A 60,474-nucleotide genomic window follows, 5' to 3' on the forward strand; every position below is an offset into this window, starting at 1 on the left:
CAGTTCTCGACACATGGCAATGCCAATCGTTTGAGTGCACCTATGCTGCCACCTAGGGGTCTCCATCTAGAATTGTAATATGATCCCCACTCCTAGAAGACCGTGGTAGTCCTCAAGGTAGTCATCTTCTTGATGCCTAGGCCAGAAATGTTCATAAATGCCCATTGATTTTTTGCGCTGTTAGAGAATTTTTCAGGGCCCAATTTTTCTCTCATGTCTGATTTCAGATAAATTTTTCCACCTCAGTCAATCAACCGGTCAACCAAACCAAGGTTTTAAAGTGAACCCACTACTGATGAAAATTGTCGGATCAGCAGCCCTGGCCTCTCTCCCCCCTAATGTATGCAGATCTTCTCCATGCCAGACAATGGCTCAGTCTACACTAGAGAGAAGTGGTGTTAGCCAGAACTATTTTAAATGTACTTCTCCTCACCCCGCCCCAAAAGGTGCTAACTTGCTTTCCCTAGACCAGACCTCGCAGTTACAAGAGTCCTGTATCAAAGATAGGTACATAGTTGTAGATATGTGCATATGTAGCTAGCTAATATAAAAAGTGCCAGGGACTGGCGTACAAAAATAGGTAGTGTTGCTCATAAGTTAGTAGGTTCAATATTGTTGTTACGCACTGCAAATGGCTTCTTGAGTCCAGTTCTTAACACTTGCGGTGTTCTGCTGGTATTGAAGAACATAGTTCGCCTCACTCTAAATGGGGCCCCAGAAACTCCGTACTCAGCTGCTTCACCGCTCAGTAGAAATGATAGAAAGTTGTTACCACCTACTAGCTGTTTTCTGGCTCTTCTTCCTCCTCCTAGCTACAATGTTCAGTTCTTTGTTCTAGTATTTGCTGTAAAAACTTGATTCCTTTAACATAACATATTAAAAATGACCACTAAAAGACCCTTTCTGCTATCCTCCTACTTCCAAAGTACTAGGCGACAGTGGCATATATCACCCTCTGAAAAGTGGGTGCCATCTAGTGCCAGGTGTCCACATCACAAAATTCAGCCTCACAACTGGCACTAATTCCACCCCCCCACACACACACACACGCTCCTTCCCCCCCATTTTTGGCAGTTTCATCAGAGAGGCCAAGAACTGAATGGGCCCTGGAGACTGAATTCGCGTTTTTGTAGATTTGAAGACCAGAAGAGACCATCTTGATCACCTCCTGCATAACACAGGCCAAAGAACCTCACCCAGTAATTCCTGCATCAGAACCCTAACTTCTGGTTGAGCTATGGCATAGCTTTTAGAAAGGTTTCAGAGTAACAGCCATGTTAGTCTGTATTCGCAAAAAGAAAAGGAGTACTTGTGGCACCTTAGAGACTAACCAATTTATTTGAGCATGAGCTTTCGTGAGCTACAGCTCACTTCCACGGTATGCATCCGATGAAGTGAGCTGTAGCTCACGAAAGCTCATGCTCAAATAAATTGGTTAGTCTCTAAGGTGCCACAAGTACTCCTTAGCTTTTAGAAAGAGATCCAGTCTTGACTTAAAAACTGCAAGTGATAGAGAATGAAACCCTGCCCCCAGGCAAGTTGTTCCAATGGTTAATTACCTTTGCAATTAAAAATTTGCGTCTTATTTCTGAGTTTGTCTAGCTTCAGCTTCCAACCACTGGATCTCATTACGACTTTTTCTTAGAGGCGCTGCTTTTCCTCATTTAGGGTCAAAGCACGTTAGCCGGTTGGGCAGAATCTTGTGCTACCATTTGGTGGACAACTAGAGGGACTTAGTTTCATTTACGTGAAATAGGTCTGTGGGAAAAATTAACATCTGTGCTGGAAATGTTACAGGGTCTTCTCTGTTGAGATCAAACATACCAAACGTACGGTGGGGAGGGATAGCTCAGTGGTTTGAGCATTGGCCTGCTAAACCCAGGGTTGTGAGTTCAATCCTTGAGGGGGCCATTTAGGGATCTGGGGCAACTATGGGGGATTGGTCCTGCTTTGAGCAGGGGGTTAGACTAGATGACCTCCTGAGGTCCCTTCCAACCCTGATATTCTATGATTCTAAGAGGCAGCTAATTCCTTAATAGACCAACAGCAGATCTTAGTGACGTGAGAAAGCTTGGCTGGGTCTCAAAGGTCTCTGAGATCAGGACAAGTGCATGTTAATTTTGTATAAACTGCAAATTCCACCACTTCCTTTGCAGATAGGCCAGAAAGAAGGACCTCTAGCCAACCACATCTGTTTCCGAAGACCAGAAAAACCTCCTCAAAGATTTTCTGACCATTAAAATTTGCAGTGTTTGCAAAGATACTATTTAAAAGATGCACACATTCTAATCTGGAGGTCGGGTAAGCTGGAAAGTCCAAGTGCATGGGGCAGGGGTGAGTGGATGGCTGGGGGGTGGGGGGAAGCATACAGCTCTGGGAAGTATAGGCGTCCCATCAAATGAGTGTTAGTATGTGTGTGTTTATGCGTGTATGTGACTTCACTCTGTATTAGGGATCTGGCTTCATTTTGTATTAGACATGGCCCAAACCCACATTCTATCTCTGAAGACACCAGAACCCGGGGGAGGTTTACATCTGGGGCTGAACCAAAGGCAGATCTGAATCTGAACTCTGTGCCTATGGCCCACACAAGACAGCTGTTGGTAATCCCAAAATCAGATCCCACCCTGGAACAGATGCATTTCACACCCTTTGCCATTGTCCACAGTCGTTGGCCCAATCCTTTCAGTTGGAGCCATGGCTAAACTCAGCTTAACTGTGGTTCCCCAATATGGGTAAAAGCCAGTTACTATCAGTGAAGTTGCAGTGGGCCAGATCTTCTGCTGATGTCACTGCAGTGACTTCAGTGGACTGATCCAGTGGAGAATTTGGTCTCCATAGGAGAGTCACGGCATAGGCCGAGGCAGTGCACGCTTGCCACACTGTGCTGTCAACACACCTTCGCCCTGACCTGTCAAGTGAGAGGGTAGCACAGTCTCCGGTGATTGTTGCAGGTATAAGCAGGAATGCGGGGCCCTAGAAAACTGATGTAGGGTCTCAGAATTCTCTCGTTCTTGTAAATTCTCTGCCGGGGCATGATGGGGCCCAGGGCAGGAAGCCACAGCCAAGCTTTCTCCCTTGCTGGACATTCCCCGTCCTACACCCCAGGAGTACTGAGTGTTAGCCACTCCCTCTGTGCTTACAGCCACATTTTTTCTCTCTCCTGTGGAACTTTGTTGGGGGGGTAATGTACTCTTTGCCTGGACAGGTCACCCCATCGCTCCGTGCCTCAGTTTCCCCATCTGTAAAATGAGAATAATGATCCTGACCTCCTTTGTAAAGTGATTTGCGATCTATTGATGAAAAGTGCTGGATAACAACTGGGCGTTATTATTATTTACACCTGTGCAAAGTGGGGGTGAATTGCTGCCGCATCAGAACAGCAGCACTTTACATCCACGTGGCCCTCCTGTTGCACAGGTATAACCGATTGTGCAAGGTTCAGGGCCAGGGAGAACCAGGCCCACTGAGGTTAACAATGAGCAGTGTCTTTTTTAAGATGTTTTCACCCCTGGGAATCCTATGGCAGGAACAGAATTCTCTCTTCAGTTCTATAGAATATTTTTTTACCCTCTGTTAGACACCGTAGGAGTTTTGTACACTGGGAGCAATTATAACTTCACGCATACACTTTAATAGCTCTATACTCTTTTAACCATGCGTGAATGAGCAAGAAGACATCACTTCTACCAGGCCAAAGATTTGGAATATAGGTCTGCTCTCTCTACCTGACATTGTCGGATTAAAGAAAACAATCCATTTTCCATTGCTCCTATATATTTGCATCCTTTTACCCAAGGAGATGACACATGGGATGAGGATATAAAATCCTATTTCTCGTCTGATTCTCTTTGGATCTGAAAGCGGTCACATTTAGGCTGCCTTTTCCCCGCAAGTTTTATCAATGTTGCATTTTTGGCATGATTGTAATGGTTCTTTTTTTAGCTTGGCTGCTGCATAAAATAGAAAGTTTTTCTTTTTTTGTGCAAGAAAGGTTAGGCGGGCATGTGGGAAAGCTCTCTAGACATTAACCAGGGCTTGTCCATCAGAGAGGAGAGTAAGAGAGTGAGCACGTTTTTCACCACTGGAATTACTTAATAACTAAAACCCAGAGTGCCAAAATGGGCTCATTTTAAATTAGAAAAAAAAAATAGCACCAGGTTGGGCTAATCGTGCGAATAACTTCTCAGCAACATCAGTAAAGAATTCAGAAACTAGCTCTTGATTAGGTGACCAGCTGACATTGAAACCCAATGGAAGTTGGGGATCTATCGCCCACCTGTGCCTTTGAAAATCCTCACCATCCTTACTCTGAGTAATCCCTTACTCTCTGAGTAGTCGCCTGTTTTCAAGGTACTATTCAGTGACGGTAAGGCTGGTGCAGCGTGGCCCTGTACAGTCACCCAACAGTACTGCCTGTATCAATATCGAACTCTAGCTAGGTTCTTCCATGACTGCCGGTCAGGGAAATAACCCACTTCCTTCCCTGACGAACCAAGGGACGCACCCCACCCATGTACCTATTCCCTACACCAATACTGACTTGGATTCTAAATACATTCTATGGGTGGCGTACCCGAGATCACTTATTCACTGAGGCTTTAAACACTCCCACACCCTAGTCTGGGTCTATGCTGGTTCTGTATTGTGTATGTACTTTATGAACCTTGTAACCAATACTTGTAATCTCTCATAACTCAAGCCTGACCCCAGATGTACAGTACATTCCTTCTTAACTTGTGTAAATGTGATTTGAAACATTAGCTTTAATAATTTTTTAAAATCTGAACTGCGCACAATTGTTAATGAATTTATCCTGACAGACAGGGAAGTAGCATTACCCCCGCCCCCCCCCCCCCGCTCCCTGCTTTTACAGATGGGGAGCTGGGTCATAAAAAGACTGAGGGCCAGACTGTGAATCCCTTCGCTACCCACTCAAGCAATTCCAGTAGGACTGCGTGTAAGTAACTGCTACAGCAGGGGTGATTTGCAGTGTGAATAATTCACACTGCAGATAGCTTACACCCTGGGTAATGACAGTGTGCAATGCACAGTTTACACTGTAGTTATTTTATACCCTGAGGAACTGTGCTGTGATTTCACACCGCAGATAGCTTACATCAGGGATAGTTTACACCATAAACAATCGGTGTTGCTGATAGTCTACCCAGCACGGGTAATTTGCACCATGAATAGTTTACGCTTCAGATAATTTAAACTTGAAAGAATTTACACTGCAGATAGTGTACTCTGCAAGCAATTCACCCCCTGAATACAGGATTGGCCTAACGTAGAGGAAATGCTGCGCAGGGAATTTTTCAGTACTCCCATCCATCACAAGCAGAGCCGTTCACTGTTCATACACAGCCCTCTCAGAAACAGTGGCACTATTTCGTCCTCACCCAGCATATCTTCCTGACCCTCTCTTAGAAGCGGTGGAGCACGCTCTTACGTACAGTAATATCATCTGCAGCCACTGGTGCGGCTTGTGCAAATTTGCCTTATCACGCGTAAAAACACGATGTGATATTTAGACCCTCTTAACACAATGTTCCGATAACAGGGACTGGGAACAGGGGAATGTTCCTTTAATCTCTTCTGCTGGCTGAGTTGCTGTTGCTGCATCCAAAGAGCTATTTTCAAACCAGTGCATTTAACTATGGGTAAAACAGCTGGAGCGGGGAGGAGGGGAATGGGGAGGAGTGTTAGTCTCTTATTAAAGAAATTAGCACAGATATAAGAGTGCATGGCCTCGCTTCTTGAGCACATGAGTGGCTAATTCTTCCTTTCCCCAGTCAACGTTTCCTTGCTTCCCTTCTGTTCTCACCCCTGTGATAATAATTGGCACAGGGTCTGATCCAATGTGAAAGGCTTCCACTGACTTCAGAGTAGCAGCCGTGTTAATCTGTATCCGCAAAAAGAAAAGGAGTACTAGTGGCACCTTAGAGACGAACCAATTTATTTGAGCATAAGCTTTTGTGAGCTACAGCTCACTTCATCGGATGCATTTTCCACTGAATGCACTTGATGAAATGAGCTGTTGCTCACGAAAGCTTATGCTCAGATAAATTTGTTAGTCTCTAAGGTGCCACAAGTCCTCCTTTTCTTTCCACTGACTTCAGTGGGCTTTGGCCGAGTCCCCTAGTCAATATCTACGCATAACAAATGTTTAATTGTGTTATCATTCTTTTCCATGACACTCTTGTACTGCAGCCATTACTCACGTGAGCAAATCCCCTAGACTTCCAAGGCCAGATTCCAACAGCCACATCTGCAGCCAGATTTTCCAAAGTGCTCAGCACCCAATATAAGCCCAGGGTGCTGAGGTCTGCTGAAAACCTGGCCCCATTTTTGGGCGCTGAGGATTATTTGCCTGAGTGATGACGGCAGGATTGGACCCTAAATTTGCTTGATCATTACTTTGCCTCAGAGTTAACTTTGGCTGGAAGACGAGAATCTGTGTGGCGGTTTTTAAGGTGTTAGTTGGGGACTTCAGTCAAGTACCTAGTGGACAGTTTTCCAGAACACAAACTCTAACACCCCTGTTGGCAGGCGTAGCGGAGAAGCGAAGGGTTGAATGTCCTATGGAAACTGAAGTATTTTCACACCCTTAGAGGTGTTCTTTCCGTAGCAAGGGTGAACGGGGTTTATTGCTGTGACAGGCAGCACGGGGAAAGTTTGCTTTGCAGCTACCCATGATCCTGGCCATGGTCCTGTGGTTTCCAGGGCCCTCACCCTACCACATTCTTTAAGCACTGCATTTACTCGACAAAGAAAAGACACAGATTGCCTTTCATGTAGCCATAATTACACCTAGCTCTTATATAGCATTTTTCATCCATGGCTCTCAAAGTGCTTTACAAAGGATGTCAGTATCCTTATGCCCATTTTATAGATGGGGAAACTGAGGCACAGAGAGCGAAAGGTTACCCACTGGCAGATCAGCAGTTAGACCCCAGGTCTTGTGCTCTATCCACTTGGCAACACTGCCTCTCTTTTGTTATTTAGTTATTCATGTAACTTTACTACAATTTATTGCACAGAATAGCTTTTGAGTTGCTAAACCACAAATGCCTGTGGGTGTCAGAATAACCTGTCTGAAACCACTTCTACAGCACAAAATCCAACCTTCTGACAGAACTTCTGGCCTGCTTCAGCACTGAGTTACACCAGCGTAAGTCAGGAGCAACTCCATGGAAGAGTGGACTTACACCAGTCCGCACACCCTCCATAGTCCGCATTACTGCTCTGTGTAGACAAGCCAGGGAGCAGGGACATCACCTGTTGAATCAAATTGAACTGGGAAAGGGGCAAAGTCAACATAAATTGAGTAACCATGTCTGGTGATTTTCTTGTGTTTTTGGATAAACATTGATTTCATTTGTTTGTTTCTTGGTGTTTATCGGTTAAAACCTAAAATCAGAAGCCCCAAACATGTCTTTCTCTCTATTTCTCTCTGCTCCGCTCCCTGCCCTCTCCCTATCCAATGCTGGCATTCCAACTCTGCCCTTTCCTGCAGTTTGGCTACTGCCGGTTGAAGTCAGAGCTCCTGAATCTCTGTGCCCCTTTGACTTTCCATCTCCTTTCACCTCTCAGCTGATCATATCTCCTTCGCCTGTTGTTCTTCCTCACTCTCGCCCTTTGCTGGCATCTGCCATTTAACTCTATAGTTCCATTCTTAAAATCCATTTTAGGATACCATTTGTTTGAGACACACTATGCAAATAAGACCCTCACTCCTGCAGATAACGGCACAATGCATTGTAGAACCGGGCCCTAACACTGTATTGCACTGGTTTGCCTTTACTCTGCTAGACTGATTCTCATCTTCCAGCCAAAGTGAACTGTCTCTATAAATTACATTTACACCAGAGCAGTGCAAAGGAGCTTTGGTGTAAATGAGAATCAGGTCTTATAGCTAAATCATAACTGGCAGCATCTAATTTCATTTGTACTGAATTTTTATTTCCTCTTTATCCTGAAGCTGACCCATTGTATCCTGAATATGCTAGTCTCCCTGATACACCCATACATATAAAGGCCTGATTCCCTTTTCATTTACACCTGCATAACTGCGTTTACTTTAATGGTTTTGCTCCAGATTTATGCTGGTATGAGTGAAAGGAGGATCAGGATACTTATTTGTCTAGTTGTCTTGTCCATTGGAATCAACTCCTGTTATCACTGAGGTAAGCAACACCCTTTGGTACATTTGACAAGCAGGTTCAGTAACTTACTAGCACAATGAGATTGGACACTCCCACCAGTTGGCAGTGTTGGGGCCTTGGCTTGGGGTCAAGAACATCACAAGAAGTTATGGAAAAGCACTAGGAGATTACATTCCTGTCACCCACTCTTAACCGTTCCTGTTTATTCGGAGAGCGAAGCAAAATATAAAGCCTTGCAGAGAGCGGCCAGCAATATGGATTTTAAAAATGAATTCATGGCAGAGTCATTCTTCTGTTTCATTCTATGGCTCAGAAATAACACCCAAGGATTCAGACAGAGGGCAAAGCATGTTAGCACCTAATGCAATGCACAGCCGAGATATAATGTTGTCTGCATCCATGCTTTCCCTTAGGAAGGATGGTCAGTTGTTGGAGCATTAGCCTAAGGCTAAGGAGGCCATGTTCAATTTCCTGCTTCTTGTGTGCCCTTCAGCAAGGCCACGGGTCTCTCTGGTAGTTCTTTCTTTCTCCAGTAGTTATATGGCCTCCATCAGTAACCCCTGCGAAATAGGGAAATGCAATGACCCTTGTTTCACAGGCGAGGAACTGAGGCCCAGAGAGACTAAGGACACATCTACACTGCAGCTGTAATTTCCAGCTCGGGTACACATACCTGGGTTAGCTTTGGTCAAACTAGCATGCTAAAAATAGCTGTCAGAGTAGCAGCCGTGTTAGTCTGTATTCGCAAAAAGAAAAGGAGGACTTGTGGCACCTTAGAGACTAACCAATTTATTTGAGCATAAGCTTTTGTGAGCCACAGCTCACTTTATCGGATGCATAAAGTGGAAAATACAGTGAGGAAATTTATATACACACAGACTATGAAAAAATGGGTGTTTATCATACATATTGCAAGGAGAGTGATCACTTAAGATGAGCTATTACCAGCAGGAGAGTGGGGTGGGGGGAGAGAAAACCTTTTGCAGTGATAATCAAGGTGGGCCATTTCCAGCACATTTCCAGGAGTTAACAAGAACGTCTGAGGAATAGTGGCGGGGGGGAGGGGGCGGGGGGAATAAGCAAGGGGAAATAGTTTTACTTTGTATAATGACTCAACCACTCCCAGTCTCTATTCAAGCCTAAGTTAATTGTATAGCTGTGTAGCTGCAGCCACAGGGGCGGTGGGACAGGCTGACTGCCCGGAGTTCGGGCCTAACATTTCAGATGGGACGGTACTTGCGCGGGTTGGCCCAAGTTTAAATAAAGCCTGGTCTCCCACTCCACAGGACAGCAGAGAGGGACATTGAAGAAGACGGCTGCAATTCAGTTTTGTGGCAGAGACTGCAACTAAACATGTAGCAACAACACAAATGGCACCTTGCACTTTTGTGGCACCTTTTGATCAAGGACCAACAGTATAAATGCTGGAACATGGCGTCTTTTATGCAAAGATCTCATAATGCTATACCCCACCCCAACCCCCATTTTTTGATTGTTTTTTGACACCAAAACATAACAAATTTCAGCTGAACATTTTTCAGTTTTTGAACAAAAACCTGAAAACTTTTGAAGAAATTTTTTGATCAAATGATTTCTTCCCCAGTTTTCACTGACGTTTTTCATGGGAACATAACACATACCCCAATTGAGGAAACTTTGCTTTCCATGTGTGGGTGTCCAACTGGAGACACCATGGGCTGATTTTCATTGGTGCTGAACATCCACAATGCCAATTGACTTCGATGCTTGTTCAGTGCCTCTGAATATCTTGCTCTACTGTCTTAAATTGGCCTCCAAAAAACTGAGATGCACACAACTGATGGACCCTTTTGAAAATTTACATCTCAACAATTTGTCCGAAGTTACAGAGCAAGTAGGGAATAGCTCCAGAAAAGAACCTAGGAATCCTGGATCCTAAACTACCTGCTCTGACCAGACTTTGGTGTTCTCCATATAATCCTGACCTCCTCCTGCCCCCACAGATCAATTGGCTGAGGAACAGAGGCAGGAGGTTGCCAGCTTTGGTACCAATGGTCCCTTTGACCTCAAAAACGCTCTGCCAGGTTACCCATTAACAAAGGCCAGATGCTGAGTAGCTGCTTATCTGCCTTGGGCAGAGAGAAAATGGCCATTGGGGTGGGAAAAATAACCTAACCAAATCAGCCTCTTCATTGGATTAGTGTTTATTCAGTGAGACATAAACATTTATGAGCCTTTGTGTATGATCACTGTTCTATCTCCAAAATGCTTATGAAATATACATATTTGTCAAAGTTACATATGCTGGGAAATGTCAATCAGCAAGCCAGTATTCACCATAGACCACCTTGGCATCATGACTATAATTCACATTCACTGCAGGGCCAGATCCAGCCCTAGGAGTGTCAATTCACACCCAAGGAGGCACCTGCACTGGTTTGTAGCTTTCCTCCAGGGGAAAGCAGCTGTAAAATCCATTGGAGTCTCACTGGAGGAGGCTGTCCAGAGGAAGTACTGGATCAATCCAGATCTGCTCCGCATAGTGATGCGGTTGTTCTGGCCAGTCCCAGCAGCATGCGAGTTGCATCATTCCATTACTGTGTCTGGGAGACCACGGCTTGTGTTCCACGGTCTGTCCAAGTTTGTAGGGGCTGAATCAAATCCTTGTTCTTTAAGTGGCATTTAAATAGAGCTTCCTCTTAGTTTGTCATGCTTAGGGATGGGTGGCTTTGTGGCCCAACCCTGTGGTATATAAGAGCTAAACTCCTTAGACCCACAAGCTCATAGATTGATAGATTCCAAGACCAGAAGGGACCACTGTGGTCATCTAGTTTGACCTCCTGTACAGCACAGGCCAGAGAATGTCCCCAAAATAATTCCTAGAGCAGATCTTTTAGAAAAATATCCAAACTTGATTTTAAAATTGCCAGCGATGGAGAATCCGCCATGATGAACCTTGGTAAATTGTGTCACTGGTTAATTACTCTGACCATTAGCAATTTACACTGAAATCCTGGTAAAGTCAATTGAACTGAGCACCATTGGGAAGGGGTCTTTCAGGTGAGACTTCATTCAGGGGCATTCTATCTACTGTGTGTCCTTTGTCATGGTATCCATAGCCCAAATCTCTTCTCACTTCCGCGGCTACTCCGTATGTTGCCTGCTTCCCACCAATCCCAGAGCTGAGTATGTTCCAATGACGAGTGAATTCTATATGTGCAGTTCGTGACACGCAGCAGAATCCTACTGGGATGACGGCTGTGTCTCAAATATTACTATGATGCTGCATAGTGAATAAAGTGCAGGGGTCAATGCATCTCTGGGGAGTATGCCGGGCTCTCTGTCTCAATTGTTTGCCTGTTTTGGAGCTCATTAGTGTTACACACAGTGCCCTGAACAATGTCACAGAGGAATGCGTGCTGCAGCCCATGTAGAGAAGGGGCTTCCGTGGGTTACATTTCACAAAGCACGGCTCATCCCCTGTGCCTTCCCAGTCCTGCCATTAACAGGGGGCGAGGTCCTTGCTCAGAGGGCACTGTTTATCTTTGACACCCTCATTAGGGATGAAAGAGGAAACCAGAAGAGTTCTGGAGCCCAGGGAATACACATGCAACCAATACGATGGGGGAAAATCCAGAGCTAGTGGAAACTATACCTTGGTGAGTGGCAAGGCAGCGAGACGTGGTGTAAACTGGTGCAACCGGGAGGGAAGAAGGAAAAGAAACGCTGGGTAGACACATACGCTTTCATTGGGTTAACTGAAGATGTTATTTTAAAACTATTTAATGGAACCAAAGCAACTTTATGTGTGGACACACTTAAATTGCTTTAAAGGTGGGTTTTATCGGTCTAGCTTGTACCTATAACAGCCATAATTAAATTGATGTAAACCAGATTAAAACTGTTACAAATGTATCCACGCCGGGCTTTGCACCTGTTTAGCTTAATCGGCTTTTAAACCAATTTAAGTTCAACTGCTGCAACTTCTGTGTGGAGAGAAGCCCTCAGAGCATGTTGTAGGAAGGCATAAAGGAGAGTCCATCTTTGGCTTCATCTGAGGCAGTTGCTGAGTTAGTGATGCAGGTCATCCCCAGAAACATACCCGTAATAACTTTGCTCTATGCTGTCATGTTATGCATTTTGTTTATTTCCCATATAGGCCTGATTTTGTTCCAATTTTCTGCTGGAGTCTGGGGTCACTCCCTGCTCCCCGCTTTCACACTCCCCTGCAGTGCAATTTGGATTTCACAAGGCTGAAGACTAGGGCACTTCAGTGTCCAGTGTCCAGTGGTGGTGAAGCCAGGGAGACTTGAACGGCAAGAGGTGGGCACACCTGCTAAGGTGATAAACCCTGGGAATGGATAGTCACTGGCAATGACACTGGCATGGTGGCCTTCTGTGAGCCATTGATTGCAAAAATGATAAACGGTCCCATTTATTGATGGAGTATGATGTTCACCCTGTTTTCAGCATGGGTGGCTTAAACTTTAGGCAGCAGAACTGCCCTTGGCTGAGTATTCTGTCTGATGTTCAGTAAACGGCATTCACCATAGCAGCTAGTTGAATATCCTCATTCTTTGAGCATTACCGCTGTCTCCTGAAGCTTCGTATTTCGACTTTGCCTGATGAGCCTGCAGCGGCAGCTCAGAAAATGGATCCCACCAAATCTCGCAACTCCTGATCTAAACTATTCTAATCTCCAAAAAGATAAGGAGTTGCTACAGCAAAGCCAACATAAACCTGAGAGCTACGGACGATGGGATTGTTGTTTAGCTGTGGTTGCTAGTGAACTACCATACTTGCTTTCAAAGACCACCCTGTGTTTAAACCTTCTCACTTAACTCAACGCATATCTTTTCAACACCAGCTTAAGCTTGCATCCTGGTTAGCCTCATCAGCACACAGCTAAACGACATTGTTTGGGAGTTCCAAAGAAAGAAGCCAAGCAGCATAGGTCTCTGTGTCTATGGCCACTCATATAATGCGCTGGATCCATACATCGCCTGATCCTGAATTCCTTTTGCAGACACAAGTGCCAGGAACTCCCTTGGAAGGAGTTATTATGATTCTGATTTGTATTTCAGTAGCATCTAGCAGCCCCCATCATGGTCCCCATTGTGCTAGGGGCTGTACAAGCACAGAATAAAAAGACAGTCCTTGCCCTAAAGAACTTACACTTTATGTATCAATGATTTTTGAAGTGCTAATTGATAATAACAAGTATCAATAAAATAATGTGTGTGTGTGCGTGCGTGCATGCAATGGACCAGGTCTGTATATCGCTTGATCCTGAAATCCTGTTGCAGACCAGGAACTCCCTCGACGCAAGTAGGAGTTTGTCTGCATCTGGACAGCAGGAATAGATCCATGGCGTGTGTGTTTGTAAATCCTTTCTGCTGCAGCAGTGCTGGCTAAAGGAGTGAGCTAGTTAAGCTGCAGGATTTTAAAAATGAATGCATTGCTTGTGAGAGATTCTCATTCTGACTGCCCCTGGAGGCTGAGATTCCTCCCCCGAGCTCTCCACAGAACAGATACCAGAGCAACGCAAAGGGTAGCCTTTCATTAATATAGTTCAAGCAGCTGGAGGGACAAACTCCAAAGAGCGAGGAGTTAATTCAGTTTCTATGCCCAGGCACTCCTGGACTTCTCGACTGAGATAGTTCCACTTGTGAAGGGGGGCACCTGTCCATTAGGAACTGGACTGAGATTATCAGCTCCCAAACTACTGACCAGTCAGCCATTAGATGGAAATAATTTCGAGGCACCGTCAGCCCGAGCGGGATTCAAGCCAGTAACCTTCTACATTCTGTCAAGTCCTCAGAGGCATTCAATCAACTGATTTGACGGTTTATTTTTGTCAAATTTCTGCCTCTGTCTGTTCAACGCTGAGCATGCTGACCCAAGACATGAAGAAATAATAATGATTAAGAAAGAGGATTGGTTTTGACATTTATCTGGTCCACGCTATATAAATGTCAATATCACAGGACATAGCTGGCATTCTTATGGATAGTTAACTTATCTTAAAAGTAAGCCCTTAGTTAACCTTAGAATCTAAGTCCAACGTTTGCAGCACTTGGCGAGTATAGTTTGTAAGACCACAGAAAGGTTTGGAGGCTTTCATAAATTAATGGATTTCAAGGCCAGAAGGGAGCACTGTGATCATCTAGGCTGACTTCCTGCATGACTCAGGCTACAGAACTTCCTCAAAAACCAGAGCTCCTTTTTTCATTTTCATTAAGGAAATGTTACCCACGTTCCCTGGATGTTGCCTTCCACTTCTTTTATAAAGCAAAATTCTAAAGCAAAGAAATCATCTAAGATCTCAACAATACCTCCTTTTTCTGATGTGGACTTTCCAGGCCTGGCACTCAAATATCTAACTGACTCCTGGTACGTCTGTTTGTTTGTAATGTATTCAAAGAACTTAGAGAGAGAAAACCTGCTGGTAGCACAGCCATCTTAAGATATTTGCAGGTCACATTGGGTTCAAGCAGTATTTGCTACCTACTCAACGAATTCAACTCGATCCTGTGTTAAGTAATCTTCAAGATAATATGGTAGGTCAGAGTGGTCGACAGCAAGGAGAAACCATGTGTCTGATTCTTCTCTCACTTATGTGAGCCCTGATTCAGCAAAACACTTGCTTAGCTTTAAGGATGTGCTGAAGTCCCATTCAGGCATGATCAGGGTAAGCTAAGGTTTGATTCAAAACACAGAGCGTCCAGCTGCTACACTGGAGAAAGAAATCAAAACTGGCCACACTGCCCACTTTTTAAAGGAGAACTTCTTTAAAAAAAAGGATTTTTTTTTTGTTTACAATGGATCATAAACTTCTCTGTACTCATGAGATCCGATTGCCTTGGTGTGAGTGGGTGCATCTCTGTGGACGTCAATAGACCTGCTTATTCCAGGGTCGAATTTGTACCTTTGCATTTTCAACAAGGTTGTACAGAGTGATGAAAGGATGGGTTTGTCTGCTGATATGTCCGTTCATCTCTACTAATGGACGAGCAAGGCAGAAGTTTGAGAAACTGATTTCACTAAGTAGAAGAATCTACATGAGATCATTTGCATCCAGAGTAGCACGAATTGCAGCAACAGTTAATGAGGTAACAAAGGTCCTTTCTCTGTCTAAAGAAGAGACCGAGGCCCCAATTCTCCTCTGGCTGAGACTGAAGTAACTCAGTTGAACTCAGAGGAGTCATGACCATTAAACAATGGGAGTATGTGATGGAAAAATGTCAGGCTTAATATTCCTTTAGAACTCATTAGAGCTGGGTCTTCTGGCTCCGGCAAGAGAGGCTGATGTTTAAGAGTCCCAGGTTTGATCTCTGTTGCCGATGATGCGCCCAAGGGCACAGCATAACATTATTATGAACATCGCATCTGCAGTAGATTTTTATTTTCTAGGTTTCCTTGGTCCTGCAGCAGGGTGATGGACTAGTTGACCTCCTGCGGTGCCTTCCAGCCCCATATTTTTAGGATTCTACGATTATCCACATCCTTTTGCTTCCTAAAAACTGAACAAAATGATTTTAGTTTGAAGGGATCTCAGCCTGATCTAAAACTCACGGAAGTCAAGGGGAAATCTCCCCACTGGCTGCATCTCAGGCTTTGCCTCATCTTAGTATCCCAGTGCTGAGAAACCACAATTCTTCTGGGAGCGAGAGAAAAATAGCCATTCTTTTCAGGAAGCATTGTTTTGTGTCAAGGAAACCCATGCCTTTCCTATCATTTCCTTTATTGCGGCTGCCTTAATTACTGTGTTAACCTTCACAGTTCCTTTGTTTACGAGAAAGAAAAGGCAATCAAAGGAGCTGCAAAGCCTCTAAAACATTGAAAAGGAGCATGATCAATATGTCTCATGAATGAAGTATGAATAGGGATGTATGCTAGACCTTTGCAGAAATCAGACACTAAGGCACTTTCTAGCTTATGATGAAATTCCTAGCCTAGTACCCTAATCACTAAACCATCCTTCCCTCCTTTCCCCCTTGTCAGGGACGCAGTGGGGGAAGCTCCTGACTAGACGACGGAGGCATGGCTAAGTCAAATTTACATAAATGAGGATGTGACCCTGTGAGCCAAGTCACAACACCACTCACTCAAATTTGGCGGGCGCACCCCTCCCTGTGTCATGACAGAAGGGCAGGTGGGCCAAGCTTCAGTGAGTGGCTTTGCGACCTGGTGCATGGATTTGTCATGTTACTCAAAGCTGGAGCAGACAGACAGATAACCTCTGCCACCTCTTTAGCAAAATTCTGGCTGTGCTCCCACCTCTTCCGTTAAGTTAGTATTAAGGAAGGGATGAAAACAGGTGAAATAGCTCACATGGTGATGTGTGAAGGTGTGGTCTTACCTGGCATTCGCTAACACATGGTAACTAACATGAGGAAAATCCTAGTGAAGACAAGGCAATTTGTAGTTCTAACCAACAGTTAGTAGGTCAATGGTAAAGACTATGGGAGATGTTAGGGTTTACCTCAACCTGTTAACTCATGCGAAAAGTACATTAGGGTTTTACCTTGTGTTAGTTACATATAGGGTGACCAGACAGCAAATGTGAAAAATCGGGATGGGGTGGGGGGTAATAGGAGCCTATATAAGAAAAAGACCCAAAAATCAGGACTGTCCCTATAAAACTGGGACATCTGGTCACCCTAGTTACATAGGACTGGACGGGACCTCTTGGGTCATCAAGTCCAGTCCCCAGCAGCGGCAGGCAACCCTGTCGTATAATCCCGTAAACGGATGTGAGGTATGAGCACACATTTTGCTTCATGAAGCAAGGCCAAGCTCAGAGTCTGCATTCAGGGCTCATCAGTGCTTCCATTTCACTGCCAGAGATCTGCTCTTTGTAATAATGCTGGAGGTGCCTCCTGTTTCAGAACGAGGAGAGCAAAATATTCACGGGGACACCCACCCTTCCTAAACCCCTCTGCAGGGCTTAATTTGTAATGAAAGAGGTGCCGGGGCTCAAGAATTTTTTTTTACTTTCATAACTGACGCAGCAATCCCAGAGGTGCCGGGACAATGAACTCCCTGCCCTGGCAAGTCCTGGCACAAGTTAAGCACTGGCTCTCAAAAGTATTAAGGTGCTTAACTCCCATTAATTTCAATAGGAACTAGGCACCTAAATACCTTTGAGGATCTGGGCTTCTGCGCCTAGAAACGAACAAGTCCTGATTGAAATGGCTGAGCCCAACTCTAGTAACGAACAATAATAAAATTCCTAAAATAAACATCTCCTTCCTGGTGGTTCTGATAAGCATTTCCATTTTTAGTTTGGGGGCAAACAAACCCTTTTGCCTCTTTTTGTTGCTGTTGCAGCTAAAGAAGGAGCAGAAGCCGATTTTTTAACTTTTCCTGTAAATCGCGCGTTAATGAAGACAGATGGGTCAGCAGAATAAACAAAACCTCTATCTCAGGCTGGTTTTTGTTCTGGCTTTGTTTCCCAACATAGTAAGCAACCCAGCATCAACACAGTTCCCATCCTGTTAACCGTGCCAAACGCTGAACTGGGTCCTAAGGAAGTTTAAATTAACCTTGGGCTGCAGTTTTTCAAACACTTGGAGCAGATGTTATAAGTGCCAGAAAATCGTTTTTTATGAAGGGCGTAGTGAGGAGTTGACTTAGTGTTGTGTACAGAAAATGCTTCATTGTATCTTTCCTTTTATTGGTGACTCAGGCTGGATTTTTCAAAGGGGCAGGGGGAAATTAGCACCCAACCCCCACTGATTTTTATGGCTTCTTTGAAAATTCCAGCCTAAATCCCCTCTTTCAGGTAGGCAGCGCTCTCAGGTGGATCTCTGTGGATCCTAAGAAGGGTTGTTTAATGGTGGGAGCAGGAGTTAGGACTCCGGAGTTCTGCTCCTGTCTCTGCCTTCTGAGTGCATGACTTTGGGCAAATCCCTTCGGAACAACATTTTTGAAACGGCCTCAGTTTTTGGGTGACCTGCTGAGGAAACATAAGGGTTGGTCAGCAGAGGTTCTGAACACCCCTGGCTTCCCACTGGCATCGGTGGATCTCAGTTTGGGCACCTAGAATTAGAAGCTGCCAGGTTTGAAATGTTTGGGCCTTAGGTTCCCTGTGCCTCCTTTTGCCAGTCCGCAAAACAGACACAATGATATTAGTTATCAGCCCAGAGTGTGGTGAGGGCCAGTGAGTCCCTGTTTGTGAAGTGCTATCGAGGGTGCTATAAAAGTGCAATGTGTCCTTACCTGAAGTCATCTTCTGCTTTTCCCTCAGCTGTGAGTGTCAGAGAGCTGTTGTGTGAGGGGTTTTCAGAGACAAACTCCCTTTGCCCGGGCTCACACCTCCAACCAATGGCTAATCCCAAATCTGGGTGCAGTTACCTCACGGCCACCTCTTGCTTCACAGATGGCTGCTGCAGGCCAGATTCCTTAATTCCACCTTTCCCAGGTGCATCCCCACCTCCCCCCACAGGCAGCCACATCAAGGACCTAAACCTGAAGCAACTGGCTCTCCCTCTGCCTCGGACTTAAAAAGAGCCATGAGGGGTTTCAGAGACGAACCAGGGCACCACAGAGACTGGATTTAGGGGCAGGCAACCCAGGTCACTGCCTGGGGTGCGGGGCTTGGGGACGCTGGACTTGGGAAAATAGAACGTTTGAAGTCACATGTTTCAGGTATTCTGTGCGTGGATTCATTTTTTACTGTCCTCCTAGAATGTTCTGGGCCTTTGTAGAATCTTATGGAACCTTCCAGACTTTCTGAGAACAACATTTTCCTCAAACCTCCTAGAAAGTTGTCAGCCAGCCCCTCGCGGGCATATGAGGGGTGAGGCGTCACCAGTCAGACAGTGAGGTAGAAGTACAGATTGACAGATCCTAGCATGCAAATTCATTGTCTTATATGACAGGGATAAATCATGCATGCAAATTGTGCATGAAATAAAAAATAAGGTATTCAAACGTTTAACAAATGGAGGGAGAGGGGCGCTGAAGACACTCCTCGCCTGCTGCACCATTTCGTCTAGGGCCAGCCCTGGCAGTGGGGGAGGGTGATGACCAGGAATAACGGGGTGTGATTTGCTGGGAGCCATGGCCAGGTTCATAGGCTTCGACTTTCTAATTTCCGCGGGGGTGCTTGACCCTTGCTCCGCCCCAGGCCCCGCCCCCCTTCGCCCCTTTCCCCCAAGGCCCCAGCCCACCCGTCTCTTCCCATCCTCCCTGCCCCCGCACCACCTCTTCCCACCCCATTCCGCCCCTCCCCTGAGTGCGCCCTGCCCTGGCTCCGCCCCCTCCCCCGCAGCGCCTCCTGCACGCTGCTGAACAGCTGATCGCAGCAGGCAGGAGGCGCTGAGGTGGGGAGGGGGAGAAGCTGATCGGCGGGGCCGCTGGTGGGTGCTGAGCACCCACTATTTTTCCCCCTGGGTGCTCCAGCCCTGGAGCACCCATGGAGTTGGTGCCTATGGCCAGGTTCCCCTCACACCCCAACCAGCCACAGCTAGGGAAAGAGAATGCTCTGATCTGCTTCCAGTTCATCATGTGGTTCTCTCATGCAGCCTACTAGCTCAGTAAACCACTTCAGACTGCTCACAATCTCAGGGGCTAGGATCAGACAGAGCTGGGGGTCGTGGTGTCGGGGAAGGAGATTCTGAGCTACCAAGTTAGGCTACAGTTCCAGAGCGTGGGGATGACTGGATCCGCAAAGTGCCAAGAAACCATGAGATGGGCTGTGATCTAGTGGAAAGAGCATGGGACCATGAGTCAGGACTCCTGGGTTCTGTTGTCTTCAGCCAGGCCTAGAAGGGGTAGTGCAAGAAAACCGCTTGGGAAAGTTTGTTTTGGGGGGAATTTCTAGTCCAGTTTTGCAGACCCAAGAGATATAGATAGTTTGGAGAAACATCAGAACTTTCAGGTGGATATCTGAGCCGGTCACAAATGCTGAACCTTTCACGCAGGGGAGAATAAAACTCTCAGAGGTTCAAATTCACCCAGAACCACGTCTGTTGATCTGAGAGCAGAACTCTGCAACCCTCGCTAGCATCAGCGAGCCTTACTAACCCAAATCACTTCCCTTCTCAGGGCCTCTGTTTCCCCTCCCATCCTTCATCTGTCTTGTCTACTTAGGTTGTAAGATCTTTAGGGCCAGGATTGTCTGCTACTATATGTTTGTACAGTACCTAGCCCAAAGGGGACCTAAAATTGCTTGGGACACCAAAGCTGTGTCTACACCACGGGGAATATAGAGGCATAGCTTTCGTGCTGTAGCTACTCCAACATAAGCCTGTAGTGTAGATGCATCCTATAGCGACAGAAGGGGTTTTTCTGTTGCTGTAGGAACACTGCTTCCCAGAGTGATGGTAGCTACGTCGACAAAAGCATTCTGCTGTTGACTTAGCTGCATCTACCCCGTCGATTAGCTTGACATCGCTATGGCACTCCACTGTGTGGATTATTCCCACCCCCAAGAGTTGCAGCTATGTCGACTTAAATTTTAAGTGTAGACCAGGCCGTACATGCTACTCTAATATAAATAATAAACAGTCAGAAGTAGGAATCCCCTTGAAGTTGGCAGTTTATGTGAGCAAAGGTTGCTGAGGTAGGTAGTTTGCAAAGAATATATCTTTTGGTAATGTGCAACATTTTAGGGATATTTTGCAAAATTTATTAAAAAAGAACACTCCAAAATTGAAGCTATTTTCTTAGGAATACCTTTTCCTTTTCTTTTTTATTTGGCTTTAAAAAATAAGAGACAAAAGTCCATTAACATTGACATCAAGCAGGTCAGGAAAGAAAAGAAAATCAATTTAGGCTATTAATTAAAGTGAAAAATAAATGTGTAAAAAATGTAAGAAGCAGAAATCATAAATTATATTTTTTTCATTAATATAATTAATCTCTTCCCAGCCCTGGAAAATGTTTCAAGAGATTCATATTTGATTTATTTGTTAACAGAATGTGAAACATGATGTTTTATATTGTATTGTTTTTAGCAACCAAGGCCCTGAACCTCCAAACACATTTAAGTTAAGCATGTTTGTGTTTGCAGGATCGGGCTTAATTTATTAATTTAAAAATGGCACACACAAAAACCCTCTTTTTTTAAAAAAATAGACCACATGCTCCCACTGCATTATGCATGATCATAATATAAACAATATTTATATTGTAGTCGGAATGCACAGAGAGCCAGCAAATTGCAGTTACCCAGTCATCTTTGGCACTGGGTTGAAGTCATTCAATTAAAGCAAAGGCTCTTTTTTAAAACGGAAACCTTACAAAGAGATGAAATATTCCGATTAGTTAAAATCTCATGTTATGAACAATATAGAGCATACACAAATGCATGGTTCATGATATATTAAAATTGTGGTTTACCAATGTTTTCCCAAAGAACATCATAATAAGGTGTTTCTTATTTTCTTACTAATTGCCATTAGGGGGTTTCTTGCACATTCCTCTGATACCTTGGTTCCCCTGACTGGCCTCAGTCAGAGACAAGATGCAGTCACTGCTAGCCAGAGTTAGTGCCTACAAAGCCTAGTAGCTGAGGTGCCTTCAGCATTTGCCTAGGAGTTGTGGCAAACCTGGCACTCCACTAGTTCCTTAGTGTTTTGTTGTACTGCAGAAAAAAGGTTAATTAATAATAGACTGGATGAACCATTGTGCTATTTTGTCTTGGTTCCTATGTTCCTAGGTACTGATCCTCTAAATGCTTATACATGTAACTTCGGTCGTAGGTAAAATTACTCCTGTGCATAAATGTTTGCAGAATTAAACCCTACTTTTCTTAACCTTTTTATAATAATGTAACAGATCTATTACAATTCATTATTTTACCACATGGCCCCCTACTGGTGACAGTGTGGGAACAGAACACGTCCTTTTGTAGTCTCCAACTACCTGAGCTCAAGCTAAAGGAGATTCTTCACTGGCTATTAACAGTATAGGTCGTATGATATGCGGTTGAGCCTTTCCGATTCTATTCAGTAGAGGAAAGGGGTACAAATATACACAAGCCTGTTGCAGAAAAGAGATGATAAAATACATGATGGATTATTGCAAAGGATAATTGTTATACCACTGACATGGTGAACGGTTTGTACTAGCTTCGTATGAACAGCAGATAGTTTGGGCATGCCATATTAAAAGGAATTTGTGGGGGTCTCACTTAAAGTGATTCATGCTAGTGAATTAAGAAGATTTCACATCTATTACATGTTTTTAACCTGCCATTTATCCAAGGTTAAGATTATGAAGTTGCAAAGTGGAATGGTACATAAGGCAATGACAAGGAGTACTTGTGGCACCTTAGAGACTAACAGATTTATCTGAGCATAAGTGAGCTGTAGCTCATGAAAGCTCATGCTCAAATAAATTGGTTAGTCTCTAAGGTGCCACAAGTCCTCCTTTTCTTTTTGCGAATACAGACTAACGCGGCTGCTACTCTGAAACAAGGCAATGACAGTCATTTTCCCAGCTGGTCTAAATCAGTGTAGCTCCATTGATCGAGCCTGCTAGTTGGAAATGCACCACCTACTCTGCACAACTTTACAATAGACTACATAGCTAGAGCACTTAAAGCAATTATATCCTTGATAGAGTTTGTATCTATCAGACAAGACTATGCATTCTCCAAGATGCTTTCTTAAATCACTGTGGTGGATTGTCTGAAGGCAGGAAAGATTATAATAATGTACTATATTTACAAAGATCTATAAAAAACAAACAAACAAAAACAACCCACTTTGGAGTAATGCTCAACAGAAGGCCTCAAAATATAAGTTGTTCAGTACAAGGTTTTATCGGAGTGGGAATACATATGAGCACAAAAATAAAACATTTTGTATTCTACATTATATTACAAAGGCGGACAGTCAATAAATAGATCAATAAATAATGGGAAGCACAGAAGGGTTTGTGTGGATGGAGGTGAAACTGGTTTCAGTTGGTGCTCGATAAAGTCTTTTGTGTTCATTCCCATGAAGTGTCAGAGTCAGTTCTTTCAAAGACAAGTCTCTTATCACTTCCAGTGAAGATAACTTTGCCTTAAAAGTGTAGAACAGATGCAGGACAGTACAGTAGGCTCTGGTGGAGGCTGGGGGAGTCAACGTCACTTACACTTCCCCAAGAATCTGACAAATTTGCAGCTTAATATAAATAAAGTGACGGGCCTATTGTTTCTCAGCTCCGACACCTTCTTATCACCATGATTTGTTGCAGAAGAGTGGCGGAAACATGGCATGTGACTCCATCATATATAGTTTAAGTGTGTGTGTGTGCGGGAGCAATGTCTTTATGAATTGACAACTTCAACACGTACAGAAAGGAAAGATACTCTCTGTGTAGTTGGGGTGGAGGGATTTCCTTTTCTGCCTAGGTTTAAATGGACTAAGCACAGTGTTACTTGCCATTTGAGTTGGATTATATAGATTTAGTTATACATAACCTATTAGCCACCTGGGGGCAGGCTCCCAGCCGGTGTAAATCAGTGTATCTTTGAGGAGTTCAACAGAGCTACTATACAGATTTCACCCAGCTAAAGACCTAGCCCTTGATATGCAACATGCATCAAATGTGGAATTTTACATCCAAAGTCAGCAGCACTGCTATATACAAGGGATTCGATAATAAACAAATGGTACAAGCATTTCTTGCTTTGTGTAACAGCAAAGGGGCAGTCTGCCAGAGCATTGCCCCTGCCTGACATTGCAGATAGGCAGTATTTGGTTGAGGAGGGTTAGAAGAGGGGAAATTTCCTTTCTTTTCATGGCTTCCATCCCTCTCTTTGTATACTGCTAAACCATCCCTGCTAAAATGGCTTTTATTTTAATCCCAGGTTGGTAAAGATATTTCTTAAAGAGCTACGGTAAATTTTTCAAAAGCAACTAAATTACTTAGAAGGCTAAGTCCTACTGAGGGGAGGGATAGCTCAGTGGTTTGAGCTCTAGCCTACTAAACCCAGGCTTGTGAGTTCAATTCTTGAGGGGGCTGTTCAGGGATCTGGGGCAAAAACTAGAGATTGGCCCTGCTTTGAGCAGGGGGTTGGACTAGATGACCTCCTGAGGTCCCTTCCAACCCTGAGATTCTATGACTCTTAATGGGAGCTGATTTTGCCAAATGTTTTACTTGGTTATTTGACAAAGACTTTATCTCTCGATCTTAGCCAATTATTCAGTCCAAACACTCAAGTGGGTGTTACATCAGGTTCACAGTTTCACTGACTGCAAATTTTAATGTGAACACAGTCACTGCAAAAACTGGTTTCACTGACTCCAAACACATCAGCAAGGAATTATTTTCTGCTGAAATGCAATGAAAAGTTAGAGCATAAATACTCAGGAACATCCCTGAGAATCAAATGCTAACTTGGGCTTGTGGGGGAAGGGAGGGATGGGAATGCACCTATCAGAATATGCCATAATATAAAGCATGTAGCATATCACTTTATTATGTTCATTCAGTTCATGTTTTAATCCCTGCAGTGGGGATGCATTTCAAACAATGTCCTTGTGACCACAACACATGTTTTTGTAAAGAAATAAAATCCATGAATGTTACTCCATGGCATTAAGGCTGTTTATTCTGGGGCAAAAAACCCCAACAACCCAGTGATCTGGTTTTCCTTTTTCGTTTTGTTTCTGAAGGAAGCCTCTCCCACGAGAAGCGAAACAGCAAGAAGAAACAAGCGCTGGAACAAAATATACATTCCGTACAATCATCTGACCTGCCTGTTCCCTATGACATGAAACATACAATTATCTGTACACGCCTCATTAAATAACCTTATTTAAATAGGAAATGCAAAATGTACAAATTTACAGACTGAATTATTAAATACTCCCCTGGTGCACGCACGGGGCATGCATTCCTTTCTACTATCGGCAGCCACACTCTGCAACTGCCATCCCCTCATATTTGAACTTGTAAGTAACCACCCCTGCGTCTAAGTAGAGGATGGAGATGGGATCAAGCTTGGTAGGTACACAGCAGGCTTTGGAAGCTTTCTGAGGATTTTTCAGGTGAACCAAAGTCTGGACAATGGCGTGTTTAGTTGGCGTGACGTGTTCAGTTAAAGGGTAGGAGCACACTCCGCGGCACTCGTAGGCTTCGTATCCCGTCGGGGCGATGATCCAGGAATCCCAGCCAATCTCCTTGAAGTCGATATAGAGCGGAGTCCTTTTGCAGTAGTTGCCCTTGGCATTCCTCCGGATACGGGCTGTGGAGTCATAAATGATGTTGGAGCGCATCTGGAGCAGCGCCTCTTCACCGGGCCCGTTGTGGAAGTTGCCCATGCCCAGCTTCTCCAAATCCAGCAGCTGCTCATGGTCTATCATTTCGTCCAGTTCCTGCTTCTCCTCTTTATTGTCATTGCTCAAGTCGTCTGAGAACACAATCAACAGAGGCACGTGCTTGGCCTCGGAATTGATGTCAATATCGAGTTTCCCCTCTCCGTTTGGCTCCTCCCCTTCTCCGCTCTCTATCTGCACCTCTAGCCTGTGAGTGGTCAGCTCTAACCTACGCCAGCGCCTCATGGCATCTGTGATATCAAAGGTCTCCCACTCACTGTTGGTGCCGTAGATCTGCCTGGATGCAAGTGCCACCATTTTTCTCTCCTCTCCTTCTCTCCCCGCATGGTTGTTCTCCAGTACTTCAAAAATGGTGACTTTCCTATCCAGCCCATCATAGAGTATTCTGTCCCGCTCCACCAGTGTGTAGAGTCTCAGCTCTGCCATGGTGATCTCTTCATGGTGAGGGATGGAAACGTTGAAGAGAAGAGGGTATTTCCGGATTCCTGTGATACCAATAGGGTGGGAAGTCAGATCTGGAAATGACAAAGATCAACATAAATAAACACTTTGGAACTGAAAATATTTCCAGCAGAAATATTCATGCATGGAACTCAGCCTTGCATGCCTTGCATTCCTTGGTTTCAGTGTGAACAGTTACAGGAAAATGATAATAAATAGGAATAATGGATTGTCACACAACATTTTATTCATGTCATCAGTGAGGTGGATGGTTTGTATTGGATCTTCAAGGAAAACAAGGTCAGATCATGATAATGGCAATGAACTTGGATTCATAGTTCTCTTTCTTCCAACGTGGCTACCCCAGTGCTTTATAAAAGGTCCTTCCTGATTGTACAAATTATTGTATATAGGAATCGCTTTGCCCACCACTGAGATGAAGCCACCTCTGGAGCACAAATAGAGCAGCTGTTTAACATGTGAATATCACCATTAGACAAAATCTTAGGACAGGAAATGAAGAAGAATACTATATCCAACTGAAGGGACATGGGGGATTGGAGATGGGCAGAATGACACATACACTGTTTCTGCAGCAAAAGTAGGCTGCATTTGTATCTGTTTATCTTTCTGTCTGTTAAGAGGGGATCTATCTTTCTATGGAATATCTACTAGATCCCCTCATAAATAGTGTGATCTCCTTTACCTTCAGTTGATCCTCTTTACAGTGCCACACTCCTCAGGTATACATGGTGAATTTGTATCTTCACTGGTGATCTGGTACAACACATTAAAATCCCTACTGCTGTCTCTGATGAAGTGTTGCATAGATCGCCCAGCAGAAACAAATGATACCATAAGCTTCCACCAGTGTCTGAAGACTGCAGCCACCAAGGAAAGAGACAAGTTGTTTAGGGTGATGCAAAGGCTTATAACTAGGAGGAAGTTAGGTCTTGATCCAAAGCCCACTGAAGCCATGGAAATATTCCCATTTTGACGTCAATAGGTTTTGGATCTGTCTTAAAAGGAGCAAAAGAAAACTGTTGTACTTACTTAGGAGCTTTTGAGAGAATTAATTAATCAAATGTATAACAAGCAAATAATCTAATCTAATCTATCTATCTCTGTTTATACATACACCATCTGCATTTCTTCATACATATAGGACATTTAGAAAAATGTTTGTATTTATTGCTGCATTTCCCTAATATCAATAACAACTCTGAAACCAGATTAGGAAATGTAGATTTAGCAAGCATGCCGACAAGGGCAGAGGGGATGGACTGCATGGAACCTGTACATTTTCCCATCTCTGATTTCTATGACTCTGGGATTGATATATTTATGGAAACATTTGGTTGACAAAGCTACAAATATTGGCCCTGAGCTACCAAAGCACTTCAGCAAATGAATAGTCCCATTGACTTTAATGGGACTTCAGTGTTTTCTGATGTTTGCAAACCCATCTGTTGTTTAAAAAGAAAAAAATATCAAAGAGGCCAAACAAGAGAGGTCCTGTTTGCCCTCTCTTCCCATTGACTTTAGTTGGGAGTTTGAAAGCACTCAGAATTTGTCTCCATGTCTAGTGAGCATGACTCACTTCAAAACTGGAAGTGGCATCAGAACTTAGTGTGACCTCGAGGGCTTCCCAGCCCACAGGATGCTGGAGAACAAGTCCACTGTCATGGTGACATGTATGGGGTGGGGAAAAGTCAGCTGACTGCATAGAAGATGGACATGAATAATTCATTGGAAGGGGGTAGGGACACGCTCTTGTGGGAAACTGGGCGTGTCACTTCCTGATTAGAGAGAAACATAAGGCAGGATGGGTGTCCAGCCACAAGACTGGCTAAGCAGGAAAACTCAAAGGGTCAAATTCCCCTCTCATGATTACCTGTACATCCTCACTGGTGTCAATGAGGATGCACTGCTGTCCGAAGGAGGAGGATTTAGCCCGGAAAAGTTTATTTAACTTTTCAAGTCACGACCACATTAGAATCATACCTGCAATTGAGCCAGGCGGCTCCAGGAGCTAAAACTGCGAATGAACAATCGTCATAAAGTCCTACTGCTTCCACCCATTCAATTTCCATTATCATCTTCTGCTGACACAAGCAGATAAGTATAAAGATTGCAGTGTGTGATCTGTTCCATCTCTTCTATCAGTATAATTGCAAGCACTTTATTTTTAACCATACAAAAGGCCCATAAAACATAAAATCCAGGTCCCCTAGTTGTTACTGACTTTCTAGACATACAAAGGAGAGGCAATTAAAATAAACCCTCTGTACTATACGTGTGCATATGGAGAGCATTTGTGTTATCATATGAGTATCTGAATCTATGCTTCTTGGACTAGAAGAAAGGACAGGAACCTGCCGAAAAGGTAGGAAGTTACTCTGAGTTTGACACAGCCATTGCAGACTTCATATAATGATGAAAATGATGCTTGGCCTCTCTGTTGTATTTAAGAAAATGAATGGAACTGTGCATTGTTACATTTACTAAAAATAAAGGACGACTGCGAATTTACACTAGTAAAACACATAGGATTTCCCCCTTAGTATACTGTACTTGCCCAATTATAGTCCATTTATATTCCTGATACTTTTTCATCTTAAAATTGCAAGTGTCAGAAAAGGACAATACTCATTACTCCATATTCCTTCAGGGCCAGATTGTGAATGCCTTCTCTACGCCCATGAGCAGTCACTCATCCCATGGTCTTCAGCATGCATAAGTGGTTCGCAATCCAGCCCTCAGTGAATTAAATGTTATCTATATGTTGAAGAAATACACAGTTAAAGTGGATTTGAACTTTAAGGCAGAGCCTTTGAAAACCAGAAACATGTAGCTGGATAAGAATGCACACATCTGAATGAGGTATAGATGAGCCCATAGCTAGTCATAGCATCAAGCTGAATTGTCAAATTTAGGTCACATATACTCAGTGATTGCTCTGTTATCTTGTAGTTTTGGACTTCATCAGTAAAACTGAGACTGGCATAATAGAAGAGCCATTTTTATTTGAATTATCACACGTCAAGCTGAATTGTTAAAAAAAATCAACTCAATCCTATTTGCAAACAGAACGTTTCGCGGAGCATATATGATTTGTTGAAAAGCCTTTTTAATATATCGCCCACGTTGTTACTCATGCATGAAGCATAAAGGAATCAGCAGCAGCTCGTATGTGAGCCTTACATTCCTCTCATTATGTAGCCATTGCAGGAAAATGTTCAATTGCATGATATTTGGAACTCTCTAAACTCATATGATTTTATGTATCTTTTAGTTAAAATTTTTTGAAAAATAGAAATTACTTTATTTCCTCAAAAATGAACACCGAGGGTTAGCAAAAGTCATCCTAGAGAGGTGCTAGTCGCATATTTTTCTATATATTCTACTGACTTTACTTCACATACCAACCCTTGGGACCCACTAAAGACTAAATTGGGAAAATATTACGAGAGTGTCATTCACTGTTTGGTTAGGAATCCATGAAGAGATTGGGCTTCCCAAAAGAGAATTTGTACCATTGCATGGGTTGTGAAAGAGGGTTTTTCCCATTAATTCGGTTACCGTCTCTCTTTGAAAATCTGATGCCTATGAAGGTAACATATAAATGATTCATATGCTTCCTGGGATGATGACGATTTGTTTGTATTACGTACCTGCAATATGCAAACATAAAAGAAGACATTGCCCCTACCCCAAAGTGCTTACTGTCTCAAAGATATAATAGGCAAAGAATGGGGGGAAAGGTTACCTCAGAAAAGCAACGTGAGCTGGTTGATTATAGGCACATGCCATGTTAGTTTGTTAACTCCAGTTGCATCTCTATCTAATCACTGTAAACTCCTTCCCCTGCCCCCCAATTCAGTCTTCATGCTCCATGCATTGTAAACAGGTGTCTTGTTGGTTATAAGCAATGCCCACTCATTCTTAGTTCACTCCGAGGAGTATGGATCTTACCTTCATTTTTGAAGCTTCTAACAATATTTGCGGATGGCATTGAGGTCCTATCAGTGGCAAACCTGTTGTACAGCTCTAACATGTATTCTGGGGGCTCCACCTTAGGTGTTTCATGCAGGGGAATATCAGAGAGGTTCAACGTCTTCAAGAACTCATTTTTCATGTTCTGAAGCAGCGTGCTGAAATCAACTCCGTCCTGCTCCGAAAGAAGCTCGTCAAAGAGGGGCACATCTTCCTCCAGGGAAGACTGCTCCAGGCTCATGATGGGACTGCAAGCTGCAAGGTGCACCAACAGAGAGAGGGTTGCCCACAGCTGAATGGCGACAGTATCCATTCCTTCGCTCTAGCCTCCAACTGCACTCAACAAGATTTAGCTCTCGTGTGGGCTAAGTGGCTATTTTATCCTCTGGGTTGTGTGCAGCTTGTGTCACAGAGTTGACAAGTTTGGAAGCCCTCGCCTGAAGCTTGTGATCAGTCCTCGCTCACTGTCTCTCTCTCCCACCCCCAACCCTCCAAAACCAGGTCTCAGTAATTGGATATAACACGCTCTCTCCTATGGTAGCCTTGTCTCTCTTATCTCTTGTAGTGTAAGCTGTCCACCAGATTTTCTGTTGCTATCTCACAAACCCCCTCTCCCTTAATGAGCATTTTGTAAACATTCTGCACTTGGACCCTCTGAGATAGGACAATTTTCTCCTTGGACTGGATCTGCCCTTCCTTTTCCCCCTTGTAGCTGACTTTCTTTGGCATGCGTGGCCAACTTTTATCCGTGCAGCTTTGTTATGATTTCAGTCGAACATGCAAATGACACAGAGCTTAGGTCTAGGATTTTGACCTAAGTAAATAAAAGCCCACTTAAATATTAACAGAGTTACACCTGTGTCCTTTATCCCCTATTCCAGATCAAAATTGTCCAGCCCAAGTAAAGGCTTTACTTAGATGAAAAGTGCTTTGAGGCAGGGACCATCTTTTTGTTCTGTTTGTACAGCACCTAGCACAATGGGGTTCTGGTCCATGCCTTGGGCTCCTAGGCACCATGGTCATACAAACAATAAATAACAACAACAACAACAAGACCACAGGAGGCCCTGAAGACAATGGAACGGGTGTGATTATATTAAGCAATAGAATGCAGAGATTTTGCACTCACTGCAGCTGTGGGCTTGTGTTTATGCAGGGGCTGCATTGTGGAAAAGGGTTTTGGGGACAGGAGAAAGGCAGGCAGGGGACAGCCTGTGGCATGGCCAGCAGATCTGTGCCTGGTTCTCCTCTCTTACACACTGACACGGTTGTACCTGTGCTGGCCCCACCATCTTTGGCCCTGTATGAATAAAGAGCAATTAGCAAACGTTTTTGCTAGTTATTCTCTTTACAGCAGAGTTTGTTTTAGCTAGTTATGCTCTTTATAAACCAGTGTTTCCCGTTAAACCCAAAACAGTGACACCAGCTGACTGGGGAGGAGTTCTGGTCCGATGACCTCCACAGAAATGTTTAGAAACAAAATCAGCAGGGAGCACTGGATCAACTGCAAATGGCTCATAAAAGGTTTATGCCCCTACTGCTGCTCATGTGTCTGGTTTGGCAAGTTACATTCACTGATGAGCTCTGTTACATCGAGTGTCCTCATCTCATCTCCCACCAGGGAGCTTTGTGGTAACTGGCATGAAACTAAACATTAAGGCCCATAGACTGCGGTAGATCAACATATGGTGGCACAGGGGCAGTACATTGTGACCGGAACGGGTTGAAAACCACAGAAAGATGTTCATGGAAAAGGTTCATGTTTTCAGAAAAAATAATTTGAGCAGGGGAGTGGGGATGTTCAGAATTTTGTATTTTCCAAAAAAGTTTGAGTACTGCAGGCAAACAAAACTAAGGGGCACAACTCTAGCTAACTTCACTCATGTTGCACTCACTTATGCAGTTTTGAATAAAGACAACTGTATTTATTAAGATTATTTTCACAGAGAGGAATGTTCATTAATTAAGAGCATCGAGCCATACATTTATGTGACCCTTTGTTCTTTTGCTTCATTCCAAATACTCTCCTCTCAAACAGCTTGCCATTTTACTATGAAAGTTTAACAAAATAAATGACCAAGCTCATTTTGATTGTTACAGAGAGGCCCAGCCAGAACCAGACACTCCTTGGAGGAACATTCAGAGCGGGATCTGAATTCCATGGCTATCTTTGAGTCTGAACCTGAACCCCCAAACTTACTCTGTATCTGTATTTTATGCTTTTGTGGATCTGAGCAGCCCAAAACTTCATGAGGGTTTTGGATCTGAACGCAGATCTTCATTATTTATTAATTTAAAAGTGAAAGCGCAATGCTCCTTTCTTGAGTGATTCATCTCTTGGCTATGCTGCATGGGCGGGGCGGGAGGGAGGGTGACCTTACGTCCATAATGAAATCAAGATTAAGGAAATCACAAGTTACTGCCTACAAGTTCTTCATGGTTTTCCATCTCAGAGTGTCTGTGTCTGACCATTCCAAGCGGGAACTGTAGGCATTTAGATTGTTTTGGAAAAATATGTTCTGACAGAGCCTGGATAGGGGCTGTAGATTTACCGCAAGGGCTGTGCTGAACTGCAGACAGAGGTGGTTTCAAAAGGTCCCGTTTTTTGACTGACTTGTCTTATGCAGAACACTGGGCCCTCACCTCTGCCCTCCATCTTTGGCAGTCTCTTGCTGCAGTCTTAGCTTCTTGCCACGCCCTGCTTTTTGTATCAGGATTTATTTCAGATATACCAGATGTGATCAACACCAGGGGCCATGCATAGAATTTGTCAAACGCTTGAAGGCTGCACTGATTTTGCATATAAATGTGCATACATTTTGCAAGGAGATGAGCATCTACTGAGGGGTAGTGCATGCTCTCAGCTTCCACTGAAGTCAAGGGGTGTTGAAATCGCTCAGCACCTCACAGGATTAGGCCCTAACTGCCCTTCTCATCAGTACGTGGTCATATCTGGCTCTTTCTTGACAGATGGACAGAAATTGCTCCTAGAGTTCACCAGCAGCAAAATGCAAATCTGCATTTCAGTGCTGGGAAGTGTTTGAATCTACGGTTTTGCTCTGACCCATGACAAAGGCAGGACTTTGCCATGAGATTCAGAGCTAGAAGTGGGTTTTGTGTGTGTGTGTGTGTTTGTTAGGAACCAAGGTTTTGGTTTAGTTCTCACTCCATGGCTGTGAGTTGTGTTTTATGACTCCAGGGACTATCTTTGGTCTTTGGCCACATATTGGAACAAATTCTTCTCTCAGCTAAACCCATGCTAATCCAGAGTCGCTCTAGCGGAGTCACTCCAGAGTCACGCCACTGTAGATTAGAATCTCCAGCCTACAGTGCAAGTTTGGTTTATTTGGCTATAAAATCACAAAGCATGACAGTGACCGTCACATTTCGCAGCCAGCAGACACCATAGACATAAGTAAAGACTGGAGTACACAAGGTAATCTGACATATATCTCTGAAACCTATAAATGTGCCATCTCTCATCAATACCTTGTTACAAGCAGAATTACAGCTCAAACATTCTAAATCTCTTTGCATTTCCCCTCTTGTCTGAGAACTCTTTGAACAACTCTCCTGAGGGCAACACAGCCTACCGTCTTACACAAACAAGCCACTGCTTAATATCTTAGCTCACGTGGCTTAGCCCCTGTACAGCTGTTGGGGGGTTGCCAGATGTACAGTACAACTACATGACATCTGGTATAAAAAGAGTTTCCTGTTTCCTTTGCTTTGCAGGATGAAGAATTTAAACCATGCAGCTCTCTTGCTGAATTAAAAGACTGGATTGCACAGCCTAGAAATAAGGCTGTTTTATTTCACTTTTCCACTTAAAAGAATTACAGTTTTTTTCTCATAGATATTCACGTCATATGTGTGATAGAGGTGAGCAGAAAAGGAAACTTCCTTTGAGCTAAATGCAGAAACCTATGCTAAACAGATTAAGAAGGCTAGCTGGAGAGGGAATATTACTGATCCTTGCTACTATTAACTTTATGGCATTAACAGTGTGCCTGTTTATGAGCAATAAATGACGTGACAGGTAGGCAGCATTGTAGGAAAGAGAGCATGCATGGAGGCCAGTGTTACATGCAAACTAGGCTTCTCCTGCAACCTGAGTCTCCTTCATCTAAAATCACATTTAATTTACCTTTTTTGTTAGTGATAGCTAACCTGGACAAACGCTCTGAGGCACCGTCGGGAAGTTCAGGTGAGGGAATAGTAAAAACAGAAAGATTATTAGCACTCAAGTGGTCGATATAGCTCTGCTCTTTTGCTGTGTTTAATTAACAGGTTGTTATTTTGGGATTAAAGCAAGCCAGTGGCATCTCTGCAAACATGGGGCCTGATCCCACTCCCACTGAAATCAATAGAAAGATACCCATTGACTTCAAAGGGACTTGGATCAGAGTCATGGGGTGGCTGATTAGTGCCATGTAAATGTACAGAGCTAGCTACATTGTATTTTTATTATTAATGATACTGTAAATTCTCTTTTACTCTGGTGTCAGAACGCTTTCCAGAGATGTGTTATGTGATGTGACTGACAATCCAAAGAAGGATGGGATAATTCGTAGTTGTGCATGGTACGGTATAGCGAATGAAATCTCAAGCTTCTTTCTGGGCTTAAGCTGATCACAACAGGATCAGGGAACAATGTCTCCTCAGCACTTGTAGCGTGGCTCATTTGACATTATTTAAATAATATTTTGACCTTCCCTTGAAGATATTGACCTTTGCCAGAGATGGGATGGGCCCCTGGTCCAATCTGATATCACAGTTCTTATATTGCCATGAAAATCTGGGAACCTGGAACAATCCATAGACCACAGAAAGGATTTCCCCCCCTTTACGTGCTGAGCATGTCAGGGTGTTACTGTGCACCCTTAACTCCAGTTGACATCAATGGGAATTGAAGGTGTCCAGCTTCCGGGAGCAGCTCTGTTTTTCAGAGGGTCATTCCCTAATGGAAGTGGCTCCAAAATGCAATCTGATCTCGGGTCGCCCCACACCTTCTGCCTAGCAGCAGCCTCTATGGGTTTCTTCTCTCAAGAGGCAGTGGAATTGCAGGGGTCTCTGAAGGAATGTGTGAAGCATGCTTGGTGCTGAAAGGCTAGAAAAAGAAGCAGGGCTTTTAAGAAGTGTCAAGGTCGACGATATGCTATGATTGAAAGGGTGTGATCCTTATTTGTGCAAGAGGAAGTGGGGAAGAAGAATGTGAAGTGATTTTTAATGGTGTCCTTCCTTTCTTTAGTATAATTATTTTTTAAGTGATGGTCACCTCTTCTCATTACCCTGCCTAGAACGGAGGCTCCCCTGGAGAAAAAGTGTGATATTGTATGTGTGCTATCGAGTTTTGGATTTGAACTTGTGGGTAGTTCTTTTTCAAGTCTGGTAGTAGGTATAATAAGGTCTTGTATCTTTCTCACCATATGAATCCAGTAAGGTAGATTTTAGATATGCAATAACTAGTTCCTTTAGAGAATTCTAATAACTTTTTGCATCTATATACAGAGCTGGTCAGGACATTACTTTTTTTCTTTACAAGATTTTGTTCATTTTTTTTTGAAATCTTTCTTTTTTGGTTGTCATCAAAACACTGAAAACCAAAAGTTATTCTGTTTTCAGCAACTGTAAAGCAATTTTTTTCAGTTTTCTGACAAAAATCTGAAATATTTAAAAAAAGATGCAAAAATTTCTTTTTAATCTAAAAGGTATTTTCCAGAACCCCCCCCCTGCCCCCACCAAACCATCCAAATCAAAACAACATTTCAATGAAAAATTTTTGATCACCTCTAGTATGTACCACAGCACCTTTCATCCCAGCTAAGGATGGGATGTGTTCAGGCCCAATCCAGCTCTAAACTTTCCCAGAGTATGACAGGGATTGGATCCAGTGTGTTCTCATTGGAACCTTTCTTGTAGAGCTGAGGTCAAGATGCAAATTCCAGATCCAAATCCCAAACATCCTCCAAATCCAAGGAGGTTCAGAACCAGTATCTGGCGCATACCTAGCTCCCATCTAAAGATCTCAAAGAACTGTCGCAATATCATTTAATTAATCCTCATACATTTCTGTGTTATTGTTACAGCTGCTCGCATTTTTCATTACAAATAATATTCATTGTGCATGGAATTCATTTTAAAGGTCCGCCTTCTGTTCTGCTTACAAATTGCTCATGAACTGACCCATGTTTCTATTGGTGTGTCTATTATTTGTAAGTATTCACCATGTGAACAAATATTTTATATTAGTATTTATGTGATAATAATGCCTAAGGTCCCCAGTTGAGACCAGCACCACATTGTGCTAGGCGCTGTACACATAGTGAAAGGCAATCCTTGCCCTGACGAGGTTACAATCTAAATAAGCATGATAGGCAAAGAGTTAGAGAAAGGAAATATTAGTATCCCCATTGAACAGATGGGGAAGTGTGGCATTGAGAGATTAAATGACTTGTCCAAGGTCACACAGGGTATCTGTGGCAGAGCCAAGATTTGAACCCAGCTCTCTGGGGTCCAGCTCTAGTGCCTTGCTTTAATCACTAGCGGATATGCTCTCTGTTCCCAGTTCTGCAAGTTATTTGCCTTTCAATACAAAGCACGTTTTGTTTGTGCATTAGGATGTAGCAGCCATTTAAAAACCTCTCACTTTCAAGAACGAGGGCCTTTTCAATGAATAACAGAGTGCTCTAGCTCCCAGTCATGTTGGGCCTTTTCCACTCAAGCAATGTAAGATTAATGAAGGTGAAAGTATGTATTTTCATGGGACAATGTGCATGCCTCTTACTTTCTGAGTCAGCATGTGCAATATTTCAAGGCCCATGATGCCAAATACTGCTTGTCCTTATAAATCCACGAATAAATCTCCTTCTGAAAAATACACACATTTTATCCACTGCAGGACAAAGAGGATGCTACAATAGCATTCTATAACAGTGTTTGAGTCAGATCTCAAAATCCACATTCAATTCCTTAGCCCAGCCAATATAAAGATAAGGGCCAATTAAAAAGTTCAGATCTGGCAGATTTTGCACATTTCCTTAAATCTGAGGCTGCTCAAATGCAAGGATTCTGGTTCAAGGTCCCTCTCTAATCGGAATGACAACATCTGTGCATGTGCCATTCGGGGAAGTGATGGAGCAATGCGACCCATGCTGGTCTAGTGACTGCCGTGACATGTGGTAGGACGTTTTCCAAAATATGGGTAGGAAATTATAAGGAAAATTCCCTACAATGGTCTCCATCAGAAGATGGCTGCGGCATGAGGTAACTGTTGGATGTGATATGGGAGATAAAAAGCGTGTGACACTGACAGTGTGATGAGCTTGCAGTGGAATAACTAAAATTAGTTTCCAATCCCACATCTCGCTAAATCCTTATTCCCGTCTCGGTTCATGGCTGCTCTTGGGTTCCTTTCCATAAATGGACCGTTCCCAGCTGGTTTCTGATGTCACTGGAAATGCATAAGATGGTGTTAAAAAAAAGAAGTCCAGAGGGAGAGAATGTGACAATGCCTAGATATTAAGGATATGCTTTAGCCACATGCAAGTCATTGGGCTCAGTGCGGGGGTGACTGGGCGAAATTCTATAGTCTGTGTTATACAGCAGGTCAGACTAGACGATCCCGTCTGGCCTTAAACTCTGTGACTCTATGAAACAGGACCACAAGATATCATGAACCCTCCAACCCAGGGAGAAGCAGGAAAGTTGTTGTGGGGCCATGTTGGCAGGGAGGGATTTGTGCAGCATGCTATATAACATGATCTTGCGGTGTCCCTTAGAAGAGAACACTGAAACATCCATCACTAGCTTTATGTCGGAAGCCTGTGGCACATCTTCGTTTTCAGCTGGGTTCTATGCCTCCCTCTACCACTTAACTGCGTGACCTTGGCCAACTCATTTCACGTCTCTGTTTAGACTGAACTCTTCCAGTAGGGAATGTCTCTCACTATGTGTTTATGCAGCACCCAGCGCAACGGAGTCCTGACCATAGCATGGGACACTAGTTGCTACTGCAGTACAAATAAACAGTAATAACAAATCCTCACCCTAGCATAGTCTCTGAGCAAATGGGTTATACCCATGGGCATGAAAGGAAATTCTAAGGGAGATAGTTACATTAACTGGGTTGTTCCATGGAGATGGGGCTGCGGGCTTATGCCTCGATGACAGGGCACCAATGGAGACTCCATTCCTTCTGTGATCCCATAGGTCCCCTGATTGCTATGTCCATAGTAGATTGTAGGCACTTGTGGGATATAGATCAGTTGTGTAGGTTCCTGGAAGCACACTGGCTGCATCAAATTCATGGTGTTTGGTGGCTGCAGAGAGTGGGAGGTAGAAGTTGTCCCGCACTGCTGATCATGCTGAAGTTTTAAAGGGCCATGCAGTTATTAATAAATTTAAAATATAAACATTAATCTTTATCAGAGTTTGCAAACGAACAGAAGAAATGGGATGAACTGGGAAGCCCAGATTGTGGAATGGCATAAAGGATTTTTTAAATTGGTTTGGCTACGTGCTCTCAGTGTCACATGCAGAGCATTCAGTAAAGGCATGTTGCTTAGCTGTTATACACAGAGTCCCAGGCAGCCCTAAGGATGCTTGTTTCCATCATAGTTATTTGGAAGAGCAGCTGTTTTGTGGTCTGCTTGGTTCTTTTTTATTACTGTCAATAAAAGGCAACATGTTCTAACGCGGCTCTTATTATGCATTAGAGAAATCAGCCTCCCAGTGAGATAATGGTGCAGCTAGGCCAAAGCACGGTGTTTGAAATATACAAACAAATCAACATGACCTTATAGAGGAATGACAAAGCAGATCTATGCAATGTCACTCCCTTCTGTAAGCTCCAGCATTTATTTTTCTCCTTCAACCCTTTAGTCCTTTCTTGGGCCCTAATACAGCAAAACATTTGCATATGTGCTGAAATTTAAGCCTGTGACCATTCCAAATGAAGTCAAGTTAAGTGGATGTGTAATAGAGCCCTCAGAGGACCAGATGGTCTAGTGGGCAGTGCACCCAGTATCCCTTCTCAGAGTAAAAGCCTTTCAGTCCAGTTCCTCCCCCGAGGATGGAGTTAGCTTCACCTTAGGTTGCAATGACCTTGCCTGCTTCTTAGCAGAGGAGAAGTAAGGCTGGAATGTGCCTCCTGCAACAAGGGCAGTTAGGAGGGAAGCCCAGGCCCTCCCAATCCACTGGGCTCCAACCCCAGGCCCTATGAGAGTCAACAGTGTCTGGCACCCTGGGGTGCCCTTGGAAATACTCTCCCTGAGTCACTTCCTACCATCTGCCTCTCCCCCATGGCTCCAAGACCAAAATAAGGTAACCAAAGAAAAAGAAAAGACAACTAAACTTTCACTCCCAGCTGGGCTCAGCGTGCGGTCCTGAGGCTTCTTTGGCACCCTTGTCCAGGAGCCCTCAGGGTAGGTCTCTCCTCTTCCACAGCCGCTCCCTGACTGAACTGGGTCGCTCCCTTGTAATCTTCCTCTCCAGCTGGATCATGATTTGCAGGTCTGGAGGGGCGGGGCTACCTGGGCCCAGTATTGTCCTTTAACCCTTCTGGGCCCAGTATGGGGTTTGTCCACCCCATCACAGGGTGCTGAAGTTAATTGCCAAACTGGAGACTTCATCAAGAAATCGAATAATTGTCCTCAAACTCCTGTCGTGTGTGCGTGTGTGTGGATGCTTATACCACTGGAAAAAACATCATTTAAAATTTAGTACCTGCAAACCCTGAAAAAGTTCACAAATCCATGTCTTTCAGCTGGGGGCCCTTTTCTATTTTGGCAAGGGAGGCCACGTGGACATAGGGCTCAGAGCAAAATTATTGTCACTACCTGAGTTACATTGTGTGGCCATGGGAATGTTACTTGAGTCCTGACTTCTGTAACATAGCTCTAATAATGTGTCCATCGGGACATTGTCAGATTTAATCAATTAATATTAGTAAAGTGCCAGCTAAAAGGTGGCAGCTTGCTGTATTGCGAAGTTAACTCACATAGCACGGGGGCATGTTATTTAATACAACTGTGGCTATTCCCTCTCCACTTCCCTGGGTCAGCGCAAAGCCCTAAACCAAAAAGAACTGTGGGAAGTTCTCATTGGACACGTTTAGAATTTTCTCCCTCATCATCGAGGTCTTGTTATAATAGTTGGGTGTTGCATCAGACAAGTCCTTGGGGAGCTGCCCTGACATTGACAAAAGCAAGAAAACTGACCAAAGTCATTTCACAAATTTCCAACTTTGTTCCAGACTCCTGTTCCTCTATCTTCCTCAGCTGTGTCCTGGGGCTATTTCAAAGAATGTCATACTTTTCCTTAATGAGAATTCATTTAAATACTCGATGAACCTGAGGACAAAATTCCAAGGAGCAATTACTAAACGTATCCTGTCTTTTCTTAGACAGCTGTGGATTAAAAGGCCTGGCTGGAAGAAAACGTAAGAGACTAAAGGTCTAATAAAGAAATTATTTCGTTGATAACTGTAATCCTCTGAAGTTATTTAATTGATGACTTTGATACTAATCCAGGGCTTGATCCTGCTCCTACTGAAATCAATCAATGGCACTGGATTTGGCCATCAAACAATAACTACAAATCTTAACAGCTCACAAGCATCTCAATGAAACTAGAATTAGCAAAAGTAGACAAATATATCTAATATTTATTTTGATTATTTGTTATATATTTTATTTGATGGTGGGGTTTGGGAGGAAAAAACACAGGAGAAGTAAATTGTATGGGCTGATGTAATACATTGATCAAATGTACACAGTAGCCATGCAAGTTCAGCTGCAAGAAGCCCTAAGAACTGAAGATATTAAGCTTATGCCTTAGGGCTTGTCTCTATCGTCATTTAGTTCACAATAAGCTGGGGTGTAAATCTACCGTGCACTAGTCTGCACACACTAAATGTCTGTGTGGACCCTGGTGCCACACACTGACAATTCCGTAGTGCACTTTGATCTATCCCAGTTTGAAATAGGAGCAGATTAAAGCACACTAGGGAACATTTAGTGCGCAGCAGACGAGTGTAGGGAATATTTATACTCAAGCTTGCCATGAGCTAAGTGTGAGCTAAGTGTTCATACTGATAAGCCCTGAGATTCTGAAAACTGATGCTTTAGAGTCTATAACAGAGAAAAATTAGGGCGGTAAGCTGCCAATTCTCCGTTACCCTTGTCTGTCATGCAAGCTAATTTACAATTTCCCCTTTCTCGTCCTCCTAGATAGAAGTGTTGTAGAGAATTTGACTTATCTCTGGCTTAAATCACAGAAGTTGATTCATATGTTACTCAGAACTTTCATAAAGGCTTCAGACGTTATTCTGAACTTTTTATCCATCTTACATTCACCATGTTGTTTCCTTCTTATGTCTTTGTCTAAAACAGGACAAAAGATCTAATTTGGAGTTATGTTTATTATCACTGCAGGTGAAATGGGTTAGTTAATATATTGCAAATGAATGAACGAGCTGGGTTTGCTGCTTGTCTCATAAAACTGTATGTAGAGGTGTTTGAAAAATGTACATCGAAACTTTTTTCAGTGAAAAATGGCTTTTTGGAATGGAATGGAAATATTTTTATTTTGTCAAAGACTGCATTGTCATAACCGTCCAAAAAAACTTTATAACTGAAAACACTCAGTTGCTAAAAATGGAAAAATATTCCGTTGAGGGAGTGTCGTTTTTCTTGTCGAAACCCCGAAAAATATTGAAGAAAAATACTGACAAAAACAATTTTTGTGTTGTTTTTGCCAAAATTTTTCACAAGGGAAAAAATCATTCCCTCATAGCACGAGGCTTATTTTCGCTCCTGATTTTGGAAGCTAGCCAAAGGGGTGTCCCACTTGAACAATGGGACTGATGGTGATCATGAAGAATATATATCGGTCAGTGGCTGGTCATACACCAGTGCATTAAGAATCTCCTCCATTCTCTTCATCAACATTTATTATTAATGATAATAATCACTACTACGGCTATTTAACAGGTATAACAAATAAATCCTATATTTGAAGGCTTTCCCCAGTTTCACCCCATTTATTTAGTGACACCAGAAGAGTCTAAGGGCTATAGACTGGGCAAATCTGTAACGTGCTTTACATCAGCCTGCACATCTCCCCGCTTTTCTCAGAGTCGCTTGGCAGATAGGAGTGTCTTTTGAGGCGTGGATGGCAGCTTATCTTACTGAGAGCATGGAACAAGCCCCTAGCAGTCTCTGGTGTTAAAGGGCTTTACTTATCTGCAGCTAGTGGCAGAGTGCCCTGGCTTAGCTCTCACTGTAATGCCCCCAGGGACCTCACTTAATGTGTTACTGTCAAACACCTCAAAACAGGCTCAGAGCAAATTTCTGAAGCATGGAAATTTCTTTAGGGGAAAGCTGAACCCATTTCAGACAGCACGAGATTAAAAACTCACTGGCTACCACTAGGGGCTCAGGCCCAGCCTGAGTCAGCAATGCACTTGCATGCCTTTGTCTAAAATTATGCACATCTCTAAATGCTTTGCCGAATAGGGATGGACTTAAGACGCAGGGCGGAAATGATCTGCTGAATAAGGATTTCAATGCAGGAATTACTGGGTGAGATTCTCCAACCTGTGTTAAGCATGTCAGGGTAGGTGATCATAACAGTTCGTTGTGGTCTTAATACCTATGGGCAAGATTCTGTGCGATGCATCTAAGAGCTGGCATAACCCACTAGTGAGCGTGCATTAGACGTCCCTCTCTGTGCTGAGGATGCAAGTTGGTAAAGCCCCTGGCTTTAGCTCAAGATATAGCAGCTTATGCTTTCAGCTCTGGAGGGCCCTGGTTCAGTCCTTGTATGTTGGCACTCTGGGAGACCTTTAACACTTGCCAGTGGATTACACTGGCAGTATAGAGCTCGCAGCCTGGGGACCTGTGATGGCTTTAGCTTGGATTCTCCACAGTGCTGCATCCTTACCCCCGACATGTCCCCCGTGGTGCAGCCCTACCCCTGCACACTTCCTTCGCTAGGGCTTGTGATGCTGTTTCTGCAGTGCCTGGGCCAAGGGGGAATCCTCTGGCCACAGACAGGGCTGTGGGGGACACTTTGTGCTACATAGCCCATTTCGCCCAGCATAAAATGCCTGGAGCAGGGGTGAGGATTTCACCGTACGACTCTATGAACCCTATGCACTTCTCTTTTATTGGGAGTGCATGAAAACAAAGCTTTCCACTGAAATTGGAGTTGCTGAGTCACTTTAAGGCTGGAAGCCATGTTACTAGAAGTGAGGAGGTTGGAGCTGGAGGACTAGAGGAAAGGAATGGCAGGATTGGAAGAAAGAAGATGGTGGGAGATGAATGAGGGCATGACCATGAAGAACCCTAAGGCAAGAAGTGCTTTTTTGCAAAGGATAAAGAAGCAGATAAGGTGCAGGGGAATAAACAGGGGGTGTGATGGAAATGGGTTTATGTGCTTAGTTTCTTTTTCCTCCACATGTCAGTGGTTAGAGGGTGACTATTTTGAGGCCCTATGGACAGAGCAAATGCCTGGGACATTGATTTCATCTGTCCTATTTCCATCTCTGCTATGGCAATGTGTTTCACCTGGGGGAAAATCACTTAATCTCCCCCTGCCTCACTGTACCCTTTTATAAAATGGAGATGAACCAATTTAATTTACAGGGATGTTATGCATTTTAATTTGTTATATTCCTAAAGCACTTTGAGATCTTTGGGTAATAAGCCCTGGGTAAAAGTGAAGCTTTATTGCAGGATAATTATTAATGATTATTTATTACAATACAGAAGTGGCAATTGTCCAGGGGTTGAAAAATTTGGGGGGATTCACTGAATTAAGCACTTTCACTTTAAAACAAACATCTCAACTGTATTGAAATAATAAAAAAAAATAATTTTGATACCCTGCATCCTGACCTGTGTTTTACTTCTTGATTAATGTGTCTCAAGCTGATCAGATAGTGAGGGGTTTTTTTTTAATTAAGGTATGGATTTCATCTAACTTAGTTTTTCACCTAAGCCAATAAGAGCAACACACCAGCACTGACTAATAATAACACTGAACTTGGAAGTGCAATTGCGGAGCATCACTGCTTTGATTACTGTAATCATTTGCCATCTAGTGGTCAATGAAAATTACATCAGTAATTAGTTCCTGTTCCTGGGCCAGACTATGTGCTGTGGAAAGTACATTTCAAATGACACTTGAGGGCATATGTTTATTTAAACATGTAACCTAACAAAGCCTAATTCACCTTCATCAGAGGCCAATATATTCAAAATTGGGTGCCTAAATCTCAGCACCTTCATTCAAATTTGGTAAATGTCTCCACTCTCTCTGGAAAGTTCATCCTTTTCTCTTGAACATAGATCTTGCATAGAGAGTTTAAGCGCAGATGAGACCACCAGACCAGATAGTCTGACCACCTGTATATCACAAGCTACTAACAGTACCCAGCCTCTAGTGCACTAAACCCAACAACCGAAATTAGATCAAAGTATTACAGCCCACAAGAGATTAGACTATCATGTGCCACAGGCAGAGAACAGGAGGTACTGACGTGCACCAACGTCCAAGGCCTCTGCAATGGCAGGGAATTGATTACATGAGATATACCCAGATGATCCTGGCAAGTGGTCCTTGCCATGTCATTCATGCCTTCATTGTCTCAAGGCTAGACTGTAGCAATTTGCTCTTCACTGGGCTTTATGCAGGCATAGCAACCCATTCAAAATTTGGTCCTATAGTTTTTTTCCCCTGAAGTTTAAGTGTCTGGTATTCTCTGCTGCCTTGAATTGGTATGATCATCTTACGCTTTTGCAAAGAGAGTATAAAATGCTATCAAATCCCAATGATTGTGATTCACAACCACTTTGCCCAGGTGAAAATGACTTCAAAAGGTGCAGGGCACTGGTGAAATAGACCAAATATTTTAGTTATTAAGTATAACCTATTGGATTTTATTCCCCACCCTGCCTGAGTTCTGTTTACAGTGAGCTTTATAATGGTGGAGATAATCCATAGGCAGGGGAAATTCTCCAATGCAAATAACCAGCTACTTTAATTGTGTAGTGCAAAGTGTATTCAGCAGATTGGAGAATCTGGCCCATGTATCAGATGAGATAGGCCCAAACCTGCAGTCTTTACTCACTTGACTAGTCCCATTAATTTAAATGGTGTTCCTCACAGGAGTAAGGGCTTCAGGATCAGCCCCCCTGTTTTTAAAACGATTACAGTTGCCCGACATATTATATGTAACACAGTGTTTCATATATTGTCCCATATATTTTTATAAACATAAGAGCAATACATTGAATTCCACATGATGCATGAGAGAGAAATGGAAACTGGAGGGGGGGGAGTTGTTGTGTATGGGATGGGATGAATACTAAAAAGATCCTAGATTTCTCCATGGCATGTGTGTGTGATTAGATAAATACTTGTGCTTGGCAGTGGATGACCATAGACCTTTACTGCCCCACTGATGAGCATGGAGATCGACAAAGGTTAAACATAGCAGAGCTTGAGAGATGAGACTGGAATTTGTGCTCGTTCCCGCCATGGAATACTTGACATATTTTAACTGCTTGTCAATGCGCATTGAACGATACCAGCTCTGGGATCCCAGACAAGCTTTTAATCACCATTCTGGTTTTAATAAGATGGAAATCCATTCTCAGTATTATGCTGATATCTTGGTCTGGGATTAACATCCTCATTAATTCGACCAGTAAAAGCTGCTTGAAAACAGTCCTGATGGGCAAATTCACATACATACACACGCTCTCTCTCCTCTATTATAAAAATAAGTTCCCAAAGCTCTGACATAGTATAGGATGGGGTCAGAGCCAAACTAAATTCAACTCCCTATTGCACTTTGATGGAAGTCAGCGGTCGGCAGGGTTCTTTAAGATAACTCGCAAAGAGTAACAGCCCTGCTATCTTCTTATCCTTGCTTTTCTTCCCAGATTCCTTCCCCAAACTCCTCTTAGTGTTTCCTTAGTTCACGCCTGCTGTTTTCAGCCTGCCCCAGATACAGGTTCAAATCCTGGTCTGACGGACTCAACCCTTCATCCCTCCTGATGTAGATATATGAACTCCCATGCAGTTTTCACTGTGCAGGTCTTCTCATTGTGGGTAACAAACCCTCATGTCCTGTGTGCTCTGTGCATTGTTTACGTTGAAAATCCTTTGGAAATTTGGTACAAGTAAGGGATCTCCTTTGTCGAGTCTGAACAAAACTTCCCTCACCCCACCATTGTGCTGTCTGTCATTTGGTGGTTGCCAGCTGTTCTCCACCCAAAAGGGAGCTGTACACTGGTGATGGTCTTGGGACCCAATCTGTCTCCCACTGATGTAAATGGGTCTCTTTCCGTCAACTGCAGAGGAGCTGGTTAAGGATCTACATAGAATTGGTGAAACCGTGAGATCCTGCAGTATGAAGGGTACTGTATACCACTAATATTATTGTTACATCATAAGATATGCAACATCAAATGCTTTTTGTATCTCTTGTTATGAAGTGAAGTCATATGTAAAAGGAGAGAGATAAATTTCTTCAAGGTAATCATCGTTGCTATCAGGCTGTTGTTTCAGACAGCAAAAACATTGTCAGGTTAGAGTCATTTAAGTCTACATGTGAGCCACCTTTCCAGAGGACAACCCATCTATTGTTCCCTTGATCTATACCCCGAGCCTTTCTCTTTAGCCCAACAACTGGACCTAGTGGAATCTATATATTTTGGAGACTGTTCCTAGGCAGGAAATGCCAATAATCAACAATAATATCAACTTGATAAGCTATCAAAAGGATCTTATTTATTTCAGTATTTGCAAGTCTGCTTTGTTTCACACTGCAGCTGGGTGTGCACTTGTATTTGTCTAGGTTTTGGTTCTCCCCAGCTTTGCTCTGCAGCCATTTAGGGCCTGATCCTTGCTCCCCTTTGAAGTCAATGGGAATTTTGCTAATGGCAACAGGATTAGGCCTGAAGTTTGTATGTAGGGTCAGAGTGCTTGTTAATTGGAAGTTCTCAGGAAGACTTGCCACGGGATCACAATCAGCTTACCCAGCCTATATTACTAAACAGGTGGAGAGTCCCATCTCTGTGAAAGACGGATTTAGGGGGACCTGGCATGGGAAAGGTTCAGAAACCCTGCTGTTAATGATGTATGATGATGAAACGGATTCACAGTCATTCTTTGTCTCAGATAAATGCCTCTCATGCTTAGCTTTACCTGGGGAGATGCAGTTCTGCTCTATGCCCTCGTGAGGTCAAATGCCTCACTAGGGATAAATGAGCTTTAACTCCTCAGACACAATTCAGCTACAGGAGAGGGAGCTGGATTCTACTCTGGCTCATGTGTCATCCACAAATTGTCCGCTAAGTTCTGGTTGTAGAATCTCTCTGACTGCTATTGGGGTTAGAGGCAGAAATAGCCCAGCTGGAGTTTCGAGGCCAGAATCTTAAATGGGTGTAAATCTGTGTCACTCCATTGACTTCAACAGAACTACACTGATTTTCCCCCGCTGAGGGCCTGCCCCTCAGCTTTCTGGCAAAATTTGGAGCACTGGCTATTAGAAAAATCATCTTTTGACCAAAAAGAAAAGGAGTACTTGTGGCACCTTAGAGACTAACCAATTTATTTGAGCATAAGCTTTCGTGAGATGTCCGATGAAGTGAGCTGTAGCTCACGAAAGCTTATGCTCAAATAAATTGGTTAGTCTCTAAGGTGCCACAAGTACTCCTTTTCTTTTTGTGAATACAGACTAACACGGCTGTTACTCTGAAACCTATCTTTTGACCAGTAACCCCAGCAAATTCAATTGGAAGGTGGCTGACATTGATAAATATGACTCTGCGACATCACTTTTCAGACAATAACACACTTAAACACAAACCCAAATACGTCTCCAACAGGCCTGATGGATGTTATTTAAGCTTCAAATAAGAGATCAAGAAAAGTTGGATCAAATTCCTTCCATGTTTGAGTACAAACGGGGCAGAATGCAGAACACTTTATCCCTCCTCTCTCCAGCCAAACCACACGGTAGCATGATAATGTATCTAGGAGCTTTCCACTGAAGCTCTTTGTTTCACCGTTTGCGTGAGTTCCAAACACAAATCTACAGCATATACAGCACTGCCTTCAAAACTAATAGACAATGTACACTAAAGGCTTGTTAATATTTAATTGGGCAGTATTGCTTTCTCAGGCAATAAACCCCCCTACTTTTGAGTTTGCCATTTTTATGAAGAAAAGTACATTTAATGTCCAGAGGAAAGATTGTCTTGTTAGGGCACTAGATGAGGGCTCAGCAGATCTCGATTCAGTTCATGGCTCTGTCAGAGACACACCATCAACTGGTAGCAAGTTGCTTCAATCTCAGTGGCCTAGATCCTCAAAGGATCTTGGTTTCAATGGGAGCGAGGCACCTAACTACCTTTGAGACTTTGTGCCACTGTTCTCCCTCTATACAATTGGGATAATAATGCTTCCTTCTATTTAGTTTAGTTCCCAGCATCAGGGGGGTGCAAAGGTAAATTTGATGCCATCTTTGCACGTGTGCTCTGAGTAGCTCTGTCTGTTCCTTGGCTATAACAGAGGGCCTGAGCTTCTGTTGCCCGGCATAACAATATCTATGTCATGGTCTGATTTAGGCCCTACTCCTGAACTTCTCATTCAGGCAAAACTTCCATTTATAGGAGAAAGGAAAGCAGGACCAAGCCCTTCGGGAATATGTATCTGCTCTCCGGCGGGCACTTGTGAATTGCAACATATGGGAGATAGGTCACTTATTCAGTTGTGCAGTGTGATTGTGCACACATTATCAGCTGTGCTGTAAATCCATTTTTTTAAACAAAAGCAATAACATTTCATGTTAAAATTATAACAATGGGTTTTCACTATTTCAGTTTCCTGCTGGGTCTCTCATAATCCCACTATCACTTGCATTGTCTCCTCCAGGACAATAGGAAAAGAGCAGCTGTCGGATGCAGTGAGATTAGCACAGCTCTTACTATCTTGAACCCTGATCCTGCACCAGGGATCTGCAGGCAGAGATGACACCTCGAGGAAGCCTGGTTCAAGTCTTGGCTGTGACAATATGCAGCATGCGCAGCAATTCTGACTACTCTGTGAAAGACCCTGCTAGGCATCCAGAGGGGGCAGAGATGAGCGCACTATTAAAACACAGGTAGACAGAGTCCAGTCTAGTGTCTGACCAGTAATTAACAGCTGTGGTGAGTCAAATTCTCTGCTGGGATAACCAGACACAGCTCAATTGAACCAAATTCAGCCCTGGTCCTACTGGGATCCAGGAAGTGGGAGGGCGGAAGCCCTGGTGTCAGGAGGAACAACCTCCACTGATCGAGATCCACAGGCAATTTAGGAGCCTAAATACTTCTGCAGATCTGGACCTCACTCACTAAATTTGGCTCCCCTGCCTTTACCAGAGCTGTGACTGCCTAGGCCAGCAGTGATTCATGCCCCACTCACTTCAGTCATGCTGCTTGCACCGTAGCGGACGGTGAATTTGGCCTTGCACCTTTCAAAGCAATGTCATTGATACTGCTTGCTGTAATTTTAAAGTTCAGGAAAAAAAAATCTGAAGAGTAATGAACAAAGCCATACTGAGGCGGCAGGGGAACTCCCCAGCGAGATAGCTGGGGAGCAGAGGTCAGGCGCTTCTCTCACTACAATGCTCCAGAGAGAGGAGATAGCGCTCGTTAACAATCTTCCCACCTTGTTCCTTCACTTCTCTTCTGATCCAGGGGAGATATGCTGAAGGGAAACACTCTTCCAATCATTCCATTTCCACCCTGACGTTCCCCAGGTCGGCCCATTGCTCTCAGGGCTTTCAGCACCACGCACGCTCTAGACATTCTTTCTGAGCACTACAAACATCTTGCCTCCCTCTGTGCGAACAAAAACGTTCAGCCTGCAGCTTAGAGCAGATCCATCCAGCAAAGCATCTCAGGACACGGTATATATGCATTGCACTGCCTGCATCTTCTTGCACGGCACTGCATTGGTTTACTTATAACTGGAAGCTATTCGTCGGCCTCTGCCATTCATGATTCTGTGAGGGGCACTTCTAAAAAGGTGGGGGCTGTGGCTCTGTATCCCTCCCACCATGAAAATGTGTCCCTTTTCATTTTAGTATGATTAGACGGAGAAATTTAAGCCAGAGAGAGAGAGAGGCATGATGTATTGGGCTGAAAATAGAACTAGGAACTCCTGAGTTTTAATCCCAGCTCTGACACTGACTTCCTCTAAAGACTTGGTAAAATCACTTAATCTCCCTGCCTCAGTTTCCCCATCGCATAGATGGGGATAACTGTGTGCACTTATATGAATCCCCTGGGTGTTGTGAGCACAGAGTTAAAGCCTATCCCTTCCTAAGTAAACCCTCTCCCCCCAAAACATAGAACTAACATGAGATTTGCACTCTGCTTGTGTGTTATATCCCTTTGCCGCACACCGTGGCCATCTTGTCTGTTTAGGTTGTAAGCTCTTTGAGGCAGGGACCAGGTTTACAAGGTCTAACCCAATGGGCTGGATTGGTCCTTAGGCACTGCAGTAATAAATTATGATCATCATCAACACCGTTTGGGAAGCATTTTGAAGATGAAAAGCGCTATATAGGCCTGAACTTGCAAAAAGTACTGACTGACTCCTACAAGGTGCTACATACCCTCTGCTCCCATTGAAGTCAATAGGCCACATCTTTATTCACTTTACTCAAGCCACTAATTTCTAACAGAGATTTGCCTATGTAAGACCCTAGTAAGTATATTTTCTACCTTTAGTGTGATGGGTATTAGGTTACTCATGGGTGTTTTCTACCTTCGGTATGATGGCTATTAAATTATTATTGTAAAGGCATTGCTCTGCTTTTTTACGGCATTACAATGCAGGCCATCTAGCTCTAATCAGCCCGCGGGATTTGTAAAGTCTATGTTATTGAAGTATATTTGTAGTAAATTTAAAAGGTGCAGCCCCGAGAACACTAGCAGAGACTGAAGTCATCTGGTCATCTCTAGAGCAGGTGCAGAAGCAGCACAAGCTTCCCCTCCATTGTCCTCCCACTGGGCCTCAAACGTAACTGGGAATGATCATCTGAGACGGGTAGTTAGTATCTCAGAACCATCAGGGGCAAACAGTTCTGCCCCCTGGTGCATTCAGTACTTAGGTGCTATGTTGACACTTCCAACAAAGGTGCCCACGGCAGCAGCTGTGGTGGTTATTTATGCAATACAGATGCCTGTCCTCTAGGAACTGGACTGTCAGCTGATTTCACATAGAACCCTGAAACAAGACTGGATTGGAACTGGTAATGGCAGGTTTCTGCAAGATTTAGTGTCGTGAGTAATCCTCACTCATAAAGTCAATGAGATTATTCTTATGAGTGATCATTTCTGACCTGAGTGAAGCTGCGAAGGATCAGATCCTTTGAAGTGAAGGGTTCTGTGTTCCATTAACAATCACTTGAGCCATCCAAACCTCATTCCCTAAGAATCAGCATGAATGACTGATCTCCTTTACATGCAGCTTGTCACTGATGTCCTCATGGATGCATTGATCATAGATTCCAAAGTCAGAAGGGACCACAGTGATCATCTAGTTTGAGCTCCTGCATAACACAGGCCAGAGAACTTCCTTCCCCAAAACAATTCCTCAACAAGAGTTTAGATTCACACATCTGGAGTAACTGTACTGAAGGCAGTGGAACCAGTGTGAGATCAGAGTCAGCTTTTAGATGGACGTGGATGCTGCTATGAATTTATACTGCTTGGGCCTCACCCTGGTTCTACAAGAGTCAACCGGTGTTTTTCCCTCCATTTCAGCGGTAGGTAGATTTGGCCCTTATACCTCCCTGGATGCCCACATTGAATAACCACACAGTAATAATTAAAAAAATACTAATGGGATATATACTGAGAATGAAGTGAATGTATCAGTTATTCAAATATATATTCAAATGTATTGCAACATTATTCCAATGTTATGAATATTGTAACATGATACTTCTGTTTTATTTTATATTGTGTATATGTATATATGTATATATATATATATTAAATTTTTATGCTTGGGTTGCAGGAATTGTTAATTCTATTGTAATTATTATGTTAGTTTATGTCTGAGTCTATGTTAAAAAGAAAGAGGAACAGAAAAGAGAAAAACATGGAAATAGGACCTGATCCTCTGATCATTTCAGGGCCAAAGAAGGGTGAGAAGTGGGAAGTAAAAGTTGCTTTATGATACCTTTGCAGCTTGCACTGCTGGCTAGGGACAGTTTAGTCCCCAACTCCTCACTCCAGTTTAGAGCAACCTCAGGGCTGCTCTAATGTATACTAGTTTCTATGGCTTTAATGGACCATTGTGACACCTAGGAAACTCTGAAGTGGAGGGAGTTCTGGCCACATCACTCTTCCTCACCATCATCCCTATGCCAGGGAATACACAGGGGTGCATTGAACTAGTACCACAGCTGTACACCATCCATGGAGTCCCCTTATGCAAGGGGAACTTTCAGACAGCCGGGTCTGCTTGATTTCTGATCGGTTTGCACAGCCAGTCTTTAGATGAAATCCTAGCCCCACTGACATTAACGCAAAATTCCCACTGACTTCAGTGGGACCAGAATCTCATGCTTTGGATTCAGTGGAACTTTGCAGATATACACCAGCTGAGGAGCTGGCCTTAAGAATGTAGACTTGCTAAGGTTCAGTGTTTCAAAACTGGTCTCTAATTTTGGATGCCTCCCTTACTAAGACTTAAACCTCTTTGGGACAGGGACTGTCTCTCACTATAAGCCTGTACAGGACCTACCACATTGAGGTCCTAATGCGCTACTGTAATACAAATAATAAATAATTTTGAATGTCCAATTTGAGCGTCTGACCAGATGTTAAAAAAGGGAAGCAGCCAAATTAGAGACAACTTCTGAAAATATCGCCTTACTGGTGACATACATTCTTCACAAGTTCCATACACCACTTAAGCCCTCACAATAATGCATAAATAAGATTTCAGCAATACATAGGCCTTTTGCTGTCTCTCTGCACAGGGACAAATTTCACCCTTAATTATTTCTAAAAGCTGGTTATTTAGCCATGTGAATGTGTATTACTCTCGAACACTTCCAACATTAGAGCAAGCTTAGAGTCATTTTGAAAGAACTCTTTGCTTTGTGATGGTCTATGAGATGCTGCATAATGTGTAGAAATTCCATGGCTTTACTTTGCATGACTTGTCTCTGTTTCAGATAATCATTGGTGCTCTCCTGGGAGTCTGCCTGACTCAGGCCCTGGCCGACGATGTAAGTGGATGCAAGTACTTTTCTGTGTTCAGGACTTATCGAAACAAGTAGTAAAATCAATATTTAAACAATAAAAAACATGAAATGGGCCAAGTCCACAATATACTTCTGATCTAGAAAAGACAAGCCGAAGAGTAAATGGACAAATTTTGATCATGTTTATGCTGGTGTAAATCTGGAGTAAACACACTGGAGCAGAGTCGCTCCAGATTCACACTGGTACATAGGAGATTAGAATCTGACCTAAAGTACTCATCTTGTGCAACGGGATTTAATCAGTGCTGCAGTATTCAAATTGATAAGCAGCTCCCTAGAGACTCTGCAGGTTTTCCTACTGTTATCTAAAGTACTTTGTATTCATTTATGGTCTGGCTTTCCTCCCCCTAAAATTACAATATGAAGTGTCCGAGGCACATACTGACCTATTATTTGGCAGGGAGAGGTAAATACTGCTATCTTTTCCAGGGCCATGAAAGGCCCCTTGACAGCATCATCATCATCATGCTTCTGTCACCCCAAAGAGATGAGGTACAGACCAGGCACCAGCATGGAACAACCCCTGCCTCCTCTGCAGGGACCCCCTGTCCAGCAGAATGCAGAGGATGGAGAAAAGGGAATGCACAAAGACTGAGGATATTATAGTGGTTGCTCCTGCATGGTGGGGCATGGGGAAACGGATTGATACATTGCGTCTCACAGCTACTTCGTGGCTTGGGAAGAGGCTTCTTTCCCACCCCCCCATGTCCAGCAATTCAGGCATGGCTGAGGATTTGACCCTTAGTGAATGAATATAATTCCCATTAATATTAATGGATGATACCTACAGGTTGAGCAAAGAATCTTATGCAGAGATGACCAAATTCTTCACACAGTTACGCTGACAAGACCCACTCATTTCAACTGGCTGCATCCCATGCATCTGAAGAAGTGGGTATTCACCCACGAAAGCTTATGCTCCAATACGTCTGTTAGTCTATAAGGTGCCACAGGACTCTTTGCTGCTTTTACAGATCCAGACTAACACGGCTACCCCTGTGATACTCATTTCAATTTGTGATACAGGAGCATTTGACCCAATATTTACTCTATTAATGAGGTTCCAAAATCCTTACTCAGACCAAATTCCCATTGAAATCCGGTGGGTTTTGCCCTGGGTGAGACTGCAGTGAACCTGTATCATTCTTATTCATGCCGTTCTGTTTCATTTAGTCGGTCAATGAAAACAACGAAGGAAACAATGGTGGAAACAGCCACCAGAACGTGAACGTCAGCAACCAAGACCACACTGCCGATATCAACAGCTACAATGGTTGGAAGGTTTGGGATGCAATCTGGGACCACAGCAAGGTCAGGATACACTAAGAACATGGGTATTAATAATTACATGGAGAGCTTACCTCACTTGTCATCCAAAGTGATCTGCAAATGGAAAGGAAATGTCATTATCCCTGTTTTACTGATGGGGAAACCAAGGCACAGAGCGGGAAAGTGACTTGCTCAAGGTCACAAAGCAAAATCAGTGGCAGAGCCAGGATGGAACCCAGGGGTGAAATCCTGGCTCCATTGAAGCGTGTGGCAAAATCCCCATCTACTTCAGTGGGATTTGGGATTGCGAACTCCAGGCGCATTGCCATATCCACAGTATCATGCTGCTCTCTATATACCACAACTGACATATTGGAATGGACAGAGGTTTATCCCCTACTCCTCCTTCACCTATAGGAGCCACTTGTCAATTACTACATGCAAGGAGAAATGTATTCCTGACCCCAGCTATTAATCAGTTATTGTTCTGGGGCCTCACCCAAAGTCCACTTAAGGCGATGTAAACATTCTCATGGACATCAGTGGGCTCTGGATCAGGCTCCTGAAATGTAAGGATGCAGTTTTCCCTAGATCAGCATTTCACCCCTTATTTTACACATCTGTGCTTTATATCCTTTGGGCCCGAGGTTGATCAGCCCTTGCATGGACATGCCCAGGCTTTGCACAGTTTAATCCAAAGTTGTTTTCAGTCTGACAGCACATTGCACACATGCAAGTCATGTCGGTTGGACGTTTTGTACCAGTATAACTATTTCTGTCGGGGTGTGATTTTTTTTCAACCAAAATAGTTATATCATTACCACCCCTGCGTGGAAACAGCTATCCCAGTATAAAGGTGCCATATACTGGGATGGCTTATTCCTCTTCCTGTACACAAATAGCTGTACTGGTATAAAGCCCCTTTATAGCAATATAACTATGTCCACACAAGGATTTTGTCATGTTAACTATTCTGGTACAACCTTCTAATGTAGACAAGTTGTTAACAATAAATTAAAAAATCTGCAAAAATATATTCCATCACAATGAATTCCTGGAGAATTACGTGCAAATTTCAGATCAGCTATAAAATTGAGGTTCCGACCACTTGGAGTTATTAAAGAGCCCATGGCATTTGTTTTTACATTAAAATTCCAAGTGGGATAATTCCCTTTTTCTTTAATTCGGTTAGATGTAGTATTCTTATTTGTTTCCTGTCCTAAACTGCTATTGTAGTGTTGCTATTATAATAAAAGACCCATTTTATTTTATTCCAGTGATGGCTACATTTTAATGGCAGGTGAAATAATTTCCATATAGTTGGCATATCCATTTGGAAAGAACTTTGGAATCTTTTGGCTCCATGAAATTTGGTTCATACATAGACATAAAGGAGCACAGAGTACAACAGAAGGCGATTAAGGCAAAAAAGATAGAGCACTTTTGTCACAGAAGCAATGTTTTAGTTAAAAGGTGCTACACAGAATCAGATAAGTAATCATTCACATCGATGTTATGTAATATACATGTCAGCAGTTCCTTCTTTGCTTTAAAGGAACTTTTTGCTACGAGGCTGTTCAACAAGAGGGCTTACATTGTTGCAAAGATGAATAAAGATGCATTCCCAAGTCTGGAGAAACTCAGCAAGTTCAAGGACCAGAAGGTGAGAGAGGTCAATACATATGAGGAAATGTTAGTCAAAACAAACTCTTTTAGAAACAGGGCACAATCCAGCTCCTACTGAAATCAATGGGAGTTTTGCCACTGGTATCAGCGGGAGAAAGGTTGAGTCCATAGCTCTTAAATTCAGTGAAGTCGCATCAGTTTAAAACTGGTGTAAAAGAGGGGAGAATCACGTCCACTCTCTCTAAAATGCTCAATGGGACAGAAAAGCATGGCAATCTGTGTTGATGTGGTATTGTATTCCATATATTGGGCCTGAGTCTTCTCTCACTTACATCCGTGAAAAGTTTCTTCTGCCCCTCTCCAGGCCTGGGTCTCTTGTCCCTCTTGGGCTCTTTGTTATTAGCTCTTTGCTATTGTGGAGTATCACCCCCAGGACTGGCACCTTGGAGCGGGGTTTCTTGTTTCAGGAGTTAGTGCCACTCCTGTGGCTCAGGTCTCCAGCTACAACCCAGCCTGACTACTTTCCTCCACAGCCAGCTCCTGACTTGATTCCCTTAAGCCTTTTTATTATGAGGTCCAAGTGTTGACCATATGAACACCAGATCCCGTTAGTCCTGCCCATTCAGGCCGGGATGCAGTTAATTATGGTACAGATGGGGCTGACTCTATTTTCCTTTAAAGGGGTCAGTCACCGTGTGGCAAAATTTGTTTTGATACAGACAAATCTCCACTTACTCAATTGCCCACAAAACAAAAATGAGAACAGTTGTGAGTAAAATCATGCAAAATTCTATTCAGAAGTCACAAAAGTATTGGTAAATTGACTCCAAGGAGACTTAAACATGTGCTTAAAATTAATGACAGCCATAAGTACTGATCTGCACAAAGGTTAGAGCTGGATGGAAAATTGGTTTCTTTTTTGTCGAGAATTTCAACTTTTTTTGAAAAACCAAAACTGAAAAATGTTGTCCAAAACCTTTTGGTTTCGGGGTAAAATGTTTTTGGCTTTCAGCCAAAAGCTTTCAGTTTTCAGGTGTTCAATTTTTAAGCAAAATGCCAAATTTTTTTGGCAGAAAGCAGATGCTTTTCATGAAAAATTTTGTTGAGTCCAAAACTCAGTTTTCAACCAGAAAGCAATTTTGATCGAACATTTTCAACCCTCTGTCGTAAAGATGCTTTCCTGGGTCAAGGCCAGACATCCAGGTGACACAAATGAACACTCACACATATCTTAAGAATGCCTATCGATTGCATTGTGCACATTCTGCTATGATATAGCCAGCCAAGAGTATGCCACCACCACCTTTCCTGAGATTTTCGATCACCAAGACCCGCATCAGGAATGTTGCCCAGTTCGGAAGGTCCATTAACATACTCTGTAAAGGAGTCCCTACGTACTACGCACAACAGGATCAGGGTGAGCACTTTTGCCTGAGTGTTTAGAACATGATAATGCATGAAAAAGGAGAATGTAGATTATTGCATTCAATGGGGACTGGATGAGATTGGTAATGGGCTAGAGAAACGTGTATTTCTAGGGCATTGTTCAGCTGCTGTCAGAAGCAACGTTCTCACTAAGCAGTATAATTAATTGATCTCTGAAGTATCTCGTTATATTCTAACCATCTCTCATCTTTTCTTTTTCCCTTAAAGGAGGAGCTCTATTGTTTGAGTTTCAAGGCTGTGCTGATTCTGGAATTCTGGGCTTGTTGGGCATTTACCTGTGTGGCAACATCTCAGGTTGCTAAGCTTAGCTGTTGGTCATCATTCAGGATCCCCATTGCTTTGGGTTTTTTATTCTCTCTTCACCTTATCTGTCTCTTTTGTTCTATTTTTAGAAATACACCATTTCAGACGTTCCATTGTTTGATTTCAAGTCTGGCCTCCAACTGTTAAATAAAGTGCTTTCATGAAAGGGATTGTGCCTGACTCTCCCTTTTTCCTCTCAGAGTTTAATAAAAAGGATATTGGCTGGAAGTTAAAACACCAAGTTAGTGTCATGCCCCACACTGCTGCCTTATTCTGCTTTTCGTTCTCTGCCTTGCTGCAAAAATATTGGCAAAATATTGAAGTATAATGAGAGAGGACCTGTGTATTGATATAGACCTAAATCCAAGGACAGCCACAGACAAAGGTTTGATGTTGTTTTGTTAGGAGAACTGCAGCAGCCCACAGCCCTTTCACTTTCACATCACTAGCCTTCCAGCAGTAGTGGGTTTGCCAGTTGTAACAGCCTGGGAGTTTTAAAGGGAGTAAAAATACAGGCAGTAAAAATACAAACCCAGTTATACAGTCAAATTCAGATTAAGATAACCAGATAAATGCAAATTAATTATTTTAAAACACTTTTTTATTAAATAATAATCCTAGACTCATATCTATCTTTCTATCTATCTATTATTTTTGTGCATCCAGCACATATCTTAGGGGACTGTGCAGGATAGTTCCCTAAGGGCTTTTTTCAGTTTTAGCACCATAACAGATTTGAAACCTGAGCAACATAACCAGAGACTTATAGATTGAAGATCCAGTGTAATAAAGCCTAAATTAATAGAGACAACCAGTTTCTATGTCTTTAGGTGACTGGATGGCTCAAGGACTTGGGAATATGTAGTGGACTTTCACATCTACATTCTCAGTTCAAAGACAGTCTGTGTCAGTGGTGATAAACACATATAATTAACATTTAGAGGCTGTTTCGTGGCCTGTGTAAAACTAGTGGAAGGTCCCAGTTAGAGATGGTTGGGAATTTTCCACTGAAACATTTCTTACTGAAAAATGCCTATTTGTCAACAACAAAACTGTTTGTGAAATAGGGACAGTTTCGATGAATCTCCCAATTTGAAATTTTTTTGGCAAAAAAAGTTTCAAAATTGTTGAAATGAAAAGTTTTGACTTTTGAAATGAAAAGTTTCAGTTTTTTGCGTTGAAGTGACTTTTCAGTTACAAATTTTAGCAAATGTAGACAAAAAAGGGTTTTAAAAGTTCAAAATTGAAATAAAACATTTAGAATTTATCTAAGAAAAATGTTTCAATTAACCTGAACTGTATTTTTTTTGTTTGTTTTTGTTTTGTCAGTTCATGACAATTTTCAAGATTTGTACTTTTTGTCCTGATTTGGGGTAGGAAATTTTTTCAAAATCTTGGAAAATTGTCATAGGGCGGGAAGACCATTTCTCACCCAACACCGGTCCCAGGCCAGGTTCTGAAGTACAGCTATCCACATTACAAATCCCACCAACTGAATTGCTCCTCTTGATGGCACACTCAGGAGACAGCCGAAAGCGTGAGTGGAGAATGAACTATCTTCTCAGCCTGCCAGGTGGTACTTTCAAAGCAATGTTGATGCACTTTGGCAGGACAAGACGGGGAAGTTTTCTCAGGCTGTACCTCTTCTGTGGATCAATAGAGGACCTTGCACTCCAAGACTGTCAATCCTGCACTTTTCACCAGCACTGAGTTCACAGTAAAATATTATCCAAAATCCTATCTCTTGGAGACACACACACAAATATTCCTAGATTTAATTGCCAGCCTTGAACCCTCCAGGTACATTTTTCCGGATCACCAAAGACCTGCAGCCTGTTGTGAATAGGATTAATTTATCTAACAGAACAGTTTCATCATAAGAAGATAAAATGCTCCTTTAATAAGTGACAGATGGTTTGATAAGCAGCCAGATTTGAAAATAACTAGGTTAGGAAATTATCCAATTCCCTGGACTCATAAGTATGCTCTGCTCACTGGCAGTCCTTCAAGGCTCAGTAGGCTGCATTTTCCAACTCTAAAATATACATTCCTCCCAAACATTAATTCCCGCACTGAAATCTAAGAGACAGGGCTGCAGCTATGCTATGCTACCTTGCCTCATTCAGTTTCCCTTGCAAGCTGCCCTCTGGGAAAACATGTGAAGTGCCTTTAGCAATTGGCACAGCTTTTATAATTGGTGCTGAGGAAAGGGAATCCGGGAAGTAAGCTTTTTGGGGCACATATCTTTTTGTTCTGTGTTTGTACAGCACCCAGCACCTAGTCCTTGCCTAGGGTCCTAGTTGCTACTACAACACAAACAATTATTATTAATAATAATAAAGATGATAAATGATGGTGAGATTTCAAATGCTGTAAGTAATTTAGGTAGCCAATTCCATTTGACCTAGGCCCCTTTGAAAACTGCAGTCTAAGTCAGTGAGGAACCTGAAATGCACTGGAAAACAAAGTGTCCCATCCAAACTTTTCCCAAGTTGGGATGGTGTTCACATTCAATGTTTGGTTCATCTCACAATAAAGATAGGGGCTGAATGTAAACTTCCAGATCTAAACTTTCTCAAAGTTTGAGAATGTTAAGGTCTGGGGTTTTGGTTCAGAC

The 60,474-nt window shown here is 43.1% G+C and overlaps 1 protein-coding gene across 1 annotated transcript; it reads right to left on the reverse strand.

Moving 5' to 3' along the window:
• Positions 1-21,034: 21,034 nt before the first annotated feature.
• BMP10 (bone morphogenetic protein 10) lies at positions 21,035-30,373 on the reverse strand. Its single transcript, XM_084615343.1, has 2 exons — positions 29,846-30,373; positions 21,035-25,944 (listed from the first exon to the last, which is right to left on the reverse strand). The coding sequence occupies exons 1-2, from the start codon at positions 30,177-30,179 to the stop codon at positions 24,998-25,000; spliced, it is 1,281 nt and encodes a 426-aa protein (XP_084471469.1). The 5' UTR covers positions 30,180-30,373; the 3' UTR covers positions 21,035-24,997.
• Between the last annotated feature and the right edge of the window lie 30,101 nt (positions 30,374-60,474).

The sequence above is a fragment of the Lepidochelys olivacea genome (genome assembly GCF_965140295.1).
Source record: "Lepidochelys olivacea isolate rLepOli2 genome assembly, chromosome: 26".
NCBI classification, from domain to species: Eukaryota; Metazoa; Chordata; order Testudines; family Cheloniidae; genus Lepidochelys; species Lepidochelys olivacea.

Coding starts and splice junctions, on each gene's coding strand:
- BMP10 (XM_084615343.1), bottom strand. CDS start 30,179: ATGGATACTGTCGCCATTCAGCTGTGGGCAACCCTCTCTCTGTTGGTG. Junction 25,945..29,845: donor TAGAAGCTTCAAAAATGAAG/GTAAGATCCATA, acceptor TGTCATTTCCAG/ATCTGACTTCCCACCCTATT.